The 72,089-nt window shown below is 39.8% G+C and overlaps 1 protein-coding gene and 1 long non-coding RNA gene across 2 annotated transcripts; one reads left to right on the top strand and one right to left on the bottom strand.

Moving 5' to 3' along the window:
• Positions 1–22,800: 22,800 nt before the first annotated feature.
• Positions 22,801–23,675, bottom strand: LOC122026238. The gene is made up of 3 exons (XR_006124074.1): positions 23,254–23,675; positions 23,042–23,154; positions 22,801–22,928 (listed from the first exon to the last, which is right to left on the bottom strand). It is a non-coding gene; the product is annotated as an uncharacterized LOC122026238 (long non-coding RNA).
• A 19,053-nt stretch (positions 23,676–42,728) lies between these two features.
• On the top strand, positions 42,729–45,331 carry LOC122027802 (protein trichome birefringence-like 19). The gene is made up of 2 exons (XM_042586810.1): positions 42,729–43,308; positions 44,419–45,331. Exons 1-2 carry the CDS (start codon positions 42,733–42,735, stop codon positions 45,166–45,168), a joined length of 1,326 nt encoding a protein of 441 aa, XP_042442744.1. The 5' UTR covers positions 42,729–42,732; the 3' UTR covers positions 45,169–45,331.
• Positions 45,332–72,089: the final 26,758 nt, after the last annotated feature.

The raw sequence follows: 72,089 nt of genomic DNA, 5'->3' as shown, positions 1-72,089 counted from the left end.
TATTCATCAAGTCTAATGAATCATGACTATTTTCAGAACTTTCAACTATCAAAATAAGGCAAAGTGAAAAGATATCCTTAAACTAGACTAGAATTAAATCCTTTCAATGAAAAACAATGCTCATGTCCTACTATTGAAGATAGAGAAAAGTAGATCACCAAACATACTAGCACTAATTACCTAACAACATGAATCTAAACGATAAACGTGCGAAAAATTTTGCTATCAAACAAATGATATACTCATCTTGTTCCACTATAGATAGAAAAATATATCACTAAATATACTAGCACTGAAAATTGTAACTCATGACCTCTAGATAATGATCGTGCTAGAAGTTTACTCTCGGACAAGTCAGCAGTAATAATATGGATAGTGTAACTCAAAATGCCTCAAAACTGAAAGAAAACTAATCTAAGAAAACAAAGTACAACTAGACTAAGAAAATAAACTACAACTGAAGCAAACTGCAACTGTACAAGCCCCCCCCCCCCCCAAACAAAAAAAACTGACTTGGACATTACATTGTCCTCAATGGAATCAATGTATGGGGGTGGACGAGAGAAAGGATGTGGAAAACAAGACATATGTCGTATCAAATTTTGATAATATTGATACATAGCATTTATTCGAACTTGGACTATTCGCATAGTGCCCCAAAATTCGTCTTCTTTCTTCCAAAACTTCCTATGTTCATCCATAATGCTATCAATCATATCAATCGAATCAAACTCACTCTCAAAACAATCATGCAACTATTTAAACTTTTCATCAGACATACCACTTTGTTGAACAAGGACTTCAATATGCTTTTCTTTATCATAAATGAGATTGTCCAACATTGGATTAAATTCAAAGAAATCAAACATGATTTGTGTGAGCTTCTTTTCATGGCCCTTTTTTGAGGGTATAACGATAGGAGGAGTTGGTTGATTTTAAGAATTTTTTTAAAAGCCAATTTTCTTTGATTGTAATGGTGGTTAATCAAATGTTTGGCAAACATATTGATAAGTTATTCTTTAAAAGTAGACAAAAGTCATTTCCAGAATGTCTAATAATATGTTTGCTCACACAGCAATCCAAGTCAATTTTTGATATATTTTCCACCATTTCTAAACCTTTTAAATCACACCCCAAAACTATCGCTATACGTGTAAGCAATCCTCCAAAGACAAGTGGGTTAGTAAAAGAAGATCTTCCAATCTTGGTAAGATGTTTTATGAAGTAAAATCTTGAATTAATTGGAAGTTTTTTTATCATAGTCTGTAAGAAAAATAATTCATTATGTCTAACATCACCCCCACTATCACTCCGCCCAAAAATGGTATTTCTCATTGCTAATTGAATGTATCTGAAAATGGGATTAACTATATCAATCTCCTTAGGAGAAAATATACCAAATCTAGATTTATTACCAATCAAATCCCAAAGATCTCTAGCCCAAAAATTCTTTGGTTTTAAGCGTGTCCCTCCATGAGGGAGATCAAAACAAGTATTAAAATATTTCAAGGTCCATTCGTAAGAAACATTAAATAACCGAAATGAGATTTTTCCTTCCCCATAAACATCTTGAAAGCTAATTGAACTTTGAATCTCAAGAACTACTCTAGGGTAAGTAGGGTAATGCATAGTCATGAGTAGACCTGACCACGGTTCGGAACCGACGGTTCGGAACCGCCGGTTCGACGGTTCGGAACCGCCGGTTCGACGGTTCGGAACCGCCGGTTCGACGGTTCGGAACCGCCGGTTCGACGGTTCCAGGCAGGTCGACTCTTAACCTTAACCGCCCAAGACGGTTACGGTTCACGGTTCAGAACCGTCGATTCACGGTTCGGTTCACGGTTCGTCACGGTTCAAGATTAATATGTTAAAAAAAATTAAAAATTAAAAATTAAAAATTAAAAATTAAAAATTAAAAATTAAACATTAAACATTAAAAATTAGAAATTAAAATTTATTAAAAAAAGGGCTTGCACTTATTTAAGTTGCCTACGTATCCCTTTAGGGGAATCAAAGCCCACGTAGTTCTTTTACATTTTTATCCTTTTACATTTTCATTCACTTCCATTTCCTGTTCCTGTCGTATTTGTTCCTTCAGTATCAAAATCTTCAACTTCGTCATCTGAAAGTTGCATTCCTTGGATTCTTTTCTCCGCTCTGGTCCAATCGTCCAGTAATGCTTGGGCTTCCAATGAGTCGGGAGACAAAGTTGATCGTCGTTCATCTAATATGTTGCTATCGGCACTGAACGTCTGCTCCACAGCAACAGTTGACACTGGACAAGCTAATATTTCTTTTGCGATCACGGAGAGAACGGGAAAGCTTTGAGCCTTCTGTGACCACCACTTTAAGATATCGAAGTTTTCGTTATCTGCTTCATTAAAATCAAAATAAGTCGTAAAATAATTCTCAAGTTCCTGTGTGGAACTTGAGGATCCTCGTGGACGTTTTGTCCGTTCTTTTAATAAGAGTTGTGCTTTTGTAAGTTTTAAATTACTACTAGTAGTTTGTTGAATTTCAGAAATATTAATTTGTGTTCCATATTTTACATAATATTGATTATAAATATCATATAAATAAATTCTAACATTATATATAATATTAACTGGATCAGGGGAAGAAGAATATTTAATTGAAATTAAAGCGTCATAATATAAAGTTAACATTTCTTGTAAAACTTCTAATTTAAATCTAGGATCTAAAGCAAATGCAATTAAATAAATTTCAGGAATTAAATAAAAATATTTTTCCCATTTAGTTTTCATAGCTAAGATGCAAGGAGATAAAGATTCATTATTAATATGTTCATTTAAAACTAATACTATATTAGAAAAATTTTCTAAAACTAATTGAGCAATGGGATAATAAACACCGGAAAATTGTTCGGTTGCATCATTAAATACTTTTAAAATTTCACAAATACTACTACAAATATTCCATTGTTGTGAAAATAAATATATATTAGTATTAGTGTTTTGTGCAAAAAATGAACATAATAATTCTTTATATTGAAATGAATCTTGTAATAATTGGTATGTTGAATTCCAACGTGTTGGTACATCACGTGGAAATTTTTTAGGTCTCATTCCATTAATTTTACAAAACCTATCCCATTGTTTCATTATAGATGGATGAGACCATAAATAAGAAATTGCAATTCTAATTGGTTTAATATAACTTTCTAAAATTTTTAAACCATCTTGAACACATAAATTTAAAACATGGCATACACAACGAATATGAAAAAATAAACCTCCAATAATAGGTTGACAAACAAATTTTAGATCATCTATATAAGCGGTATTAGAACTAGCATTATCTAATGATATTGAAAATATTTTATGAGTTAAACCATATTCTTCTAAAATTAAACATAATAATTGTGTGATATTATGAGCATTATGTGATTCATCAAAAACTCTATAAGCTAATAATCTTTTTTGGAGGTTCCAAGAGTTATCGATCCAATGGCAAGTCACACCCATATACGAATGTGTTTGCCAATGATCACTCCAAATATCGGAACATAAAGAAACTTTATTATCTAATTTACTAAATTCATCAATTAAATTCTTTTTTCCATGTTTTATTAATTTTTTAATTGTACGAGTAAGTGTAGTCCTAGGAACACGTTTAGCACATGGATTAAGATATTCTTTACAAAAATCTTCAAATGTGCATTTAGATCCAAAATTAAAAGAAAGATGTTCTACGGAAACAAATTTAGCTAATGATTCTCTTAATTTATTATCCGAATATAAAAATAAACCGGAATCGGTACTACCGCTAGTTAAAGAAAATCTTGATAATTGTGTTTGAGAACGGTCGAGTCCATATTCCGTCGGGTGCTTCGTTTCTACATGTCGTTTCAACGACCCATAGCCGCCGCCGGCTTGGAATTTGTAGGAAGCATTGCAGTGCTTACATTTTGCACGCATTTCTCCCGACGGAAGAGTGACATTCTCAAATTGTTTAGTAAAAATAGAAGACTTTAGAGGAGGAAGTTCCCGAACCTTAGAAGTAATTGCATCGGTACTTCCTTGTGTTTCTGGTGTCGGATTCGGAAGATGCTCAATCTCATCATCGGTGGATTGAATGTTGGGGTCCTCCTCCCGCGGATTCATTATTTGCTTTCCCTTCCGAGCTCGAGATGATGCACCCCCGCGGCCTCCTTCCATTGTAATTGAAAATTGAAAACGAAAGCGTGTAGAGATTAGAGAATACGAAAATGAGATTAAGAGTAGAGAAGATGTGTGTGAAAAATGATGAAATGAGCTCTCTATTTATAGAGTTTTGATAGTAACGGACACTAAATCATAGCCATTGATCAAAAAACGGTCAAATGATCCTAACCGTTGAAAAAAAATACCCAAAAAACCCTCCCAACGGCTACGAACCGCCGGTTAACCGGCGGTTCCAACGGCTATGAACCGCCGGTTAACCGGCGGTTCAAGCCGTTTAAAAAAAAAAAAATTTGTTTGCGGCTGAACCGCCGGTTCAACCCACCGGTTAACCGGCGGTTCGCCGGGTTTACAGCCCATGAACCGGAACCGGCCCGGCAACTTGCCAAGCCGGTTCCGGTTCGACCCGGCGAACCGGGTCAACGGGCAACTGGCCCGTTGACCCGGTTACGGGCCCGGGCCGGGTCCGGGCCAAACCCGGGCCGGGTCCGGGCCAGACCCGGCCCGGGGTCGGGTCTGGTCATGAGTTCACTCCAACTTATATTATTAAAAAGTTCGTTCATGTCTTTCTCGAAACTAAGAGTTTCTAAAGTTTTGCAATCTAGATACCTTGTACTTATAATAGAATGCTTCACTAAGGCATTAAAACACAATCGTTGAAGGGTATTCATGAAGATAATCCCAAAGTTATTTGATATAGCTTTAAAGCACGCATTAGGTTCCTTTGCATAATAATCGGTTCCTTGCCCATGCTTGAAGAGACTTCGAGTTCTTTGTTGCGACGATGATACATCATTTTGAAAAGATATAATCCAAGTTGAGGAAGAAAATAGAAAATGAGAAGAGAAGATAGATGAAAAGAAAAGAACTTAGAGGAAGGATGGCGTACGTCGTCGTGTCCTAGGGCACGGTTGTGGCAGGGATTTATATCCCAGCCGTGTGTTGAGACACGACCCATGTTAAATAGCAAGGGTCGTGCCAAATTGACACGGTCAATATAGATTTTCCATTGCACCTGTGCTTATAGGCACAGGCAAAGCCAATTTGGCTCTGCTTTTGCTATCAAGCCCGTGCCTCAGAGCACGGGCTTACTTATCTCTGGTTTCAACCCGTGTGTGCCTATGCCATTTGGCACGAGAGCTCCTTTATTTCCTTATGCCCTGTGCCAAATGGCAAGGGCAAAGGCTTATTCGCTCTCCAGGTCGTGCCATTTGGCACAGCCAAGTCCATAAACCTGAAAATTTAATAAGATGAAAGAATTAGGCTCCACAAAATGAACAAACAAAATAAGAAAAGAAAATTCTTGGGATGCCTTCTAAGAAGCGCTTGTTTTAAGTCCTAAGCTCAACCTTTGACACGACTCAATCTGGAGGATGTGATTTAGTAAAATTCAAGTTCTCAACTTCCCACTCTGGCATTCCTAAGAAATATCTTTTGAGCCTCTGCCCATTGACTTTAAAGGTTCTGATTTCTTGCTTCTAAATATCTATAGATTCAAATAGATAAACCTTTTTAACTCTAAAAGGTTCAGACCATCTTGGCTTCAATTTTTCTGAAACAACTTCAATCTCAAATTAAATAGTAAGACTAAGTCTCCCTCTCGAAATTCTCTGTCTTTGATGTGTATATCATGCCACCTCTTAGTTCTTTCCTTATAGGACTTAGCATGCTCATAAGCGCCCATCCTAGCTCATCAAGTTCATTAAGTTGAAGCTTTCTCCTTTCTCCTGCCTCTTTCAAATCAAAATTGATCTTTTTAATTTTCCAATATGCTCTATGCTCAAGCTCAATCGGGAGATGACAATATTTCCCATAGACTAGCCTGAAGGGTGTCATTCCAATTGGGGTTTTATAAGCAGTTCGATACGCCCAGAGGACATCATCTAGCTTGAGAGATTAATCCTTCCTTGAAGTGGATACCATCTTTTCTAGTAAAGTTTTGATTTCTCTGTTGGAAATTTCCACTTGCCCACTAGTTTGCGGGTGATAAGGAGTTGCAATTTTATGACTTACCCCGTATTTTTTAGCAATGTTTCGAACTGTCTTACGATAAAATGGGAACCCCCGTCGCTAATAACAATTTTGGGAACTCCAAATCTAGGGAAAATAACTTTCTTGAACATCTTGATTACTGCTCTGGAATCACATTTAGGGGAAGCCATAGCTTCTACACATTTTGACACATAATCAATCGTAACTAAGATATAGTTAATTCCACAAGATGTCGGAAATGGTCCTACAAAATCAATCCCCCATACAACGAATAGCTCAATTTCAAGCATGTAATTCAATGGCATTTCATGTCGTTTTGTGATGTTTCCTGTTCTTTGACACCTATCAATGATTGCACATACTCCTTTACATCCTTGAATAGAGTTGGCCAATAAAACCCTGCTTACAAAATTTTAGCTGCTGTTTTGGAAATACCTAAGTATCCTCCATATAATGATGAATGGAAATGGCCAAGGATATCTTTAATCTCCTCTTTAGGTATGCACCTTCGAAAAATCATATCGCTGCATTGCTTATAAAGTAGTGGTTTTGTTGGAATGTATACTAAAATCCTACATTTTTATATAAACATTTATTTAGAAATAAGAATCACATTGGTCAAATGTTTACATTTATGCTAAGTGTAGTTGTCCATTTAATTTATATTGTAGATAACATGGTGTGAGAAGACACACAGAAGATCATGTTATCAGATCCTTATAAATTATAAATAGTAGCTCATAACTAAGATGGAATTGACAACCCATTGGAGTGGTTGTAGTGTAATTTGATATTAGTTTATCTAGACTATAAAATTACACTAGTACACTATGAGTGTATTGAGTAAGATCATTTGAAGTTGTTCTTTTTATACTGACTGCATAAAAGAACAGAACCTCAGTTATTATGGAAGTGTGTACTCTTAATCCCGATATAGCAATAAGCATGTATACTTAGTATTTATTTCTTTGACTTATCAATGGGTGAGATTTAGCTCGTTAAATCAAAAGACCCGATAGGTTAGGAAATAATATTATTTATATAGTGTGTTGTTGGTTATAGAAAGAAACTGTGTCCTAGTAATCTAGGTTGATGATGTCCCCTTGAGGAGCTCATAAGGATTGTCATATAAACCCTGTAGGTGGACTTAGTCCAACATGACAATATGGTTGAGTGGTACTACTCTTGGAGTTAGATATTAATTAAGTGAGTTGTCAGTAACTCATTTAATTAGTGGACATTCGATATCTTAAACACAGGGAGATTAACACACTCATGATAAAAAGGGGCCCATATAGTAATATAGGATTGGTGCGGTAGTTCAATAATAATTCTTTAGTGGTATGAGTTATTATTGATGAACTCGAGTTGGGTGTTCGGGGCGAACACGGGAAGCTCAAGTTCATCGGGAGACCAAAACCAATTCCTCCTCTCGGTCCCTGTTGTAGCCTCTTATTTATAAAGTCTTATATCCACCCAAACCCAACTTCTTACCCACCTTAAGGTGGCCGGCCAAGCCAAGCTTGGAACCCAAGCTAGGGTCGGCCAAACCAAGGCTATATCGGTTCAAGTGGTGGCCGACCCTAGCTTGGAGCCCAAGTAGGGTGGCCGACCACATTAGATTAAAAGGAGTTTTAATTTTTTAAAATATTTCCTTATGTGGAAGCCATGATTTTAAAAGAAAGTTTAAAATTTAAATATTTTCTTTTATAGCTTTCTACAAAAGATTAAGAGAAAGATTTGATATCTTTCCTTATTTGTAGTTGAAAAGGAAGATTCTAATTTTGGAGAAAATTTTCCTTTTTGTAACCATCCACATGTTTTAAAAGAGAGATTTTAATTTATAAAAGTTTCCTTTTATTACTAACTATGAAAGGAATTTTAAAAGAGAAATTTTTATTTTAAAAATTTTCAGAAACAAATAAGGAAGTTTTAATTTTGTGTTTAAAATTTTTCTTGTTTGGAGCTCAATGAGGTGGTCGGCCATAGCAAGAATAAAAGGAAATTTTAATTAAATTTTCCTTTTATTCATTGGCAAGAAAAAGGAAGTTCTAATTATCTCTAAAACTTTCCTTATTTACCATGATCAAGGATTATAAAAGAGAGGGAGGGGTTGCCCCATGACATAACACATCTATTATTCCTTTCCTCTCTTTTCCTTGATGGTGGCTGACCCTCTTCTCTTGCCCATCCTCTTCTCTTCTTCCTTGGAGGCAGGCGGCATCACATCTCTTGGAGCTTTTAGTAGCCGGATCTTGCTTGAGGAAGGAGAGAAATGAGGCTTTATTTCCTAGCATCCCTTGGAGCTTAGTGGTGGCGGCCAAAACTTGGAAGGAAGAAGAAGGCTTGGGTGGATTCTCATCTCGGTAGATCGTCGCTCACATGACGTCCGAGATAAGAAGAGGAATACGACAGAAGATCTAGAGGTCTATAAGCTACAAAAGGTATAACTAGTTATTAGTTTCCACATCATAACTAGTTCATTCTTTTGTTTAGATCTTGAAATATCAAATACAAGAGGCTTACGGTTTTTACATTATCATTTTGTTATCGTTTTTCCGATTTCAAGTTCGATATTGTGCTTCAATTGAGATCTTTGTAGTTAAACCTAGTTTACTGTAAGAAGTTAAATATCCAACTTCTTTGAAAGGCTTTGTCGAGGCAGTAGTGGATGATCTCATACCCAAGAAGACCTAGTGTCTCGCCATGTTTGACCTGGGAGCCGATCTTTGAAATAGATATTTGATAACTTTTGTAATATGATTTAACTTAGGAAGAACATATCGGTTAAACTTGGATTAATAATGTTAAGTTCTGTTTGCGATTCAAGTTTAACTTCAGTAGAGCACAATGGTAGCTAGGAAAGTTCTGTGCTTGTATAAAATTTTTATACAGGGGAACAGAACAGTATCCAGGTGTAGCAACAAACAATTGGTATCAGAGCTAGCGTTTGTCTCTGTGTGTTTGGTTTTCAGTTTAATTATGCACATGCCATATATATTTTAGACATGATAATAATAGGATGGGCAAATAGATTAACTCTGTGGTTGCAGACATCCTAGATCCAACTATTATGTCCCTAATGTGATTGTGTGTGATTGGATCCTCAGACATGTCGAGGGCATTTTATGTGTGTGCATGATTGTATGTATTAAATACCGTAGGAGCTGTATTAGTTTTAGGATTTTACATTTTTGTTTCGATTTAGATTGCATGTACATTCCCTTGTGGAATATAGGATCGATAAATATAAATTTTTATTTTTGTCGCGGATCGTATCCTTGCGAGGCGTGGTACTATTTGAGGATCAGAGGCGCAGCGAAATAAGAAGCAAGATAGATGCGATGACTAGACCTGATTGCGATGGCTAAAGATGGCAGTAGCTAGGGTTGGCAGCACACGAAGGATAGTTATGGAAGAGGTCATAATAGTTGGAAAATTATTTTTCCATATTTATTGCTTTTTATTTGCTGTGATGTGTGTGTGCATGTGATGTGTGCTTGCATGATAAAATCCTCATCTTAAATAACTAAGTGGGAGAGGGATTTAAAAATAAATTCCACGGTCTCCATTACTGGTTTGAAAGTGATGCAAACAAACTTGCGTATTGGCTCTGAGTGCCTTCCTCCACAACGGATGAGTTTGTTTACGGGTCACTAGATCAAACTTCATTTTATGGATGATTATAGGAAATTATTTAGGATGTATGTGATCTTCTCCAACTGAAGGGGCACAATCATATTTAATGTACTAAGTATCAAGTAATGGTATACACTTAGACGCATTCAATAGTATCCTCCCCAACGGAGTCACTACTATTTTTTTGCGTGACCAAAGGAAAACCAATTATTAATTTGTCATAAAGCTAGGTAAAACCCCCTCTTATAAATATTTGAATTTGTATACGTCCACACTAACGTGGCATACAAAATTCATAGTGTTTGAGGTAATTTTATTTGTCATAAAGTTAGGTTGACAAGATAATAAAATTAATGGGTAAAACCTCCTCTTACAAATGTTCGAATTTGTATACATCCACACTAACGTGGCATACAAAATTCATGGTGTTTAAGGAAATTTAAGGTTGAGACCCTCCTCTTACAAATGTTTGAATTTGTATACGTTCACACTAACGTGGAATACAAAATTCACGGTGTTTGAGATAATTGTATTGTTGGAACCCCAAGGTTGTTTTGGTGTGATCAACAAGTTAAGTTAGGTCCTGCGATGTTTCTAACCTTGTGTCTAAGTGTGCAGGAGCTTAGGAACACAGGTAGTCGAGCGGAAGACGCAGCTAGCGAGAAGGACGGCAGTCCGAGGGATGAGGTGCTGCGGAAGAGTACACCGGCGGACGAGAAGGAAGCGCGCGGTGGTTCCGAGGGACGAAAGCCGGAGCGAAAGATTGCTCGGGGAGCAAGAGACGCAGCTAGCGAGAAGGTCGACGACCGAGGGACGAAGACTGCGGATGAGTACGCTGGCGGACGAGAAGGAAACACGCGGCAATTTCGAGCGACGAGAAGCCGGAGGGAAGCCCACTTGAGAAGACCGGAAGTTGGGTTCGGGTGAGCCCTTTTACGAATGGCAGAGATCACCCAAGTAAGCGGATCCGGAGCGGAAGACCCGGACCGAGGCGGGACTAAAACGGAGCAGAGGTCCCGGACGCAAAAGTCAACCAGAGTTGACTTTTTGCTCCGGGCGCCCGGAGCAGCCCGGGGTGCCCGGAACAGTCCGGGGCGCCCGGAACGTGAAGTTTGACCAGAACGCGTCTTTCGCGTTCTGGACGTTGGGGGATAAAGTTTTATCCCCCCCCAGGGCGCCCGGAACCCTTCCAGGCGCCCCGACCAAGACTATAAATATAGCCTTGGTCCAGAAGCTGTCAATCAACTGAGAACTCAAGCATTCTTTCTACACTTGTACGCTTTTCTGTTTTAAGCTTCTATTGTGCGCTTCATTGCTGTAAAAGGCTTCTCCACCTGAAGGAGATACTAGTGCTACGCTTTCTTGGATTAACAACCTTCCCGGTTGTAACCAAGTAAATCTCGGTGTGCCTTTTACTTTTCTGCTTTTATTTATTTCTCTTATTTTACAAGTGTTAGTTTAAGAGTTCGAGAAGGGTGTTTGCGTTTTAATTTTTGCAGGGCTATTCAACTCCCCCCCCCTTCTAGCCGGCCCAACGGTCCTACATGTATTTGTCATAAAGTTAGGTTGACAAAATAATAAAATTGATGGGTAAAACCTCCTCTTACAAATGTTTGAATTTGTATACGTCCACATTAACGTGGCATACAAAATTCATGGTGTTTGAGATAATTTAAGGTTGACAAGATAATTAATGGGTAAGACTCTCCTCTTACAAATGTTTGAATTTGTATACATCCACACTAACGTGACATATAAAATTCACGGTATTTGAGATGTTGGTGAATTTAAATAATATTATTTGAGAAATCAATATTATTTTAAATTCTAAAGTTTTGACCAAATATTTGATCAAAAACAGCCCAACTATTAATTTTATTTGTCATAAAGATAGATTGACAAGACAATAAAATTAATGGATAAAATCTCCTCTTACAAATATTAGAATTTGTATAGGTCCACACTAACGTAGCATACAAAATTCACGGGGATTTTGAAGTGTTGGTCTTGACCAAATATTTTTGTGATTCTTAGGATTTCAAATATTTTTCAATCCCCTAAATGTTAGAGAATACACTTACTAGTCTCAATTATAATGATTGGAAACAAAACTTGGACACTAAGGTGGACTGCCCTCTCAGAAATGAGAACAAAAAAGGTGTATTCTATTCATTAGTTGTTGAAACATGTTTAGTGGTATTATCTATCGGTACCTGGTGTGTAGATACGGGAGCCACTGATCATGTCTGTAATTCATTGCAGAGGTTCCAGGAAACCCGACAACTATATGAAGGGGAAAACATCGTCTACATGGGCACTGCTGCAAAAGCAGCAGCTGTTACAGTGGGAGATGTTTATCCTTTGATAGGAAAAAAACATTGATTGTCTTTATGTACCAAGTTTAGAAAGAACTTGATTTCAGTTTCTAAAACTATTTAAAGATGGATATTCTGTCTATTTTGATGATAAAGTTGTTATAAAAAAAAATAGGAAAGTTATCTGTTCTGGTATGCAATACTACCACAATGCAACAAATGGAAATTAATAACACGTCTTCTAATTTTAATAAGAGAAAGCAACCTTCGAAAATGAACCAAACATATTTTTGACATCTAAGGCTAGGTCATATTAACTTGAGTAAGATTCAAAGGTTAATAGCCGATGGACTTTTGTGTTCATTGGTGGTGGAAAACTTTCCAACCTGCGATTCTTGCTTGAAAGGAAAAATGACCGAGAAGCTTTTTAAGACTAAGGGGTATAGAGCCAAAGATGTGTTGGAACTGGTTCATTCTGATTTGTGTGGAGCTATGACTATCTAGGCAAGAGGTGGTTTCGAATATTTCGTCTCTTTTATAGACGACTATTCGAGATATGGGTACATTTACATGATGTGCCGCAAGTCTGAGTGCTTTGAAAAGTTCAAAGAGTACAAGGCTGATGTGGAGAAACATCATGGTAAAAGTATTAAGACACTACGGTGAGATCGTGGTGGCAAGTACCTCTTGGGAGAGTTTAGGAGTCACTTATCAGAAGTTGGGATTCAATCACAACTGACTGCACCTGGTACACCCAACAGAATGGTGTGGCAGAACGAAGGTATATAACTCTTATGGAAATGGTTAGATCAATGATGAGTTATTAAAAATTACCAAATTTGTTTTGGGAATATGCTCTGGAAACAACAGTGTAAATTCTGAATATGGTACCTTCTATGTCAGTACCCTCTACTCCCACAGATTTGTGGAATATGCGTAAGCCTAGTCTGAAGCATATTCGGATTTGGGGTAGTCCAGCACGTGTGCTAAAGGAAGACACTGATAAGTTGGAATCACGTACAGAAGTTCGCTTGTTTGTGGGTAATCCTAAAGGAACGAAAGGTGATTTATTTTATAGTCCTAAAGATCATAAGGTCATTGTTGGCACCAATGCCCGATTTTTAGAAGTGGGCTATGTAATGAACTACAAGCCTATAAGTAAAATTGTTCTTAATGAAATAATAAAAAACATGTCTAATCTAGTACCAACAGTACAAGATGAGATAGCATAAGAAATTGCAACACGTGTCACAAATGATGCACAATTACAGACAGTACCTCGTCGTAGTGGGAGGGTTATTAGGCAACCTAAGAGATTCATGTTTTTAGGAGAGTCTTCGGACTTGATCCGAGGTAAACATAAACCTGATCCCCGAACATATGACAAAGCACTCCAAGTTAAAGATGCAGCATCTTGGCAAAGAGCAATAAATTCAGAAATAGAATCTATATATTCTAACAAAGTCTGGGAGCTAGTAGAACCATCAAATAGTGTAAAAGTTATTGGATGTAAATGGATCTACAAAAGGAAAAGAGGGACAGACGAGAAGGTGGAAACCTTCAAAGCAAGACTTATTGCAAAGGGGAATACTCAGAAAGAGGGAATCGATTATGAGAAAACCTTTTCGCCAGTAGCTATGCTTAAGTCTATACGGATACTCTTATCTATTGTTGCTCATATGGATTATAAGGTTTGGCAAATGGATGTCAAGACAGCTTTCCTTAACGGAAGTCTTGAAGAAAACATCCATATGAAACAACCAGAGAGGTTTATTGCAAAAGGCCAAAGAGCATCTAGTGTGCAAGCTCAATCGGTCGATTTATGAACTGAAGCAAGCTTCAAAATCTTGGAACATTGGGATTAATGAAGTAATCCAGTCGTATGGATTTATTCAATATCCAGATGAGTCTTGTGTATACAAGAAGTGTGATGGAAATATGGTGGTATTTCTTGTACTATACGTGGATGACATTTTGTTAGTTGGAAATAATATCAAAGTGTTGTCAGAAGTAAGGGTATAGTTGTCCAAACAATTCGATATGAAGGACTTGAGAGAATGCACACATATTCTAGGGATCAAAGTAATAAGGGATCGCAAGAAAAGAATGTTGTGGTTATCCCAGACTTCATATAATGATACGATCCTAGCTCGTTTTAGCATGCAAGACTCCATGAAAGGTTTTTCTACCTTTTGGGCATGGAGTAGCATTATCTAAAGAGATATCTCCGAACACATCAAAGGAGATATAGGACATGAAAGTTGTTCCTTATGCTTTGACAGTTGGAAGCCTAATGTATGCAATGTTGTGTACGAGACCGGATATCTTTTTTGTCATGGGCATAGTTAGCAGATATCAAAGTAACAATGGACAAGGACATTGGACTGTTGTAAAGCATATATTGAAGTACCTGAGAAGGACTAGAGATTATATGCTAGTATACCAGTCAGATGATTTGCTCCCTGTGGTTTACACGGATTTGGACTTCCAATCTGATAGGGACAATAGTAAGTAAACCTCGGGGTTTTGTGTTTACTTTAGGAGGTGAAGTCATAACTATAGAGGAGTGTTAAGCATTGGTGCTTTTTCGGACTCCACTATAGAAGCTGAGTATATGGCAACCTCTGAGGCAGCCATAGAAGCTATATGGCTCAGAAACTTCATGATGGACTTAGATATGATTCCTGGTTTGTCCAAAAATTATTACAATTTATTGTGATAATAGTGGTGCAATAACAAACTCGAAGAAACCATAAGTTTATAAGGCAAGTAAACACATTGAGCGCAAGTACCACCTAATACGAGACATCGTATAAACGAAGAAAAGTTGTTGTCGCCTAGATTACATCAGATGATAACCTGGAAGATCCTTTCACTAAGGCCCTTAAGGCAAGAGCTTTTGATGGCCATGTTGAGGGGTTGGGAATCAGATGTATGACAGCATTTATTGCAGCATAGTCTTTTAGTATAAGTGGGAGATTGTTGAAATGTATACTAAAAGCCTAGCTTTTTGTATAAATATTTATTTAGAAATAAGAATCACATTGGTCAAATGTCTACATTTATGCTAAGTATAGTTGTCCATTTAATTTATATTGTAGATAACATGGTATGAGGAGACACACAAAAGATCATGTTATCAGATCCATATAAATTATAAATAGTAGCTCACAACCAAGATGGAGTGGACAAACCATTGAAGTGGTTGTAGTGTAATTTGGTATTAGTTTATCTAGATTATAAAATTACACTAGTATACTAAGAGTGTATTGAGCAGGACCATTTGAGATTGTTCTTTTTATACTGATTGCATAAAAGAACAGAACCTCAGTTATTATGGAAGTGTGTACTCTTAATCCTGATATAACCACAAGCACGTATACTTAGTATTTATTTCTTTGACTTATCAATGGGTGAGATTTAGCTCGTTAAATCAAAAGGTCCGATATGTTGGAAAATAATATTATTTATATGGTGTGTTGTTGGTTATAGAAAGAAACTGTGTCCTAGTAATCTAGGTTGATGATGTCCCCTTGAGGAACTTATAAGGATTGTCATGTAAATCCTGCAGGTGGACTTAGTCCGACATGACAACAAGGTTGAGTGGTTCTTGGAGTTAGATATTAATTAAGTGAGTTATCAGTAACTCATTTAATTAGTGGAAATTCGACATCTTAAACACAGGGAGATTAATACACTCATGATAAGGAGTCCATATAATAATATGAGATTGGTGCGGTAGTTCAACAATAACTCTTTGGTGGTATGAGTTATTATTGATGAACTCGAGTTGGGTGTTCGGGGTGAACACGGAAAGCTTAAGTTCATCAGGAGACCAAAACCAATTCCTCTTCTCGGTCTCTGTCATAGCCTCTTATTTATAAAGTTTTATATTCATCCAAACCCAACTTCTTACCCACCTTAAGGTGGTCGGCCAAGCCAAGCTTGGAGCACAAGCTAGGGCCGGCCAAACCAAGGCTAAATGGGTTCAAGAGGTTACCGGCCCTAGCTTGGAGCCCAAGTAGGGTGGTCGACCACATTAGATTAAAAGGAGTTCTAATTTTTAAAATCTTTCCTTATTTGGAAGCCATGGCTTTAAAAGAAAGTTTAAAATTTAAATCTTTCCTTTTATAACTTTCTACAAAAGATTAAGAGAAAGATTTGATATCTTTCCTTATTTGTAGCTGAAAAGGATGATTTTAATTTTGGAGAAACTTTCATTTTTGTAACCATCCATATGTTTTAAAAGAGAGATTTTAATTTATAAAAGTTTCCTTTTATTACTAACCATGAAGGGAATTTTAAAAGAGAAAATTTTATTTTAAAAATTTTCTGAAACAAATAATGAAGTTTTAATTTTTGTGTTTAAAACTTTCCTTTTTTGAAGCTCACTGAGGTGGCCGGCCATAGCAAGAATAAAAGGAAATTTTAATTAAATTTTCCTTTTATTCATTGGCAAGAAAAAGGAAGTTTTAATTATATCTAAAACTTTCCTTATTTGTCATGACCAAGGATTATAAAAAAGAGAGAGAGGTTGTCCCATGACATAACACATCTATTATTCCTCTCCTCTCTTTTCCTTGGTGGTGGCCGACCCTCTTCTCTTGCTCATGCTCTTCTCTTCTTCCTTGGAGGCCGACAGCATCACATCTCTTGGAGCTTTTGGTGGCCGGATCTTGCTTGAGGAAGAAGGAGAGAAAGGAGACTTTGTTTCCTAGCATCCCTTGGAGCTTGGTGGTGGTGGCCGAAACTTAGAAGGAAGAAGAAGGCTTGGGTGGATTCTCATCTCGGTAGATCGTCGCCCACATGACGCCCGAGATAAGAAAAGGAATACGACAGAAGATCAAGAGGTCTATAAGCTACAAAAAGTATAACTAGTTATTAGTTTCCACATCATAACTAGTTCATTCTTTTGTTTAGATCTTGAAATACCAAACACAAGAGGCTTACGGTTTTTACATTATCATTTTGTTATCATTTTTCCGATTTCATGTTCGATATTGTGCTTCAATTGAGATTTTTGTAGTTAAACCTAGTTTACTGTAAGAAGTTAAATATCCGACTTCTTTGAAAGGTTTTGTCCAGACAGTGGTGGATGATCTCATACTCAAGAAGGTCTAGTGTCTCGCCATGTTTGACCTGGGAGTCGATCTTTGAAATAGATATTTGATAACTTTTGTAATATGATTTAACTTAGGAAGAACACATCGGTTAAACTTGGATTAATAATGTTAAGTTCTGTTTGCGATTCATGTTTAACTTCAGTAGAGCACAATGATAGCTAGGAAAGTTCTGTGCTTGTATAAAATTTTTATACAAGGGAACAGAATGGTATCCAAGTGTAGCAACCAACAGGTTTATCCCATTTATAATACTTAGCATATGATGATGAATGGAAATGGGCAAGAATTTCTTTTTTTGTTGTGGTGTAATGTTAGGGGGAAGGATTCCACTAACAAGGAAATTCACTATGACTACATACCAAGGTATCTCAACATTGGAAATGGCCAGGAGTTGTTCATCAGGGAAACAATCATTGATGGGTAAATCATTTCCAGACTTTTCTTCACTATTCTGATGTATTCTGGATAGGTGATCTGCCACCATGTTTTCTACCCCTTTCTTATCACGAATTTCTAAATCGAATTATTGAAGAAGCAAAATCCATCTGATTAAACGTGGTTTAGCATCCTTCTTACTCAACAAGTACCAGACAACCACATGATCAGTATATACTATTACCTTTGCACCCACTAAATATGATCTGAATTTATCAAATGTAAAGACTAGTACCAATAATTTTTTCCTGTAGTTGAATAGTTAATCTGAGCATCATCTAAAGTCTTACTAGCATAGTGGATAGCATGTAATTTCTGATCTTTTCTCGACCCCAAGATTGACCCAACGACAAAAACACTTGCATCACACATTATTTCAAAGGGTAGGTTCCAATTTAGAGCTTGAATTATCAAAGCTGATATTAATGCCTACTTTATCTTTTCAAATGCCTCAAAGCAATTCCGATCAAAGCAGAATTCAGCATCCTTCAATAACAAATTAGTCAAAGGCTTGGAGATTTTTAAAAAATCTTTTTATAAATCATCGATAAAATCCCACATGTCCCGAAAAGCTCATGATCCCTTTTACATTAACTGGGGGAGGTAATTTTTCGATAGCTTCTACCTTTGCCTTATCGACCTCAATTTCCCTTTCTGATACCATATGCCCCAAAACAATTCCTTCTTTTATCATAAAATGACATTTTTCCAGTTCAGAACTAGATTCGTTTCCTCACATCTTTTCAATACATTAGCAAGGGTTCATAAGCAGGAGTCAAAGTCAGTGTCATAAACTGAAAAACCATCCATAAACACTTTCATAATATTTTCTATTAGATCTGAGAAAATTGCTATCATACATCTCTGAAAGGTCGTGGGAGCGTTGCATAATCCAAATGACATTCGTCTATAAGAAAATTTCTCGTATGGGCATGTGAATGTAGTTTTTTCCTGATCATTTGGGTGAATAAGGATTTGAAAGAATCCTGAATATCCATCCAAGTAGCAAAAGTATTTGTGATTGGCAAGTCTTTCTAGCATTTCGTCAATGAAAGGAAGAGGAAAGTGGTCTTTTCTAGGTTCTTTATTCAATTTCCGATAGTCGATACACATACGTCATCCTGTGACTGACCTTGTAGGGATAAGTTCATTATTTTCATTTTTCACCACTGTCATTCCTCCTTTCTTAGGAACTACATATACTGGGCTTACCCATTGATTATCTAAGATGGGATAAATGATTCCTGCATCAAGCATTTTGAGCACTTCCTTTCTAACTACTTCCTTCATATTGGGGTTCCGTCTTCTTTGATATTCAACTGAGCTTTCTGATCATCTTCTAACAAAATTCTGTGCATGCATAGAGAAGGACTAATCCCTTTTATATCATCAATCGTATACCCTAGTACCCTTCTGTGCATCTTCAACACTTTGACTCATTTTTGAGTTTCCATTTCATTCAGGCTAGCATTAATTATAACTGGGAAAGAAGAATCTGATCCAAGAAACTCATATCTAAGATTTGATGGTAGGGACTTAAGCTCAACTTGTGGTAACATGATCTTAGGTATTGATGGGCACTGCTCAAGTATCATAATTTCATCAAAACTGTCCTCCTTCTCATACTCCGAACTTATTTCAATGAAATCTTCTAATAATTGGAAATTAAATTCCTCCATCATCTCTTGGTCTTCATGGTCATTACTCACATCCAATCCGGTTGATGAGGTTGAATCTTCTAGCATTCGTGCAAGAGTTCCACCACACCAAGGTGCAAATTCTTCTAATTCATCATGTAACTATTCAAAGTCTTCAAACTGAAAATCGTTGTCTTCACAAAGATTTTCTATTTCGGAGATCCTGAACGACGAAATTGCCACACTATCCTCTGACCAATCAATTAGGTTCTTGACGACCTGGTTAATCAGAGCATAGGCTTCATGCAAACTCTTACACATTAATGAACCTTCGACAGCTAAATCCAGATGCATTTTACTGGGAAAGGATAGACCCATATAGAAAATCTGGATAATCAACCATTCCTCCATACCATAATGTGGGCATGACTGAGTTAGGGTGGTATATCTCTCCCATGCTTGACATAATGATTCTCCTTCTCCTTGGTTAAAGTTCAGTATTTGATTCCTCCAAAAAATTATCTTCTTTAGAGGGAAATACTTATTCAAGAATTCTCTTTCTAAATTACTCCAGTCATTTATGCTCCGAGGTCTCAAAGTATTTAGCTAAGGTTTGATCGATCCTTTCAAATTGAACATGAATTTCCCCAAGTTTACGTCTCTAGATTACGTAGGTCACTTGCATAGCATATAATTAGGGAAACCCCATCAGGTCAAGTGATAGACATCCATACATAGAGTGTTATCCCTCAAGAGGTTATGATCCATATAGAAGGATAGTTACCTTAGATACTCAACGTTAAACAAGTATCCTAAAGTCATGTCAAGCTATATCGGAGCATACACTCAGAAGAGGTAACAATCCATATATCTATTCAACGAAAATTCATATCCATGTTCAACACTAGACACACAACAATGTATTTATTATAGAAATAAGATTTACGCATACAGAAATACTATCTAGATAAATAAATTCAAGTTCTTACAGAAAACCTTCTTGAAAGCATTTCGTCAAACGGAACAAGTGCGTACAAGCTTCATCAAACACAGAAATTGGTAATTCAATAGAGTTTACAACATCCATACATTACAATTACTCTCTACGTCCTAGAACAACATAAATCTACTCCATAATCAAAAGATATACAATCTAAAGACTCATAATAACAGAAATCCAAGAGAAGGAAGAGGAAATCTTATCCTTTGATGTCAAGTGAAGCCTTTGGATGCAGATCTTAGTGTGTCGACGAGGCTGGAGCAGCAGAATGGACTCAGATCTTCCAGATGATGTCTCCGGATGCAAGGATTTGACCTAGATGATCTTCGCCCATCTCTAAACTTCATCTCCTGTGGAGGAGATGAAGACCCCTCTTATAGAGACGAGGCACGGGGTGGTCGTGCATAAAGACACGGCCAAGCCGCACCATGTGCGTTTGGCCTTGCCATTTGGCACGACCAGAACCAAAGTGGTTCTAGTTCAGGGCACCTGGCCGTGCCATATGGCACGGCCAAAGCTAACTCTGGTGTCTAGTCGTGCCAAATAGCATGGCCAAAACAGAGTCTCCTTTATTAGCTCTTCTGAGTCGTGCCATTTGGCACGGCTGGTTCTTCAAACCTAGGAATGTGGCACGGGTTGGCTCCTGGTCGTGTCGTTTGGCACTGCCAAAGCCATTTCTGCTCTGGTTCTTCTCCTTGGTCGTGTCATTTGGCATGACCCTTGTCCTTGCTGCTTCCTTGGCCATGCCTCAGGGCATGTCCAGACCCAATTTGCATCTGGAATGACTTGGGCACTCCAATCCTTACATTTCTCTCCACGGAGTAAACAAGTGCTAGGTCATGGTCTTCTTCAAATGATGTTCTTTTATGTCTTTAGAATCCTTTTCTGTTCCAAATTGCTCCTAAAAGTGCAAACAAACACCGAGCAGATCTCTGGACGCAAAGTAGTAATTATACTAAAATATGATAGAAAAAGGGTTCAAAACACATAGATCATAAGCAATGAATACAGAAAGTTGTGTGTTAACAATACAAAATAACATATATAATCTACGAACATCAACACCGATGCTCCACATATCTGCTTCAGTGTTGCATGATCTATGTAGGACTTGAGCAACATAGTATGAACTTCCAACGGTGTCATTTAGCCTTTCATCAGTGACCAAAGGTTCCACTCTTTAATAATAGCATAAAAATGAAACAAAAAGGTAGATCACATGGCACAATTGATTTGGTAGACAAGATGTTTGGAAGTCATGTGGGAAATCCTGTTACTTAGTTCCACTAGTGCTGTATAGTTATATGTTCGCAATTATCTCAGTTCACAAGGAATAAAAAAAATAAATTAATACACCAAATGTGACATCTTATCACGTTCTCTGATAAAATAAAAAAGGCCGAAGTCAATTAATTTCATTGAAGAACTTTCATCTTTAGTTGTGAAGAGAAAATTTGGTTACAACATAGAGAAGACATCAACAACCAATATGGAGTTTAATTAAAAGCAAGAATAAGATATAAGAAGCATCAAGGAAAAATAGTGGACCTCTGGCTTTAGATCACGATGCACAACACCTTGAAAGTGGCAAAAGGCTACCAGGCCCAGCAGTTGTGCAAAATCACCACTTCCAAGAAATACATGACCAAACCATACAAAGAAAATATATTCTGCAAAGTTAGATTGATATTGTCAGTCTCAAGGGGAGGGAATTAATTTATGACGGTGGAAGTGAAAATGGGTATTTTTTTGGTTAATTAATTTGAAATATTAGCATAAGTTGAACATTCATAGAAGATGCAGAAATTTTATCAAAGTGCTATAGTCCTAGTGGTAGATCCCACTGATGCAAGAATTTACTAAAGTCATGCTATAAAAAGGATCAATTTGCAATTGAAATATTACAAGGAGCCTACTAATTGATCCTACTAATGCAATTATGATGGTGCGAGTGCAAATGGGTATTTTCGGTTAATTAATTTGAAATATTAGCATAAGTTGAACATTCATAGAAGATGCAGAAATTTTATCAACGTGCTATAGTCCTAGTAGTTGATCCCACTAATGCAAGGATTTACTAAAGACATGCTATAAAAAGGATCAATTTCCAATTGAAATATCACAAGGAGCCTACTAATTGATCCTACTGATGCTGCGAGAATTTACTAAAGACATGCTATAAGGAGCAATTTGCAACTGAAAGTTCACAAGGAGAATGAACACAATTTAGAATATTAATATTTGCTGATTTATCAAGAAATGAACCACATAATTTTAAATAGTCATCCGCGTAGGTGATCTAGCAAGATAGTGTGATTGTTGATTGATCAAAATTTACATGGTTTGATAAAATTATTCATGTAAATTTAATGTATGTTTGGACTCTTATTTTCTTTTAGCGATGCTCTGAAGGCAGTGTGATTTATTTACTCAAAGCACCAGAAATAGTACAGTAAAAAAATGAAGCCAACATACCTTCATCTTATCATGGTCTTGATCCCAGCTGAACGATGACAGGGTAACATAACTCTTCAAAGAGGCAGCAGCTACCAATGCCTTCTCTACAGAAGCCTTACCCCTGTTGTCGTCGCAGTCATCACAGACAACTACACATCAACCATCAATTAAACAGATAGTTCCAACAAAATCACAATCGAATGGCACAATACAACATCACAACCAATCCCAGAGACGAAACGTGTAGAGAAGTGAGATTTACCTTGGCTTCGAGGTTACGAATCTCAGAGACGAGAAGGGAGGCAACTTGAGGCCTCTTGGCGATGCTCTGCAGGTGCCTCAACTCCTCCAGATCCAGTCACAACTATTGCTCATCTGGCATCGAATACAAAACCATAAAGTAATACCATTAATGAAGTCACATAGTGGGTGAGGAGGAGGCATCGAAGAAATACTAGCAGAGAGAGGTGGCACCGGTGAGGAGGAGGCAGCAAAGATGGCTGAAAGTCGAGGCGGCGAGGCCGAAAGTTGAGGCGGGGAGGAGGGAGGCGGTGAAGAGGGCGACGAGTTGGGGCGCGCACGAGAAGGGTTTTGGGAAAGAGGCGGGAAAAAATAAAGAGTGGTCGGGTTGTTTATAAATTTGACACGGCGGAGGATAGAGATCCTATTCTACCTGAGGGACCCTACTTTGCCTTTGATATTTTGTTATTCTTGAAGCGCATGTAAAGTTGTTTCCTATTTGGTGAAGATGGAAGGTACATCCATGTATGGGTTCAAATTCATGCTTCCTTCGGATTGTTGGACACCAAAGGTATTTAGCCTAATTGACTCAAAGATTAGTAGACCTTTGTATACAGACAAGCTCACTCAAACTAGAGAACGTCTCATATATGCTCAGCTCCTTGTTGAACTGGATGGCAATAGGCAACAATGGGTCCATGCTAGATGAAACCAGTGTTGATCAAGAGATGGCAGCTTGTGCAGAGATGCGACAAGAAAAGATTATGGAAGCATATCAACAACATGTAACCTCAAGTCATGCAGTGGTGGGACATCAGCAGGCCAATGATGAACCACCGGCCTTAGTCGAAACGGAAAGGCGACAAGAAGCTGCACTAAACATGAAAGTAGGAGCACAACTTTCAGGACATGGTAAGCAGGCCGGAACGCATCGTGAGCAAGCAAAGGCAGAGCTGGGGAAGATACATTTTACCTCTGATCCAGTACAGGCTGCGCAGGGAGGTAGCTCGGCAGTGCAGCAGCCAAACTCTGTTGCAGAGCTATTCATTAGCGGATGGTTCACGGCAGAAGAGAATGGATGACAGGAGTACTACGAAGGGATCCTCTTCTTCGGACACTTCCAGTTAGAATGAAAGGGTGGGCAATGCACAAACTGGCTCCTTAACCTCCGCAAGTGACATTGGATTGGAAACACTGTGCAGCCCGCTGTGTAGGCAAGTAGAAGACAACGATGGATGCGAGCAACCCATGTATTCCATTCATGAAGATTACTTCTTGAAATATAAGGGGATTTCTTTCTTTAGCCCCTTAAGCACGGGAGAATGCATAACCTCCTCAAGCAGAAAGGAATTCAAGTACTTGAAGGGACTCTTGATACCATTATGCAACATCGATTCCTAGGTATGGGGACCGTCCGACTCAAGGCATAGGGGCCCATTGATTAATTAATTAAAGATATTGAAAAAAAATTAAATTAACATCATTAATATTAATTAATTATAAATGTCTTACTAATTCATTAATGACACATTGTCAATTAATTCATTAACTATTCCACTTCCTATTTATACTTTTATTTATCTTTATTTACTCATTAATTTCCTATCATAATTTTATATGAGATTTTATTCTACCTTAAATATAATTCATTTTTAAATTGATATATTTCTTTCTTTTTTTATTATTACTCCGATTCCCATTTTATTTTACAATTAGTAATACTATTCTTATAAAACCTAATGAATTCTTTTCTCCTCAATATTTCTTAACAATTCTAATAGTTCTCTCATTGTGCCTTTTTCTTTTTTCATCAGCTATTTTACATGTTTCTCCTTCCTCACCCAACGATTTTGCATGTTTCTCCTTTCTCACCGATGATACTCGCAGAGAACGTCCTTCTCTTCCTTTGCCTATAATATTTCTTCCTCGCTCTTTCTTTTTATTTCTGGATAATAATATGAATTAGAAAAATTTTTTATCATAAAATACAAAGTAAAATGCATTAGTAAAAATAAATTTTTTAAAATTAAAATTAATAAAGTCTATTTGACATTCTAACTAAAAAGATTAAATAATTTAATAATTTTATTAATAAAAAATAAAATTATTATCAAAATACCCGTCAGAAACTAAATTTTATATCAAAAATTAATTTTTTTAAAAAATAATATTTAATTCTTTTTAATAACTAATTTTTAAAATATTTTTTAAAATTATTATTTTCGGTCCCAAATCTAAATAAAAATGTTAAAAGAAAATTAAAAATATATTTTAAAAATTTGTTTTTTAATTTTTTTTTTGCCTAGGGCCTCAAGGAATCTTGAGACGACCTTAATAATTGCAATTTTTCTAACATGGTCATATTTTACTTCTTTGGGATATGCAACAGGTTGTCTTGGTTGTTCTTATGATGACAGATCAGTTTATGCATTGTCGTATCCTATGTCGATCATGAGTAGAGTGTCTAGTTCACTTTCATCTATGGCTTGCATTCTATTGTTACCCATCGGTTTTTATGGAATGCTCTCACATAACTAGGGGAAAGCATATTGGAATCTTGGCTACTTATGGGAGATTTCAATTCACTCTTGATAGTCCACGACGAGGAAGGTGGCAACCGATCACGAATTATGAATTACATGACTTAGAGGTCTTTGTCCAAGCTTGTGACATAGTGGATCTTCATTCGATTAGATGATGATTGACATGGATGAATTATATGATTTCTTGTAAATTAGATCATGTCTTAGTTAATTCATATTGGCTATTGGTAGATTATGATAGCTTTGCGGAGTTTATGACCCCGGATTCTTATCCGATCACTCTTACGGTATTGTCTCGACACTCGTCTAGGATCATCACCATAAACGACCTTTCATATTCTACAACATGTGGACCTTGTATGAACAGTTTCAAGTGTTGGTCGCACATTCTTGGGGGGAACCAATCCTTGGTAATGTTCAATTCACTCTCAAGGCCAAGCTCACACGGCTAAAGCCCCAGCTGCAACAACTTGACAAACTACACTTCCACCACATTTTGAAGCAGGATATTCGAGCAAAAGAGGCGTTGGAGGTGGCACAACACACTCTACTATCCGGAGGTGAACCACCTCCTGATTATGGGCTACTAAGGAGGCGTGCAGCGATGCTTGCAGAGGCGGAAAAGATGTTCTATCAACAATTAGCTATGCCCATTTACCTCAAGAATAGTGATCGGTGCACTAAATTCTTTCATAGCCTGGTGAAGCGCAACAACAAACAGAATGTCATGTATCGCTCATCAAACAATCCAGCGAACAACCAACCAGCTTGGAGGATATTGCTGCAGAGTTTGTGGGGTATTTCTAGAATTTATTGGGCCAAAACGTGCATTGCCAACTGTTGGACAGTAGCACCCTTCTGTCTGAATAGCGGCTCACCTAGGGATGTAAATGAGTCAAGCCGCTCGTGAGCTATTCGAAGCTCGATTCGATAAAAGCTCGTTTAATGAGGCTCGTTAAGATAAACAAACCAAGCTCAAGCTTCACAATATTCGGTTCGTTAGCTCGTGAACATGTTCGTTAAACTCATAAATCAACTTTTAAATAAAAAAAATAATAGTTTTGATATTGAATTTATAGATTTTACACTCTACTTAAGAAAAATATAAACAAATATATTAAATTTATTTATTAGAATAAAATTATAAATTTTAACAAGAATATTATAATTTTTTAAAATATATAATTTAGTTTTTAATGAATATTTAAATTTATAATTTATATTTATTAAGCTCGTTTAGGCTCGATAAAAGCTCGAATAAGCTCGTGAGCCATGAATATATTCGTTAAATAAAGCTCGAGCTCAGCTCGATTATAAACGAGTCAAACTCAAACATCGAAGAGTTTGGCTCGGCTCGGCTCGATTACACCCCTAGGCTCACCAGAAGACAAGTAGCAGATCTGATTGCACCAGTTTGCTGAGAGAATACAGGTTGCTTTATATGACATCGAAGGGGATAAAGTCCCAGGTCCGGATGACTACAATGCAAAATTCAATACCTCAACTTGGGAAACCATAGGTCTGGATTTTGTGGCTGCAGTGCAAGAATTTTTTCAGTATAGTCGATTGCTTAAGCAATGGAATCACAAACTGATTGTGTTGGTTCCAAAATTTAATCACGCACTAGAGGTGACTGACTACCGACCAATATTCTACTACACAGTATTCTATAAAGTGATCTCTAATGTGTTGGCCGACCGGTTATCTATAGTCATGGACAACTTGATGGATTCTGATGTAGGTAGATTATATACACTTTTATGCATATGTTGATGCACATTTACTTATATTTCATGAGCATGATCTATGTTTATTGCACCATATTTCATTATAAAGTCATACTCCATTATATTATGTTCGAAGATCTACTCTTTACTTATTTTGATTGATAGGACGCCATTTGGAGTGAAAATGGAGCAAAGGCGCACATTGGAGCGAACATAGAAAAGATCAGCAACCAGGCCGTGTGAAACTACACGGTCGTGTGTTCTTGCCCGTGGAAGAAGGCCATGGTCGTGTGAAACTACACGACCGTGTGTTCTTGCCCGTGGAAGAAGGCCATGGCCGTGTGAATCCACACGGTCGTGTGAGGTCAACCGAGGCGAAGAAGGCCACGACCGTGTGAATCCACAAGGTCGTGTGGCTTTGGCAGAGAAGAAGAAGATTGTGGTCGTGTGAACCCACATGGTCGTGTGACTCAACTCGAGAGGAAGTCGGGTGAGGCCGTGTGGATTCCACACTGACGTGTGGCGGAGAAGCAGAGGCCATGTCACATGGAAAACAGGGTTGTGCTGAATTCTGGGGAGATTGTAGATTAATCGTAAAATGGGCATAACTTTGCGCTCGGTTGGAGTTACAGGCTATTCTTTATATCGAAATGTAGTTAATTTCAAGATCTACAACTTTTCTTCAGGTTCAACCAAGAGAAAGCAGAGTCTATCCATGCTAAAAGACATGGTCGTGCCTCCAAACTGCGACCTCAACGGGACCTCCGCCCAGACTGTAGAACAAACTTCGAACCATCATAACTTTAGGATCGGTTGGAGCCAGGTCTCAATCAAAATATCATATTGTAGATAATTTCAAGGGATAGAACTTTGGTTCAGGGTGAAACACTAGTAAACCAGGTTTAAAGGGTAAGAAACCTGATTTACCGGATCTCTGTAATCCTAACTAATCTGGGCAGTTTGGACGAGGTATAAAAGGGTCAAGAACCCCATTCTTTGACTCATCTTGGGTTTGGGACTTCGTCCCTCTCCTTGGGAAAGAGTTCTCCCCTTAGGTGGAAACCCTAGGGCTTCATCCACCTCCATTCCTTGATGATCTGTCCATCTCCGGAGCAAAGAGGCATCTCCAAGACATCGAAAACCTCGGTAGGCATCTCTTCTTCCTCTTCTTCTCACATCAAGGATTGTAAGTATGCTTTACTTTATGTTTTGGAGTTGTTCTCACCTTGCAATGGAGTAGATTTCCCTTTCTAAGATTAGGGAGTTTTTGTGATATGATGGAGATGTAAAATTATGTATATTTGTCATGTTTCTATTCAATGTCTTGTTCATGTTTAATGAAATATGTGTGTGACATATTTATATATATTTTGCATGTTTGATTAAATGTTTGTGTAGAATTTACTAATCCCATAGGGAGAATGCTTTAGATTATATGGCCGAGGGGTCCTAGTGACAGGGATAACCCGTTTACGGATGTCTAAGGCATTATCTTGAAAGGAGAAGCAATCCCTCACAAAGAAGTAGGAAATTGTACGCGATTGTTATTGAGTAGCTATCTCTATTGTTATTGAGTAGGAGTGTTTTCTTGTGATTTATGACCGAGGTGTCATAGTGACAAGGGTTAATCATTTTCAAACTTCATAAGAATCATGTCTATCCAATAGCAAGGGATATTGATCCAAACATCATTGTCGGCTTGACATTGCGAAGGGAAGCCGGTGATGAATCTAACTTCCTATTAGAGCATGAACATAGAGGATAAGAGTTTGGCCATCTATGTAACATCACCTAGTATTTCAATGAGACCGAAATCCTAGAATCACTTCCCAAACCATTTCTCACATACTCTTAGCCTCAACTCCTCTCAAGATCAATTCTATCACTTCTCTCTCTTTCTCTTCCCTCTTCTCAACCTCTCCCTTAGTGTTCATAAACCACCTCTCGTTTGTCTAGATAATTCACCATGCATAATTAACTAGTGCTTAATCAACAATCTCTGTGGAATTGATAATATTTTGTATTACTGACAACGTAACCGTGCATTTACGGGTCGTAACAAATTTTTTGCGCTATTGCCGGGGACTGCTCGCATTAACATTAGTAGACTAGCAATTTAGTTAATCTAGATTTGTGAATAGTTTTTGTTTTTCCATATTCATAATCCAAAAAATATTACAATTTGTTTTTCCATATACATAATAAAAAAATATTGTAATTTGTTTTCCATATACATAATCCAAAAATATTCTGCATTTTCTTTCTTATTTTTAATTCTACATTTTGTTTTTGTTTACTTCTACATATCTGATGTGGATATGGTTTAGGGGTAGAAGAGTAATTAAAAGGAGAAGGAGGGGCATTTTTGTCAGGACACTGTTTAGGTCATTAAGGGTCAAGATGAGGCACTATTTAAAGGGGTGTTTCTTCCTTCTTCATGTGTTTCTCTGCCTCTGCCACCACGAACCAAGGGAGGAGCTTCTTCCCCCTCTCTCACCGCCACCTTCGAGCCACGGGCGTCGATGTCATCTTCCCCCTCATTGCCAGCGAGCCACCACCCACCTCTCCTTTCCCTCTTCTCTCGACAGCAAACACCGCAGGCAACCTCACACGGGCGGCTAAGTTTTGGCTGCCGCTAAGGGCGGGGCAGGAGGTTTTGCGTCGGCACCGCAAGGAGGAGGGGGCTCTCCTTCGTGGCCTAAGCTCGCCACCACCACAAGGAGGAGAAGGGGAGAACTTTCTTCTTCCTCATGACGTCACCACCAGACGGACTCGACGTCGCCCTCCTCACGCAGCACACCATCCGACGCCACCTCTTCCCCCTTCCTCTTCTCTCTCTCAGATTTGCCCCGTTGCAGGACAATGTCGCTGTCGTAGGGACTTCATGCGCGCCACTTCCCCTACTGTCGGCATCACCTCTGGTCTTCTCGGTGCGGACGTCGCCGACCTACCACACCGCCCGTCGCAAACCAGTCGCGGCTCCCCCCTCCTCTCCCTCTCGAAAGCCCACTGCCCTCCTCTTCCTCTCTCCCCGCTGCTGCCGTAGCTGTCAGAGCCGCTGCCGTAGCTGTTAGAGCCGTTGCCGGCACTACAGTCCATCACCGCAGCTACTTTTTCCCGATGCTAGACAGAAGCCCATGTGCATAAGGTGCTGCATAATCTTTCAAGGGTTTATCAGCCATTTCAGATACTTCTTATTCTTCTTGAAGTCTTTGTAAGTTTCTTCTCCTTCTAAATGTTCTGTCTATCTCAAGATCAAGTGGTAATAAATTTCTTGTAGTATTAGATCTTTGCATGCAAGAACAAGGTAACAATATTTTTAGTGCAGAAAGAATCAGAGTTTTTAATTTTTCAATAAAAATAAAATGCTAGAAATTTAAATTATAGAAATAAAATTGCAGAAATAAAAGTTGCAGAAAATAAAAGTAAGCAAATGCAAGATATAACTTCTAAAAATTGAAAAAATAAATAAATTTAGTCTAACTCAAATGATTATCTATTAATGTTGATATCGAACTCATAGGGATTGATTATAAGTACTAGCGATCTCTCACGTAGAATGAGCTAAACAATCGTAAGTTTCAAGTTGAATGCTGAGAAAGAGGAAATAGACTTAGAAGAAGTAAGAGAGAGTAAGAAGAAGTGTCGAAGGTCTTGGTTTATGAAGTGTTCTAGGAGTTTGGTTTCATTGTAATGTTTACTGATATATCATGGTTTACCAATTACCTATCTTCAATTAGCATGCACTTGTAGGAAGTTAGATCTATTGTCGACTTTCCCTTGCAATGTCAAGCCAGCAATGATAATTGGGTCAATATCCATAGGTATCGAATAACGATGATTCCTATGAAATCTAGAAACGGTTAACCCTTGTCATAAGGGCACCTCGTCCATAAATCATGAGAATACACTCCTAATCAATAACAATAAAGATAGAGATAGAAATTGCACAAGATTTCCTACTTCTTTGTGGGGAAATTGCTTCTCCTTTCAAGGGAATATCATAGACATCCATAAATGGGTTACCCCTGTCATTATAACCCCTCGGTTATACAATCTAAGACACTCCCTCTATGAGATCAACAATCCCTACACAAACGTTCAATCTAACATGACAATAAAGCGCAAACAAATTTCATACACATTAGATCGAATAGATACAAGGCAAGATAATATCATGTAGATAAGAAATAGGCATATCCAAGAGTTATTACAACAATACACAATCACAACTACTCCATTGATCCTAGAATAATGGATCTACTCCATAGCAGAAAGAAAGGAATCCAAAGGCATGAAGAAAGAAAGCATTCAAACCCAACTAGGAGAAGGAGGGAGAAGAAAGCTTATCCAATAATGTCAAGTAATCTTCGAATCCAATACTTTACTTCCAGAGTTGATGGGATGATGGAATCAGCCTCAGATCATTAAACGGAGTCTGAGAGTGGCGTGGAATGGCACCAAGATGATCCTCAAGAGGAGAGGTTTCCTCCCTTGGAGAAGGGGCCAAGAACCCCTTATATAGTGTAGGACACGGGCCTGGCACGGCCCGTGCCACGTCTGTGTAAGATCCACACGGCCAAAGTCGCCTTAGCTTTTGGTCAGGTGACACAGTCGTGTGGGATCACACGACCGTGTTCTTCTTCAGCTCTGGATGAGTTGCACAGCCATGTGGGATCATACGACCGTGTGCTGCTCTGCCTCTGAATGAGTGGCACGGTCGTGTGGGATATACGGTAGTGTGTTGATCTGCTCCTGGATGAGTGGCACAGCTGTGTGGATTCACATGGTCATATGCCCCTCCTCCTCTAGACCGACCACACGGTCATGTGGGGTCACACGACCGGTGTCAATGGCCTTTGCTTGCTCTCCGGTTCGTCAAGGAACATTATTTTTGTTAGAGTAGGTGCCCTGCAAAGTCAACTGTTGGCTAGGGCTTTATGGACTCTTGTAAATAAACAACCTTTATTTTAATATAATTCAATTCAGTTTGACATTACTTTATCTTTATACCCATGGTATATGCATAGATAAATTCCTTGAATATACTATAGTGAGATGTGGTCGTACATATGATGACCATCATGAAATACATCAATATTCACTGTATATTCTAAATTTGTTCTTAGTTAATTGGGTCGCCTAATAAACAAGGATAAAAGCTGCTTGAGCTAGAGACTAGCATCTGTGATATAGTGTACCATGTTTCATTGGTAAGGACATAGAGATGTTCAAACATACAGATGGGTGATCATATGATGGCGTGCGTGGAGCTGACTTGTCGTTTCTCCTTCCTGCATTTTAATATTAAACAGTTTATTTAAGAAAAGGTCTCATTTGGTTACCTTAGCGTCACTCATTGCCTCATGCAGTTCGATGAGCTTATCCCACAGTTCTTTTGCATTTTGGTGTGGGCCCACTCAGTTCAGCTCTTCCTTCGTTAGCCCATATTGCAATGTGTTGAGGGCTTTGAAGTCCGTCTGGGCTTTCTTCTTCATGTCCGGATTCCACCGTTTCGGGTCTAATGGATTTTCAAAGTTGTCAACAGGCGCCTTGTAGCCTCTGGTGACGCTAAACCACTAGTCAAAGTCGGTCTTCAGATAGACCTCCATTCACTTCTTCCAGTAGGGGAAGTCATCACCGTTGAACAGAGGAGGACGAACCGTGCTGAAACTTTCGATTTCAAACATTGATCTTGCACACAAGGAAACAAGAAAAAAAATCCCAAGACTTGGTCTTGGATTAGCAGTGAGAGAAAAAAGGAAATTTATGACTGAATTGGTGTTGCACTAATTTAGTTTAATTTACTACGAAAAAAGATTCCAAAAAGGTAACGATACAGTTTGGATTGTATCGAAAAACTTAAAGTTGAAAAAGAATTTCACCCCTTCTGTCTGATTGGAGGTTGCACCAAATTAGAGTGGTACTTACTCTGATACCACTTGTTGGATCGTGAAAACGCTAGAGGGGGGTGAATAGCGATCGTCGAGAATTCTAAAATTGAGTAAGCAGCGGAAACAAAAAAAATTAAACACAACGCTAACACAAACCAATTTTACTTGGTTCGGTGTCTTCGGTGACTCCTACTCCAAGGCCCGCATGTGAGAGTGCTTTCGTTGGGCAATCACTAATAAATCGTAATAAGTACAAGATTTATGAAAATACCGACAACAATAAAATAAAAACTTAATCACTTAGTTGTTGAAGAGGCTTCGCAGCATAGCAAGAGTGTCTTGGAAGCAGCGCGCATGAGAGCAGTCGTAGCAGAAGTTGTTGTTCTTTGCTCCAGATGGTGGCCTCCTTATATAGGAAGCGGGCGCCTGAATCCCTTCCGAGCGCCTGGAGCGTGATGTAGGCCCAGCTAATCAACGCGCTCCACGTTGCGTCGAGATAGAATTTGCATTCTGGGCACCCGGATCCCTTCCGAGCGCCCGGACCACCATTTTCCAGCAATTCAATTTTCTGCAAGAAAATGTTAGTCCGAAACAAATGCAAATTATACTACCCTACAAAATAAAGTGTTAGTACAATACAAAAGGTAGTAATTAGATTCTGTCTCATCGAGACGGGAATCTAGTCACGATCTCAACTTAGATTCCCGAAATGGTTCTAAGTTGGATCGACGCCTAAGTTCCCTAACTGGGAACGCATCCTCACCAAGTCAATCCCCTCCGGTGACTTACCTTAACTTACCTGTTAGACATCCAGTCAGTCCATCGACCTGTCTGGACTTCGTGCCAGCTAGCTATTCGGTCAGCCCATCAACCTAGCTGGACTTCCTGTTAGACATTCGGTCAGCCCATCGACTTATCTGGACTTCGTGCTAGCTATTCGGTCAGCCCGTCGACCTAGCTGGACTTCGTACCAAATATCAGGTCATCCCATCGACCTATCTGGACTTCTCCTGTACGCTAAGTCAAACTGTTAGATCATAACAAAACTAACTTAACTTACTCTGTCATTCATAAAAACCTGAGTTAAACCATTAGTGTTAACCACACTAACAAAACCTTGGTATAACTGGTTAGGATCCGTAAGGGGTAGCTTCAGTTAGTTCCACTCAGCCAAATGCACCAGGTCGAAGCCATGTCTTCCTTAACCTACTATCATCCAAAACTTCACTAGTACTATAGGTCAAGTTAAACTTTGCCCTTTTTAAGTTAATCCTAATTACCCTGCCGGGTAGGTTATTTTCGGAGGTGCTAGCTATTCTGGAGTTTTTTTCTAAATTATTGATTTTCCTTTTAAGATTTTTAATTTATAATTTAAATTTAAATTTTTAATTTTGAATTAATTAAATTGGTCAAATTTTCCATCTTTAAAGGAGTATATTTAATATTTAATTTTTCTTTCAATTTTAATTTTATTAAGTTAAGATTTTTAGTGTTTAAATTTTTATTAGTTTTTAAATTTGAATTGATTAAATTGTTTAAATTATATTTCTTTAAAGGTTTATCTCTTAATGTTTTATTAATGGTTAATTTTGAATTTTCTTTAATATTTAATTTTGAATTTTCTTTTATGTTTAATTTTGAATTTATTAAATTCAATTTTGCTTTTATTGAAATGTTTAAATTTATCCTTATATTTTCTTTGTCTTTTAATTTTATATTATTAGTTGAAATTTTTAGATTAATCTTATCTTTAAAATTTTCTTGGCTTTGGATATAATTTTCTAGATTGATATTGTCAAGATTATTAAATAATTTATTAAGGTATTTATTGATTTCATCTAAATCTATTTCATTATTTTTTTAATTCAACTTTATTTTAATGTTTGAATTAATTATTTCTGAATTAATTAATGTGTCTGAATTGATTTAGTCAATATTTTGTTTGACCAAGTCACAGTTGATCTCAATTTGATCAAAGTCTTAATTGACTTGATCAAAATCTAGATAGTCATTCAAATTGATTTGATTATCATTTGAATTTTTAAGGTTATTAATTATTTTCATATTTTCTGAATTTTCTAAATTAATTAGATTTATTTTATCAAATAATATTGTAGGGGTATTTTTGCATGTATTGTCATTATTTTCATGTATATTTTCATAAATATCTAAATTAACATGCATATTTTTTAAACTACTACTAGAAGGGGTATTTTGATAAATATTACTAACCTTGAGTGTAACCCCTAATTCAGTAGGATCTTCTGTTGGATTTGACTCAAGTTTGGATTCGATTTTGACTTGATCGTCTAACTCCAGTGGCTCCTCATGAAGGTTGGTCAGGCAGGTCTAAAACTCGTGGGCATCCTTGACCTTTCCTATCCTGCAAGTAACTCTGTTAGGTAATAAATCTAAAACTAACTTTATTACCTTTTGGTTTGCTTCCAAGTTTTGTGTTAATCTTCTCAGTGCCATGCCACCATCGAAGTCGTTCATGGGGATAAAAGTTTCCATCTGCATTCTCCATAGATTGAATTCATGTCTCTTGTACATCTCATATGGAGGTGGTTCGTGAATGCTTTGTCCTTCAACTTGAGCTATTAAGCACTGAAGATAGAAAACTAAAAAGAGGTGCCAAGACTTGGTCTTGGATTAGTAGTGTCAGAGAAAAAATATAGTGTTTCACTAATTTCAAAAAAATAATAAAATATTAATCAAAAATATTAATTCAAATTTTGGTAAATGCGATATTTTGCTAATACTAACCAATGGTGAAAAGATGACAATGAATTTTTGAAAAATAATTTTGGAGGGAAAAAACGATATCTATTTTTCTTTTTAAAAAGAACCCCCCTTGCTCGATTGGTGGTTGCACCAATTCAGAGCGGTACCCACTCTGATACCACTTGTTGGATCGTGAAAATGCTAGAGGGGGTGAATAGCGATCGTTAAAAAAAAATTCATTATCGAATAAGCAACAGAAATAGAAAATTAAACACAATGCTAACACAAACCAATTTTACTTCGTTTGGAGTCTTCGACGACTCCTACTCCAAGGTCCGCACATGAGAGTGCTTTCGTTGGGCAATCACTAATAAATCATAATAAGTACAAGAATTTATAGAATGAAAACACCGACAATAAGAAAATAAAGACTCAATCTCTGTTGTTGGAGAGGCTTCGCAGCATAGCAAAAGAGTCTTGGAAGTAGCGCGCACAAGAGTAATCACAAAAGAGAGTTGTTGTACTTTGCTCCAGGTGATGGCCTCCTTATATAGGAAGCTCTGGGCACCCAAATCCCTTCCAGGCGCCTGGAGTATGACATCGGCCCAGCCAATCAGCACGCTCTACGTTGCGTCGAAATAGAATTTGCATTTCGGGCGCCCGGATCCCTTCCGAGCGCTCGGACCACCATTTTCCAGCAACTCAATTTCCTACAAGAAAATGTTAGTTAGAGGCAAATGCAAATTATACTACCCTGCAAAACAAAGTGTTAGCACAATTATAGAGTAGTAATTAGATTCCATCTCACCGAGATCGGAATCTAGTCACGATCTCAACTTAGATTCCTGAAATGGTTTTAAGTTGAATCGACACTTAAGTTCCCTGACTGGGAATGCGTCCTCACCAAGTCACTCCCCTCGAGTGACTTACCTTAACTTACTTGCCAGACATTAGGTCAGCCCGTTGACCTGTCTGAACTTCGTGCCAGCTGTCAGGTCAGCTCGTTGACCTAGCTGGACTTCGTACCAGACATCCGGTCAGCCCGTCGACCTATCTGGACTTCGTGCCAGCTATCCAATCAACCCGTCGACCTAGCTGGATTTCGTGCCAGCTATCAGGTCAATCCGTCGACCTAGCTAGACTTCATGCCAGATATCTAGTCAGCCCGTCGACCTATCTGGACTTCTCCTATACACTTAGTCAAATTGTTAGATCACTACGAAACTAACTTAACCTACTTTTTCATTCATCAAAATCTGAGTTAGACCGTTAATGTTAACCGCACCAATAAGGACTCCTCGTTGCCTAGCTTCAGATCAAACATGACCTACTGGGACTTCTTTACTAAGTGTCCGGTTAATCCTTTGATCCACTTGGACTTTTCTCCTCGTGTCAAGTGTCCGGTCAACCATGACTCATTTGAACTTACCATCTCATGCTAAGTATCCGGTCAGCCTTGACCCACTTGGACTTCCAATCACCAGGTGTCCGATCAACCTTTAATCCACCTAAATTTTTAACTACCTAATTTCACTCACCAAGACTTTTCATTATTTAGCCTCACTCACTAGGATTTTCATCAACCTAGCTTCACTCACTACGATTTTTCACCTGGCTTCACTCACCAGGATTTTTCTTCTTCCTAGCTTCAATCATTAGGGTTTTTCACCTAGCTTCACTCATCAGGATTTTCCATCTGCTAAGCTTTACTCACTAGGGCTTTTCACCTGGCTTCACTTAGTAGGATTTTTCATCTGCCTAACTTCACTCACTAGGACTTTTCAACTACCTGACTTCACTTACCAGGACTTTCACACCAAGTGTCTGGTCAACATTGACTCATTTGAATTTTTTTCTTCTGTCAACCTTCTCGTTGGTATTGTCATTGCCTAACCTTCAGTTAGGACTTTCCAGTCAAGTATTCGGTCAGCCTTGACCTACTTGACTCTTCTTCACATCAAACTAGTCAAATCTTGACTATAGGGGAATTACACCAATAATCTCCTCAAACGGACAATTGCACTTGAAATCTCTATATATTGTAATACATTAAAACTCAAACATCAAGATTCAAGCTTGAGCCAACTTAAGCTAAGTCAAACTAGTCAACCTTGACCTACAAAAATTACATCAATAGTGTGAACCCGGTCTGGATGATAATCCACATCTCCACTTGCGTCTTTAGGTGATACTTCATTCGGTCCTTCCAATATCCGAAGTCCTCGCCGGAAAAAAGAGACAGACGTGTGGTACTATAACCTTCTTGATGAACCATTAAAAGAAAACCTCACATACAATAAAGGAAATGACGAATGTTCCAAGACTTGGTCTTAAATTAGTAGTGCGTAATAAAAGAGAAAAAAAAACTAAGAGATCGAGTGGTATTCCACCAACTTCAAGAAACAAAAAAACCCGATCGTGAAAAATTAATCGAAAGAGGTGATAGCACCGATTTCGATCGACTCCGAAAAATTCAAAAATACCACGAAATGATGCTTGAATGGTGGTTTCACCGATTCAAAGCGGCCCAGCTCTGATACTAATTATAGGATCATTGCCCTAGGAGGAGGGGGGGTCAATAGCGCTTATGACTTTTCACGTTCGTCTAAAACTCGGAGTAAACCGCAGCGAATAAATAAAGAACGGAAGTAAAAAAACACAACACTAACAAGTTTGTTTTTACTTGGTTTGGAGCCTTTGACGACTCCTACTCCAAGGCCCGCGATCGTCGATCATTTTCGTTGAGCAATCACTAATAGCTCGAACAAGATTACAAAATTGAAGTACAATAGCTATAAAATAAAGTTACCGACAACAAAGAGAATTAGTAGAGATTCGATCGACAGTTGTTGGAGCAGCGTTTCAGTGTCGTAAAATCATTTCCAAAGTAGCGCGCAAGAACGGAAGTTGTTTGAATTGTTGTCTTGAAGGTGTTGGTCGAACTCTCCTTTTATTGTCCCATCCAGGCACCTAGATCCCCTCCCAAGCGCCTGGAGTGTGCTGACGTGGCGAGCTCTCGTCAAAACTTCATTTGAGAAGTTTAGCCATAGGTGGGTGTCTAGACCACCTCTGGGCGCATGGACCATTGACATGGGTCGGCCAGTTGACGCATTCCAACTCAGAATGAAAATGAACTTTGCTGGTCCTAGCGCCTGGAGCAACTCCGGGTGCTTGGACCGTCCGGGTGCCTCAATGATGAAGGCACTCACCCGAGCGCTCCTTTGTCGCCACTGACCTAAGCGCTCGGACAAGTTCCAGGCACTTGGAGGCCCATTTTCTAGCCATCTTTTGCCTTCAATCACCTGCACCATAGAGTTATAAAGACAAACAATAGCATATAAAGTAAAGTGAATTTTGATAGTTTCCGGACTATTCAGTCATGACTTTGAGTTTCACTGAAACTCTAGGTCGGACCAACGCCCGACGTCCTTGACCTGCTAAGACTTTGCTCAGTCTCACAGACTAGGACTTCGTTGTTTAGCTGCAGCTAGGACTTTCCACCTGCCTAGTGTTCACTAAGATTTTTTTACCTAGCCTCAATCAGGACTTTCCTACACACTCAGTCAACCTTGTTAGAACAATAACAATACTTAACTTAGAATCTTTTATCTTTATCAAAATTCAGGTTCGATCATCTGCTCCTTGCACCAACAATATAATCTATTCTTTTATATATATATATATATATATAAACACTAACCGTAAACACCATCCTTTAATTATCCTTTAATTTAATAGGGCCAAATTGGGGCATGATTACACTAAGTTAGATGTTTACGATAGATAATCAAAAGAGCACTCTTTTGTCAAAAGGCATCCCTCTTTTTTAAAAAAATATTAAAATAGCGTTTCACCTTTAAATTTCTATCCAAAATACCCCTCAAGGCCTCAACCCTCTCGCTTAGAATTGCTTTGTACGAACCAGGGAACTACTTTTGTCCAAACTGCTCCTTAAAAAAAAAATATTAGGAAAGCGTGTGTAGTCGATGGTTAAGAACTTCAGTATTCTATGATTCTATTTTTAGTTAGAGAAAAAATTGTTATAATTGACAATCGAACGAATATTTAAATGATAATTTAATGTCTTCCACTATATCACATCCCGGGGCTACAAAGAAGCTTCAATCTTGAACGTGAAAAGGTATTTTAGAAATTAAATTATAAGTGAGACTCAATTTTAATAAATTTTGAAAGATGAAATCCTTTGATAGAAAAAAGGCTCGTTTCATATTCTCCCTTCATTTAATATTTTAGAAAAAAAATTCCTTTTTATTTTTCTCACACTAAATTTATTTTGATAAAAGAATTGATCAAATTGTTTTACTAAATTACTTATCCCTCAAGATTGAGAGTCATGATTATTGGAACACTTCAGAACTAGAGGAGGATGAATAATTTGTCGCGTTAGTTCGCTTACTTCAATGTTGTTGATTTGCAGCGGAATTGACTTGAAGCAAAACACTCAATGCTAACATAAAGGATTTACTTGGTAGTCACCTCAAGAAGAGGTGATTAATCTAAAGATCCACACGCGTCACTAACTCCACTATGAAAATACTCTTTCTCGATGACCACCAGAGATGGAGAAATCTCATATAAGAAATCTCACACTGTACAACTCAACGCAAGAAGAAAATACAAGAACATAAAGGAAAAACCTCTTCTTGTTTGACCTTGCTGGTGTAGATCGTCTCTTGAACCTTGGAAGTGGAACAACACTTGTCCCCAAGAGCTTCCAAGATTTGGCAGAGAGTGGTGGAGAGAATCGAGTGAAGTTCGAGAAAAAGGTTTGCGTCGCTTGAACTCGCTGTCGCCTTTTGTATCTGTGATTTTAGGGCTCCCAATCGATTGAGCTTACTCCCAATCGATTGTCACGTCAGATATGCGCGATCCCAGCCGTCCAACGCTCGCTACCTACGCAACGGTCATATCCCAATCGATCGGCTGATCGATTAGGGAGGCTTGAATTAATCGACCGATCAATTCAGAGCGCCTATGTGCTCTTCGCTGGAAAAGTCCTGAATCGATTGACCGATCGATTCAGGCTTCCTCGCTTCTGCACGAGAATTCCAGCCACAATTAATCGATTGATCGATTGAGAGCCTCTCTGTGCTCGCGATAATGCTTCCCAATCGATTGACTAATCAATTGGGCGGCTATTACTTGCAATACTCTCCCAATTGATCGACTGATTGATTGGGCTCTGGTTCAATCGATTACTTGATTGATTGATCACCCTTAACTTGCCTAACTCAAGTCCAAGGTTCCCAAACTAAATATCCAGTTAACCGTGACTTGTTGGAATTTCTCATTGCCTAGTATCCGATCAACCTTGACCTGCTAAGACTTCTTCACCAAGTATTTAGTCAATCATTTGACCTATTTAGACTTTTTTTCCTCGTGCCAAGTATCCGGTCAAACTTTTGACCTACTTGGACTTTCACTTCACCAAATGTCTGGTCATCCTTGACCCACCTGGATTTCCACTGTCTGCCTTTACTCACCAGGTCTTTTCATCTGCCTAGCTTCACTCACCAGGACTTTCACCTGACTTCACTCACTATGACTTTCACCTGACTTTATTCACCAAGATTTTCTTCTACCTAGCTTCACTCACTAGGACTTCTAACTGCCTGACTTCACTTACTAGGACTTCCAACTGTCTAGCTTCACTCACCAAGATTTTTCATCACCTAGCTTTACTCACTAGGATTTTCCTTTTACCTGACTTCATTCACCAGAACTTTTCACACCAAGTGTCCGGTCAACATTGACTCATTTTGATTTCCTTCTTCTGCAAACCTTCTAGTTGGACTTGCCCTTGCCTAACCTCCAGTTAGGACTTCCTAGTCAAGCATCTGGTCAACCTTGACCTACTTGACTCAAACGGACGATTGCTCCTGCAATCTCCATTATTGTCAAACAATCTTTATGTATTGCCAAATATAGAAACTCAAACATCAGACTCAACCTTGAGCGAACTCAAGCTTAGTTAACCTGGTCAATTTTGACCCAGGGGATATTGCGCCCATAATAACTATTATTAGAATTAGAGTATATTTAGTAAACAAATTAATTATCAATAACTTAATTAAAAAATTGGTATTTCCTTATATCCAACCAAATTTATTTTTATATAAAAAAATAATCATAAGTTGTTTACAAAATAAATTACACGTTAATATTCAAATATATTTTAAAAAATAGATATTTTTATAAAAATGATTTTTCAAATGTCATTTAATTATTTTTTTTATTAATATGGGAAAATAACCTTTTATAGTTCCTTCCAATCATATTTAAGTTAGCATGAATCTAGTAGCCTAAATTGCTAAATCTAAATTTTATCATATGCGCACAAGTAGTTCAAATTGTTAAGTATGAGTATGTCTAGAGATTTAGTCCCTAAAATAGCATTCAAATACTCATTTATCTTCTTATTTTAACTCTTCAATAAGGCCATGATTTTGAATCAGACCTATCAAAGGTTCAGCATCGTTTTATAATTGAATTAAAAAAATTATCATTGAATTAAACTTGAACAATTGTATAGAATATCAGTCAGGTCAAATTCATTTCAAGCCCATGCCTCACCCATGAGTTAGATTGTGCTAGGCACAACTAATATTATATGGGATCAAATCAAATCATGGGGTATCTAATCTAAACTTTTATTAAATAAAGCAACTCTGCCATTCAAATACCAAACTATAATAAAATTAACCTTGTGAGTACCTATGACGTTGATATTAATTTCCACATTTCTTATAAAGCTCCATCTTTTTCCTCTTCTCTTTCTCCCTCCTCTCCTCTCCTCTCTTCACCATGAAGCCTCATGCTACGACGGTGCAGCTTTTCAAGCAATTCCTCAACCTCTTTTCCCTCTTCGCCTTCTTCCTCTCCCTCCTCGCCCTCCTCCATTTCTCTTATCGCCACTTGCCCTTCCAATTCAACTTCTATTCCTCCTCCCTCTCTCCATCTCCCTCTTCTTTTGTTCTTCCCCAATCTCTGTCTCCTTTTCCCTCTCCCTCCTCTGTTTTGACTTCATCAAATTTGTCATCTCCTTCCTCCGCCGTCAGCGTCGGCAGCAGTATTGGTGCAAGCTACAGAGCGGAGGAGGATTGCGATATATCTAAGGGCGAATGGGTGCGCGAGTCAGCAACAGAAGATTACTACTACAGTAACACCAGTTGCCGCATGATCCAAGACCACCAGAATTGCATGAAGTATGGGCGGCCGGACGTGGACTTCCTCCGGTGGCGGTGGCGGCCGGACGACTGCGAGCTCCCCCGCTTTGACCCGCGGTGGTTCCTCGAGCTCGTCAGGGGGACGTCGGTGGCGTTCGTCGGAGATTCCCTGGCCAGGAACCAAATGCAATCGTTGCTCTGCCTCTTGTCAACGGTGAGCGTTCCATCAAACACACCCTCGTACTTTAATTTTTTATTCTTAAAAAAAAGATCAGAAACTGAATTTTCACATTTACCTGCAAATTTAGAGTTCAAACAAGAATCAGAGATTATTAAAATCAAACCTTGAAATTGCTACGTGCGTAGCAATAGCCAACTATACTTGCTCCTCAACTAAAGCCATGTTTGTTGTTGTTGGTGACCAAACCAAAGAAAAACAATCGGTAAATTACCGGAACCTAGAAATTTTTTTGAAATATCTAGATCTCGTCCTTAAATTTTAAAATTATCAAATCATATAGCTTATATCCATTTTGTCCCTCTTATTATTCTCAATCAATGGGTTAAAATTAATATTTGAGAACATAAATAAAATCAAAAGAACCAGATAAACGCATAATCCGATTTCATATAATTCCGAGCTATCAAAGTTCAACAATTAGTTTCAGTTAAAATCGACTTATGAATTTAGATATCTCAAAATTATATAAAATCAGGTCATGTGTATTCGTCTAATTCTCTTGATTATATACATATTATTAAATTTTAATTTGAGAACACTATATTGAGAACATCATTTTTTTACACAAATTAGATTTTTAAATTGATTACTATACTACAGCATAGCAATCAATTTAAAATCTTATTATATATCCCAGATCGATTGTTACACAGTAACAATCGATTAAGATCTTAATTATTATGTTTATGTTGATCAATAATATTCCGAACCAATTATTATACCGTAGTAATTAATTAGGGTAATTACGGACGGGTAAAATGAATATGGAATGATAATTTTAAAATTGAGATACGTGATTTAATTATTCTGGAATTTCAGTTTAGGTAATTTACCAAACAAAAAAAACAATTGAAAAGAAATAATTTATAAACATTAGCCGTGAAGAATCGTGGGTTCATTTTTCCCATCTGATTATATATATTAATCTATCTATCGACTGCGTCCTCTTTTGTGGGACAATCGGCCATGGAATCGACGACCTGAAGCTTGCAGAGCAGTTGCTTGCATTGGCCCCTTCGATTCCCTCTCGTCGATCGTCTCCGTGACTGATTGTCTCTGAGTTTTGTGCTGACTGACTGACAGGTGGCTCATCCGGAGGACATCTCGAGCTCGAAAGACACACAGGACCGGCGCCTCTTCTACGGCGACTACAACTTCACCGTCGCCATCTTCTGGACGCCGTTTCTGGTGAAAAGCTACGACGCGGGCGGCGAATACACCCACGTTTTCTTGGATGAGGTCGACGAATGGGCTGGACCCCACCTGGCCGCCTTTGACTACCTTATCCTCTCCTCCGGTACCTGGTGGACCCGCCCCTGCATATACTTCAAGAACCGCTCGCCCTTCGCCTGCAACTACTGCGGGTCTCCCGCCGCCGCCAACCTGACCCACCTCGGCCTCTACGAGGCCAACGGGGCGGCGTTCCGGGCGGCGCTGGACGCCCTGCGGTGGTACCAGGGCGCGGTGTTCCTGCGCACGTTCTCGCCGTCGCACTTCGAAGGCGGCCCGTGGAATGCGGGAGCGCGCTGCGATCGGAGGCAGCCGGAAGCGGGGTGGCGGTTGCAGGGGATGGAGCTGGAGTTGTACAGGACGCAGGTGGAGGAGTTCCGGAAGGCGAAAAGGAAGATGTGGGTGCTGGACGTGACGAGCGCGATGGTGATGCGGCCTGACGGGCACTCGGACGTGTACGGTCATCCGCCGGAGAAGCGCGTGGAGATGAAGCATGACTGCGTGCACTGGTGCTTGCCGGGGCCGGTGGACGTCTGGAACGAGCTCTGGCTTTATATGTTGAGCCAGAGACAGAGTCAGCTAGCCAAGACAGTAGGAGGGTAGTACAAAGACCACCGCCACTTTTCATTTTTCATTTTCATTAATTGTTTAGAGCAAGAAAAGAAATATCGTCATCAACCAAAAATTCTCAAATTTGTTTAGGGCAAAATACTCAGTAATTTATATCATTCGATAATGTATGAATTATGATACGGTATATTGGGAAAGGATCAAACATAATGTGAAATCGATGTTTAAAATGATGTGATAGTTAAAATTAATATGAGATTAAAGTAAGGGTGTATGTATTAGGATGAATCATCTTTCAAAAACGATGCCCTAGTAGACACTTGGGCAGACTTTAACCAAACCCGGGCTACCGGGCATAGCTTCTTATATCTTATGGGCAAGTCCGGTCAGCCTTAAATCCGATTGGACTTAAAGAACTTAGTTGCTCATTCTTACAATATAACTCTCAGTATATACTCGAGCGGACTAAGAATCGGCCGGATTTATAGGGTTTAGTCCCCCCCCCCCCCCCCCCCCCCCCAGTCGAACTTAAGAGACTTAGTACTCTACTCCTCAGCGCTAAGACACTCTACATACAACCGGTCGACTATGAAGCTAGTCGGGCCTTCGGGGCTTGGTTCCCCACTTCTCATATACAAGTCGTCTAACATATAGTCGGTCGGTTACTATGTCGGTCAGACTACCTCTAGGAGACAACATTATCAGGGAATCACAATAACTTATCAGAGAATAGTAACTACTCGACATAGAATATTCCGCCACCAAAGCATATACAGGAAATGCAACCTTTCTCCGAGAATGGTCGTCTACATCCATTATCTAGTGTTATTTGACATAGTTTGACATTAAACATTCTCAGAAACCTTATTAATACAGGAGTTACAAAAGATAACTCATGTGCATTAAACGGAACCTTCCTCGAAGGGTGGTCATACATATTCCATTACTCAACATATTTTGACACCAGACATTCTCTGACACCTCATAGTTTTGGGGGTTTGAGGGTCAATATAAAAAAGGGTCATCTCTTCTTGCTAGGTACGTTATCACATGCTAAAAATATGCACACGTTTACTGTTCATCTTCTTCTCCACTTTTCGCTTGATATTGACTTGAGCATCGGTGTGCCTGCGTCAGGACCACCTCCTTGGTTCTTGCTCTCACGCTCTCCTTTGCTCTCTTTACAGTGTGCGTAGGAAGGAGTGTCAGGTGTCATCTCTTCTCTATCTCAGAGTCTTCTTTCAGTCAACGACAGAGTCATCTGCTCAACACACCATCTCCACCGCTTTCAGGCAGGATCAAATTTGGCTATGTCTATGGGAAATTCATCTGAATCTAAAACATGGAGATGAATGAGACTAGATGATTCACTAGTCACATTGTCATAGGAAGATTTGGAGTTGCGAATAGCAGCTCGAGCGCAAAAGTTAGTGCAACAATAGCAACAATAAGTAGCAGCCGGTGATCCTTTGCCGCATAACCTGACAGCATTGATAACGGGCCCTCACATTGAACGAGGGACTCGAGTAGAAGGCCCAATTAGGTTCCAGCCAGTCCCTCCACCACCTACGGCTGACTTCATGCAAGCACCTGCACAACCAATCAGTTTGCTGTCATGCTACCATCCTCGGTTGCATATCATCGGCCATTATTCCATGTGCCTTTCTAGGAGATAGGTCGAGCAGAAAGGCCTCAAGCATCATCTTTGGGAGGCACGCCCGTTCGAGTTTCACGAAAGGGAAAGACCACGGTCCCTAATGGCTCTCCTGAACGAATAAGCATGTCGTTCTCCCAAGAAATATTCGGAGGCAAATTGCCAAGTCACTTTCGACCCTTGACGATAAGGGAATATGGAGGGTGATATGGTATGTTGGGAGTGAAATCGATGGTCAAGATGATGTGACAGTCAAAGTTAAGGTGAGATGATAATCAAAGTAAAAGTGCACATATCCGGATGAATCACCTCTCAGAAGTGAGGCCCCTAATACAAACCTAGGTGAACTTTAACCGATCGGGGCTTGATAAACCCTAATTTTATCGTGAAATGGGTATCAAATAATTAAGTTACTAACCCTTCTACACTGCTGTAGCATAGAGTAACTCGGATCGTCTCTCACAAGGAATGTAAATAGTAAATTCTAATCATAGGATTGAATTGTTATTAGTTTTGGTGTTTTGATGTTTGAATAGGGGGTTTGGATTTTGGGTTCTAAAGCTAAGAATTTAAAGACAATGCAAATAATGGAAACTAACCTAACCTAAACTACAACGGCAAGTAACTAAAGAACATAAAGCATTCAATGGAACAACCAAGCATCCAAAGAAATCTAACCAAATAATCCTAATAATGGAAACCAAATCAACTACAAGCATTCAAATATAAATTCATGCAAATGATCAACAAATCAAAGTAATGAACCAATCCGGATCAAATCAACTCAACATAGTGTTTGGGGAAGTTCATTGAACAAGTTGCATGCACAATTCAATCGAAGCTAGGTTCATGAAATTCTAAACATGGAACTTCTATTACAATCAGTCAAACATGAAGATCTACTACATCAAAGACTCATGCAAGCAATGAACAGGCAATACAGTCAAACCCTTGGCAATTGGCGGCTATTGGAATCTTCGGAAGTTGAAACACTACCCAGATCTGGAAGGAAGTAGAAGAACGGAGAAGGGATGGATGAAGTGTTGTAGCCTGATCTGATGGAGATGCTTGCTCTCAGTTGGTGGAGGAGAACATATTTGATCTGGAGAAGAAGGAAAAGGGATGCTGGTTGAGTAAAGATTGGAAGATGTTGTTGTCCCAAACCTGAGATAACCTTCAGATGAAGGCTGGATAGAAGAAGATGATCCTTTGTTCTATGGTCAAAAAATGCTTGGTCGATCGCTGGTGATGGATGCAGAAATGAAGATGGAGGACCTATGTGAGAGGAGGAAGATGATGGAGTCATCAGATCTTCCTCTCCTATTTGGAAGAGGAAGATGGAATGGAAGCGTCGGGGTGATGGGAGATGAAACGCGATCAGGAATGATGAGGACTTCCTCTCTGAACCTAGATGAAGAAGATGGAATGGTAGCGTCGGGCTGGCGGTGGAAAGTTGAAGATTGTCGGAGCTCTTGGTGATCGTGGATGTGGTCGGCAATTGGAGGAAGAAGAAGATCCTTTCACTTGCGCGTGTCTTCCTTAAATCTCATCCTAGATCTGAAAGAACGGTCCAGAATGCTTCGAATCTTAATCAACGGTCAGATCAATTCAGTTCTGGTTCAAAAGCTTCAAATCTTGATATATGGTGATGATCTACTTCCCCTTGTCTTGGATGGATTAGATCTTTGACAGATAGCTTAGATCGCTCATATCTTGAATGAACGATCAAAATTGTTCCAAAGCTTGATCTCCTCATTTAAATCTAAATCTGAGTCCAAATTTGGTCTGCTCTAACTCGAGTCACAATCCTTTGATGCCTATAAAATAACATTCAAATATTAGCATCAAATATAGCAAATATGAAACAATTTGTAGCTAAGTCTAAAAATAAATGTAACTCATGGAATGCGATATAAACATGAAATTAACACATGGAAAGATCAAAAAGTATGCATATATGAGTTAAATTATCATGATAAAATAATGGTTATCAATTTACCCACACTTATTCTTACACGTCTCGGGCAAGCAAATAAAATAATGAAACAAACTAAAAAAAATCATCCCCTAATTTTCCTAGCAGTATTTAAAAGAACATAAAAGATAATTAACTAAGACCATCTAAAGATCAAAACGATCACGAATACAATCCCTAGAGTAATCAATAAGTATGGTGATTTCAATCCATTTGAGCAATTAAGAAAGATGCAACCTCACAAGATAGATGTCTCTACTCTAACTCACAATCATGTACGGAAGTGGAGGTTCACTCAATGTCACTCACAACATTTCACTATCATAAGCTTGCTTGTTTTCTAATTCTTCACCACCATAAAATGTAGCACACATTAATCAAAAGGATTTATTAAGAATAGAAATGAGATTAAAAAAAACTAAGTGAAGAAATTAAAATGATTGAAAGAAAAGGAAACAATGAGAGAGTGAGAGTTTTGGAAGAATAAACCAAATGAGTTGACCAAATGATGTGCTTTAAAGAATATATCTTGTTGACGAAGTAAACAAAAGAATGTAGAATTTTTGTAGCTAATGTTGGACATATTTTTCCACCAATATGTGGAATCCACAAATCATCTTCCATATGCTTGGTAGAATGTACTTCAAAATAAAATTTCAGCTTGCATCCAACTCCTTGCAGCCATCTAGCATTTGGTTGTAAAGTAAACTCCTCAGCAGTAGCAAAGTAAACAATTTAGAGTATCTGTTTCCTGGATTTCTGTCTCAGAAATCAGATTTACAAGTTTTGAATCATAAGGGTCTTAGGGATAAGGGAACACCAAATGACAATCATAGATCAAAAGCTTCACTTGGACTTCTTATTGCTTAGAGACCTGCAAATGAGAACTTGGCACATATATTTCATGACCATTGCTTCTGAATTCATGAAATAAAAAATTCAATTTCCAGAGACTTAGATTTAAGAACACTACATATTACAAGAGGATGTAAATTTCTGAATGCTTCTGGTCTATTTCCACTTGCATAGTTTGATTGTTGGATGCACCATTTACTTCCTGCTTTCTGCTGAATAATTGATAGGTTTCTTCCAACACTTCCAGTCATTAACTTCAAGAATTCAATTTCAGAATCTCTATCAGCTAGGTAGCTCTTCTAAGATGGAATTAGTTTTTTTTAATCTTCAACAATCCAGAAATCAAATTTGAACCATGTGAAATTTTAAGCATCAGCTGTTCAAAGATCAGTTCAAGGAATTGAGATTCAATGAAACTGTAGAAATCAAGTTAAGTCTTTGATAAACATAATTTTCCAGCATTTCAGCATTAAGAACCAGCATAGTTCAGCAGGAACTCAATTAATTTAGCTGCCAAAGATTTTGAGATTTTAGAATTCAAATTCAGATTCAAAATTAGAGAGTTACTGCAATTCAGAAATTAGAAAGCAAGTCAAACATTGCACTCCTAATGTCAAGATTATTTACTCAGTAACCACATTCCAGGAAACTTTTTTTTCATAAATGACATTTATCTTCTATATTTCTGGAGAGTTTCTTTCATACTACATCAGTAAAGAACCAAAACAAAGTTTAAGCAATATCAACAGCGACCCTTGAACTCAATTTCAGCAGTTTCTACATTGATAGATTCTAAGGAACAAATTTCTGTCAAGCTCCAACTATTTAAACTATTCTCAGTTTTTTTTTCTTTTCAGTAGCACTCTATTGTTAAAGTTCTTTTGGCTTGACTGACATCTCAATTTGCTTAGTAGAGTGACATCAGAATAACTAATTCGATGTAGTTCATCTTACAGGGAACATATGTTAATTCTGGCACCAGGAACATCTTCATTTAGAATTTAGAACTCAATTTCAGAAATTACAAAAGTGAGGCTGGTTCCTGGGATCTATAGCTTTTTAGTCTTTAATTTCTGGTATGAAATTTAAGGAGAAATTCAGCTTTGGTCATGGGAAATTCAACTTATCCGAGGACACCATTTATTAGTGGGTTAGTAGGAGCTTAACTCTCATTTTTCGTGGGTAAGGAGCTTCAATAAGAATTGGCACATAAACTCAGACCCTTGTTTTCAATTTTCTGGATTTAGTTTCAGAAATCAACTTCTGGAAAATTTTCAGGTCTTCATCACAAGGAACTTAGGGAGAAAAGAATACCAAATGACAATGAGATGCCAAGTGCTTCACTTATACTTTTTACTAATTTGTAATTCATGAATTCAAGAACAAATTCAGACAGAAATGAAACTGATTTCATGAATTCTGATCGGATGCTTCAGTTTCAAAATTTGGGGTTGGAAGGAATTTCAGTTTGAATCATGAAGAGTTAAGCTTGGAAGAATGTATCAGTTAACACTGAACTAATGGGACTTGAATGCAATTTGTCCCTGGTAAGAAATCATGAGAAAAATTGGCACAAAACAGGTTTAATTGTTTATACAGATTCTAGAATGCATTGGCTGAATTCTTGCATTAATTTCTAGTTAACCTCTTGCTACTTCCCTCAATTCCATTATCCGAGAATTCACACCATCTTTTATATCAGAGTTTCAGGAACCAATTGGGTTATTTGTCCATAATTTCTAGGTCAAGTTTTTGAAAATTACAGTGACTGTAAGATTCCTGAAAATTACAATGATTTTTTTCTTCTTTGCTTCATCTTCTATTCCATTATTGAATTTTTTTACTCTTGCATTCAATTTGTAAGAAGAACTCAGCTACACTAACATTAAATTGTACAACAATTGAAGTTCCAATTCTAATTTCCAACAACTTCAACTCCAGAAGTGCTGAAATAAAAGAAAAACTTGGCACACAATTGATACTCCAAATTCAGAATCCCTCTCTGTTTTTATTTCTACAGTTCAGCAATATGAAAATGGAGTACAGGAGTAGCACTCAAATTGATTCAACTATTCATTAGCTCCCGGAATTTAACAACTCCAACAGTACTCCACCTCACAACCATAAAAAAATCCTTTCAAAATTCATTAGTGCTTAGTGTTGTTGTATGTTGAAGAGCTCACTCCTCCCAGTTGAATGGAAAGACTGCCATGATTTGTACATCCATTCAGCAGCTGGACAGATAAGAGAAATCAACAGCTTTAGCATTTTCACATTCGAAAATCAGCTTCAGAGATATAGTTCCAAGGAAATCAGAATCTGATTTATAAAAGCATTCCAGTACCAACTACTTCCTTGTTGCTCAGATGCATGAGTTACTGAATTAAAGCCAACTGTCATATTTCATCTTCAAAAATCAGCTCCCGGAATGCCCACATGATGATATCTTCAATTGCTGAAATGTTACACAACTTCTTCCATAATCTCAGCTCTTGTATGAATATAACACTATTGTAATTAGATTGTATTCTCCAGGAACAATTCAAAACTTGAATCTTTTAGCAATTGACCACTTATCAAGTCCACCTTCCACAATTTGAATTACACTTCTCATGCATCAACCCCACACTTAAGTAAACCTAGCTCCATAAATTCCAGAAGTACAGCAATAAAATCTGAACAGTTTGTTTTTAAAACTAAGCAGCAGTACAACTAACCCAAAAAGAGCCAAAGAACAGAACCTTCAAATTCCAGCCTTAATTACTGCACATTATATGCATCAAACATCAATAGCAAGGGCATGAAATCATCCAAAATCTTCAAGATCTCCAAACACATGCAAGCCCCTCCCCCAAGTGGGATCAAAGCATGCAGGGGCGTTTTAAAAGCTTAACCTTTTTCAGTTTTGAAAATGAGTACGTAGCGGAAATAAAACAGAAGCAAAAAAAAAACAAGAGCAAAATAACTCAGTCGGTTACTTGGTTCGGAGTCTTCAATGACTCCTACTCTAAGACCCAGGTCCCACAGACCTATTGACGAGTAATCCACTAATGACCTCTTCCAGAACCGCCGGAAGAGAGAATCGAGTACAATAAAAATAAGGATAAGCGTAGCAAGCTACTTTTTCCTATAAGCAGTAATTAAGTACAAAAATGAACTTTCATTACCCAACACTTTTGAAGATAGTCGGATTGAGCTTGGTGTTGGACGGCTCCTTAGCAGTAGTTGGGCACAGCGGCGTAGTAGTAGAGCAGAAGGAGGAAGTCGAATCATCCGGAATCTCAATGATCACATGTAGAAGTTGTATGTCAGTTGTATTGAAACCTTGGTCGAGTAGCCCTTTTAAAGGGGATTAGAGGCGCCTTCAACACCACTGGAGACGCCTTCAACCTCAACTTTTATCCCTTAAAAACCAGCTCTTATCGTCGACGAAGCCTTCTCCCTTATCCGACCGAAGGCGCCTTCCATCGCCCAGTTCAAGGCGCCTTCCTTCGCATGGAAGGCGCCTTCGTGCCCTTCTATGTGGGGCCTTCGACCAACGCTTCCAAGGCGCCTCCAGCAGCACAGGAGGCGCCTCAAGCACTATTCACCTGAGATATTTTTGTTCCTTTTCGCCCTGCAAAATGTGTTATTCCAAAAAATAAAGTATACTTGCAAAACGAAGTTAGCACAATAATAAAATAGTAGTATTAATTAGATCATGTCTAATAGAGATCAGGATCTAGTCAGGATCTCAGTTTATGTTTCCAAAATGGATATAAACTGGACTTACGCCTAAAGTCCCAAATTGAGACTTGTCCTCACTGGAACGCTCTCCTCTAGTGACTTACTTTACTTACCTCGCAAAATCGCTTGACTCCCTTATGGTCTACAAGGTCTTCCGACTAGTTGTCAGGTCCATATACCTAATTGGACTTTGGCCAGCTGTCAAGTCCTGTGAACCCAGCCGGACTTTTCATCAGATATTCGGTCACTCCTTGACCTATCTGGACTTCTACACCAGCTATCAGGGCCCTTTGGTAGAAAGGTTAGATCACACAACACATCTAACTTTAAACTATTTGTCATTTATTAAAACTTGAGTTTGACCATTGGAATTAATTGCACCAACAATCTTCCCTTTGTGATGCAATAACAACCTGAGTTAAAGTTAGAAAAAAAATCACAAATAAAAATAGTAAGGTTAACTTTTCTAGGGTGGTTTGAGTGAGTTTTCCAACTTAACACATTACCCTCCCCCTTCAGAATTCATAAAAAAATTTAATACATGAATGCCAATCTATGCAACTAAGAAGCATCAATCAATATGTGTAAAGAAATTTTCTAAAAATAATACAAGAGGGCATTTTCCCACCTATTACTCAAATGTTTGAGACCATACGAAGCTAACTTTGCTCTGCAAGAAATCCACCAAAGATGTTGTGGCAATCACGTGGGTGGAAGGATGTTGGCTCGCAAAATACTGTTCGCAGGGTATTTTTGTCCACCTTCCAGAAGGATGCCCAGTAGTTGGTAGCCACTTGTCTCTCTTGCCAGAAGCATCAAAACTTATCCCATCGACCGACCGAGATTTTAAATACTTCGATAGTCTCTTGTCCCTTTAATCAATGGAGCATGGACATCATGGGGTCATTTCCCATAGCCCAAGCTCAAAAGCGGTTCTTGCTCATCGCGGTGGATTACTTTTCCAAGTGGTAGAGGCAGAAGCCCTAGCCAGGATCACAAAAAGAGCTGTCATTCAGTTCTTATGGATAAACATTCTATGTCAATTTGGATTTCCGCACAAGCTAATCTCGGACAATGGACGACAATTCCAAGGGTGCAAGATTCAAGAATGATGTCAAGGGGTTGGTATTATCCAAGCCTTCACTTCCGTAGTGTATCCTCAAAGCAACGGCCGGACCGAAGTTACTAATCGGGAAATAGTCAGGGGACTCAAGGTTAAGCTAGATCACGTGGGAGGTGATTGGGTTGAAGAGCTCCTAGCATCCTTTGGGCATTTTGAACAACTCCACAGGAGAGCACGGGGCTCACACCCTTCCACCTTGTCTACGACAGTGAGGCGATCGTGTCGGTCGAGGTCCGGGTCGCTTCGGTCTGACAATTACTATATGATTCAAATAACACAGAGGGACGACTTCTCGAGCTGGACCTTATCTCTGAAACCTGGGAGAAATCCGTCGTCCGGCTAATCGAGTATCAATAGCGAATGCAACAGAATTGTGATAAGAAAGTGATCCCCCGCTTCTTCGGAGAAGGGGACCTAGTATGGAAAAGGATAAAACCGGTAGGGGAGGTAACTAAGTTAGCACCTCAATGGGTTGGTCCATACAAGGTCATTAAAAAGCTCGTGTCAGGTGCATATTGTTAGGACCAAAAGTAGCTAGAGGGGGGGTGAATAGCTCGTCGCGTTCGCTCGGTGCGCTTCGTTGCTTGGCGTTGCTTGTTTCTTCTTGGATGTGCAGCGGAAAATACAGAAACAAATACAACCACGCTAACACTAGGATTTTACTTGGTATCCACCTCCAAAGGAGGTGACTAATCCAAGGATCCACACCACGCACACACCCTCCACTAAATAAACTCTCCTTTATGGTAACTACCAAAGGCGGAGAAGCCCTACAAGACTCAATACAAGAAGAGAGGGAAAGAGTACAAGAAATAGAAGCTTACAAGCTTACAATGAGTGCAAACCCTAACCCTAGTTTCTTCCTCTTGCAATGGATCCGCCTCTTGACTTGGAAAACCTCCAGATTCAAGAACTGGCGATCACGTGCTTGTAGAGAGCATGGAGAAGTCGCGAAGAGTGAAGTGAATCGAGAAGTGATGCAAGGAATCGGCGCTGCGCCTTTATCGGCCGGCGATCCCGATCGATTCAAATGTTCGAATCGATCGGGAGGCTGATCGATCCACGGATCGATCCGGCGCCTTCGTGCTCGAAATAGCGTGCGATCGATCCACGGATCGATCCGGTCGCTAAGATCGTCGATCGATCGGTGATCGATCGGGACCCTGGATCGATCCCGGATCGATCCGAGCTTCTCATGGAAGAATCGGATCGATCCACCGATCGATCGAGCTGATCGATATCGATCCAAAGCTTGATTTTGCCCAAACCAAGTCCCAAACCTCCCAACCAACATCCGGTCAACCTCGACTGTTGGTACATCATGCCTAACATCCGGTCACTCCCTTGACCTGCCAGGACTCACCACGTGTCCGGTCAATCCTTTGACTCACTTGGACTTTTACTCGTCATGCCAAGTATCCGGTCACTCCCTCGACCTACTTGGACTTCCCAACACCGATGTCCGATCATCCTCGATCCATCGGGTTTTTCCTTGCCAAGTATCCGATCAATCCTTTGACCTACTTGACTTCCCAACACCGGATGTCCGATCATCCTCGATCCATCTGGATTTCCTGCTCGGCTTCACTCACGGGACTTTCACCTAGCTTCACTCACTAGGGTTTCCATCCGCCTAGCTTCACTCACTAGGACTTTCACCTGGCTTCACTCACCAGGATTTCCTTCTGCCTAGCTTCACTCACTAGGACTTTCACCTGGCTTCACTCACCAGGATTTCCTTCTGCCTAGCTTCACTCACTAGGACTTTCCTTCTGCCTAACATTCCAGTTAGGACTTCCCAGTCAAGTATCCGGTCAACCTTGACCTACTTGACTCTTCTTCAATCAATATCTTATTGTCAAACATCTAAACCCAAACCAAAACTCAGCTTGGTTAACCAGGTCAACCTTGACCTGAGGGATGTTGCACCAACAATCTCCCCCTTTTTGATGTTTGACAATACCACACTAACACTTACAATACCACATGTAAGTTAGGCTAATCCCATAGCCTCATTCTTCATGCCACTAGGTAATGAAAGCATAAGTTAAGCTCTTCATTCTCCCCCTAAGAGGGCAAACTCCCTCTAGGTAATGAAAGCCTAACTTACTTCCTTTCACAAGCCCTTTCATTCTCCCCCTATTGGCACACATCAATCCCTTATTGATAAACCACATCGACCCATATTTGGACACATCAACCTATGCTCCAATTTTGGGCACACTTCAACACCTCCATTTGTTGAAGACTCTCCCCCTGAAGAGTTACTCATCGTTCTTCACAACATCACTCGTTGTGATCAACACGATACTGAAGGTCCCATACCCTTCATTATCCTTACCCCTACATTCTCCCCCAATGTAGGTAAATGCCCATCCTTGAGCATTATCCTTTGAAACCTCTGAACAAATGAGGATATCCACTCCCCATTTTCAACCCATGCTCAACCTTGAGCATATTCTTAACAGAAGGTTAACCACCTTCCAAGGTTCATGAAAAATAGTTTTTCATGTCTTTAAAGAGTACCTTCCCCTAAAGACATGGTGGTAACTTCCGTCATTGCACCAACAATGACTTGGAATCCCTAAAACTTTAGGAAACCCAAATTTAGAAGTTTTTGAGGTTCAAATATTCAAAATTTGAAACAAACCTCAACCTAAACTTCAATGAAGTCTTCCTTTACCATTCCATCCTTGTTTTCAACACGAAAACACCCTTTTTATGTATACAAATGTATTTTAAGGGTTTGGAATGGTTACCTAGACTAAAATAGGTTCAAAGTGCTGAAATCAGGCTTTCCCAGCCAAAATCAGCCACTTGGATCGATTGAGTTGGGTTCGATCGATTGAACCTTTCGAATCACGCGATCGAGGCTGAATCGATCGGCGATCGATCCAGAACCATTCTGTGCTCCAGATTTCGAATCGATCCATGGATCGATTCAGCACTCAATCGATCCATGGATCGATCAGACTCGATAGTTGCTGAAATTCCATTTCAGTCAACTTGAAACCCTAGAAAATTCTACAAAAATCCAAAAATTATGAAATTTCGTGTAGACATTGTTTAGGGCATATATTATCAAGAAAAAATAGTTTTCTATGAAAATACATCATATTTTCAAAGATTGACACCAACTTGAAAAACTTGCAAAAACTTTAGTGTTTTCTTCAAGTTTGTGTCTCACTATTCAATGGTGATTACTATCAAAAGATAGCCTTCACCAAGGTTTTCCAAAAACATTTTAAAAACATTTTCAAAACCAATATCCCATCATGTTCCTTGGGCATAATGCACATGACTTGTACATTAGCTTTCCCAATGATGGGAAAACACATAACTATGTGTTTTGATGAACCTAAAACTCAAAAGAATGCACTAAATCAACATTTTGAGTTTTGTTCATCTTCCTAACATCTCACTTGTATCTAATGTGCACTAAAACACATACATGTCATCTTATAGTCCTTGTGAGATGTAAGATTTTGGTTTTGCCCTATTCTAGGGATCATGCATATCTATCTAGGCATTTCAAAGATATTAGACATCCACCTAGGATGTCACTTGTTAATAAGTGTTGTTAAATGCCATTTATCCTTAATTATAAGAAATTAAACTAATGCATGATAATGTTATGGCATACATCAAAAGAAAATAATTTTCAAAAGAAAATATCCTATAACTACATGGTGTATGAATGTCATGACATGGTATTTTTGTATTTTTCATAATAAGTCATGAATGCAAAAGTAGACATGATGTCATGGCATATGATGGGCAAACAATCATGGCAAGATTTAGCATAAATAAAATATACCTAGATTAACTATCTAAGTATCCTTAAAACCTTAGCTAAACTTACAACTTAAACCTAGATTGCCCTTAAGTGCGTCAAGAAAACGCCAAAACCTAAATTGGCATTTCTAATTCCCTTGATTAATTTATGCCAATTGAAATTAAGCATATTCCTCAAATGTTGGCATATTTCATTTTTCCACAAGAGTAGCACTTTAAAGTTAAGGCCCGGATTGCCTTAAATTTCCTAAGAACATACCAAAATCCCAACTTGGTAGCTCTTATGAATTTCCCAATATGTGCCTTTTAAGATTAAAATTAAATTTTCACCACTAGGCACATTTTACTCTTTCAAGGAGTAAATAATAGTTCCATTTCATTTTCAAAGGTTAACAAAAACCTTGAAACTGCTCCTTGAGTGTCAATTTCCTCAAAGTTGGGTTAACTACCCTTCTAATTGAGTTGACACTCTCTAACCCATTTATGGGGTAGAGAAGATGCTCCTAGGAACCCAACACCTATTGGTGCTCCTTGGATGCTCTAGGTACTCACTAGGGATAACTTCCCTAGATACCTTCCTAGTGACCTTGTTGGGCTTCTTAGAAGCCTTGGTCACATTTTCTAGGTCAACCCTAGGGATAGCCTCCCTTGTGACCTTGTTAGTGACTTTCTTAGACTTCTTAGAAGTCTTAGTCACTTTGGTTGCAAAAATACTCTTAGGGATGACTTCCCTAGTATTCTTGACTTGACCACTAAACCTAGGGTTTGTTCCATAACTATATGGAACCCTATGATAACTAGGCACATCCTTCTTAGCCTTTGGTTTGTATCCCAAACCTCTATGGCTATTTGATGGCTTTGACTTTCCTAGCCCTAGGTTTTGCTCATTTTGCCCTTTTAGGATATTTTCCATCCTTTTTAGGGTCTTTTCCATTTTATCAAGTCTTGATCTCAAGACTTGATTTTCTATCATTAAATCCTTAGAATTTGGTTTTTCATTAAGTCCATGAGCATTTTGGTTTCTAGGCTTGTATCTAAAATCCTTAGAGTTATTGCCTAGACTTTTATCTACATTCCTAACCCTAGGAGTGATAGTCTTAGCATGTAGGGCCACATGCTTTTCCTTAAAGCCCTCATGCTTTCTATTCTTATGGTAAATTGCATTGAAATGATAAAAGTTAGACCTATCATGCTTTTTACCATAATGTAAAGGAGTAGGCTCAATAAATGTTACCTTCTTCTTTACCTTGGAGGCTCCCCCTTGACTAGTGCCTCCTTGAGCCTTGACCTTCTTCTTCCCCTTGGGGCATTGACTACGATAATGCCCCTTTTGATTGCAAGAGAAGCATATAATATGCTCCTTGCTCTTCTTTGTGTTGGGGATGGTCTCCTTGGGCTTCACCTTGCCCTTTTGTGCCACTTGGCCCTTCTTCTTGGCTAATTTAGGGCACTTGCTCTTGTAGTGCCCATGTTCCCTACATTCAAAGCATATAATATGATTTTTATTATTAATTGAAATATTTATACCTTTGCTTGTAGGGGTGGCATCTTTTTCTTTGGATCCGGAGGTAGAAGCTTCCTCTTGATCGGACCTTGATTCTCCTCCATTTGATTTTTCTTGACTTGTGGAGGTAGAAGCTTCTTCCTCCTCTTCTTCTCTTGACCCGGATGTAGAAGCTTCTCCTTCTTCTTGATCCGGTGTCACCAAGGATTGCTCCCCCTCAATCCTAGAGGTGGAGGCTTCATCATCTTGAATATGAAACAAGGAGTATGCTCCCTCCTTGTTCCCTTCATTGCATTCCCTTGAGGATGAAGCTTCTTGGATTTCCTCTTCTTCGGAGGTTGAGCATCTCTCAACCTCGGAGTCCTCCTCTTGGTCTTGCTCCAAAGAGTCACCCTCTCTGGATTCTTCATGATCTTGTACAGTGGAGGGGATCTCTTCATGAAGCTTAGCCAATTTGCTCCAAAGTTCCTTGGCATCTTCAAACTCTTCAATTTGTTCCAAGATGTGGCTAGGCAATAAGTTGACCAAAAGCTTGGTCACTTTGTCATTTGCCTCGCCTTTGAATTTGCTCAGAGCTCCATCTGCTTTTCTTTAGAAGCTTGCCCTTGGAGTTCGTTGGAGCTTTGAAGCCTTCCATTAGAGCAAACCATTGCTCTATCTCCATCATAAGAAAGTTTTCGATTCTTGATCTCCAAGAATCAAAACTTGTGGAAGTGTATGGTGGAGCCACCCTTGTGTCAAATCCAAGTCCATCTTGGAATTGCATCTTGAAGTTGAGCTTGATGAAGTCTTGAACTTGAAGAATTTGCTCCAACTTCTTCACCCTCTAGCTTTTCTTGATATGCTTGACCCTTCCGGCGATGATTCCGGTGAAGAGCGGCCTCGCTCTGATACCACTTGTTAGGACCAAAAGTAGCTAGAGGGGGGGGTGAATAGCTCGTCGCGTTCGCTCGGTGCGCTTCGTTGCTTGGCGTTGCTTGTTTCTTCTTGGATGTGCAGCGGAAAATACAGAAACAAATACAACCACGCTAACACTAGGATTTTACTTGGTATCCACCTCCAAAGGAGGTGACTAATCCAAGGATCCACACCACGCACACACCCTCCACTAAATAAACTCTCCTTTATGGTAACTACCAAAGGCGGAGAAGCCCTACAAGACTCAATACAAGAAGAGAGGGAAAGAGTACAAGAAATAGAAGCTTACAAGCTTACAATGAGTGCAAACCCTAACCCTAGTTTCTTCCTCTTGCAATGGATCCGCCTCTTGACTTGGAAAACCTCCAAGATCCTTCAAGAACTGGCGATCACGTGCTTGTAGAGAGCTGTGGAGAAGCTGGCGAAGAGCTGAAGTGAATCGGAGAAGTGATGCCGAAGGAATCGAGCGCCTGCGGCCTTTATCGACGCCAACGATCGGATCCCGATCGATTCAAATGTTCCATCGATCGGGAGGCTTGGATCGATCCACGGATCGATCCAGAGCGCCTGCGTGCTCGGAATAGTCGGATCGATCCACGGATCGATCCGGCGCTTGTCATGGCGATCGCCCCGATCGATCACCGGTGATCGATCGGGACCTGAATCGATCCGAGCTCGTCATTGGAAGAATGCGGATCGATCCACCGATCGATCGAGGTCCCCTGATCGATCCAGAGCTTGGTTTTGCCCAAACCAAGTCCCAAACCTCCCTAACCAACATCCGGTCAACCTGACCTGTTGGTACATCATGCCTAGCATCTGGTCACTCCCTTGACCTGGGACTCCCACCAAGTGTCGGTCAATCCTTTGACTCACTTGACTTTTCTTCGTCATGCCAGTATCCGGTCACTCCCTTGACCTACTTGACTTCCAACACCGGATGTCCGATCATCCTCGATCCATCCGGTTTTCCTTCCTCTGCCAAGTATCGATCCTTTCGACCTACTTGGACTTCCCAACACCAGATGTCCGATCATCCTTGATCCATCTGGATTTCCCTTGCCTGGCTTCACTCACCAGGACTTTCACCTAGCTTCACTCACTAGGGTTTCCATCTGCCTAGCTTCACTCACTAGGACTTTCACCTGGCTTCACTCACCAGGATTTCCTTCTGCCTAGCTTCACTCACTAGGACTTTCACCTGGCTTCACTCACCAGGATTTCCTTCTGCCTAGCTTCACTCACTAGGACTTTCCTTCTGCCTAACATTCCAGTTAGGACTTCCCAGTCAAGTATCCGGTCAACCTTGACCTACTTGACTCTTCTTCAATCAATATCTTATTGTCAAACATCTAAACCCAAACCAAAACTCAGCTTGGTTAACCAAGTCAACCTTGACCTGAGGGATGTTGCACCAACACATATTACCTGCAAGATGCTAATGGCAAGAAGTTAGACCAACCATGGTGCGCTAATTACCTTCGGCCTTACAATGCCTAAGAGTAGTATCTTTTGTATTGATTCTCTTATAAGAAAAGATCCTAGGTCAAGGAGTAAGCGGCACGGGCATGAGCACAAAGTCCTTAGTCGAGCAAACCTGGTCAAGATCATGCACGAACCCTGCAAGGAGTCGAGAGTTCCAAACCCAGGTATTCTCTGAACGCGTGGGGCCTAGTCGAACCCTAAAAGCCCTCTCGAGTGGTTCTTAGCATAATAGGCCCCGCTCTACTGGTTTTTACTCAGTGACTAGCATTGGAAAGTGTTTGCAGAACATGGTCCATCTTGGGAAAGAGGAAAAACTCGCAAAGTAGGAACAATAGATAAGGAAGGAAACAAGAACCAAGAACAATCTTTTATAATAAAGAATCAGGTGAACTTAGAGAAAATATCATCAGGCATTCCTCGGAGTACTCGACGGTGATCTAGGAAGTCAATCAGAGGGTCGGATAACAGATAACTTCCTTCCTTAAGTTGTCTAACCACGCTCCCTCTATTCCCTGAGCCACTGACCGGATGAAGTGATCTCCAACCTGAGAACCAAACTCGGGGGACTGCATATATTCCTCCCAACCCTCCCGGATATGGTCCTTCTCCCCAGCCTTATACGATTCCAGGGTGACGACTGAGGTGGATACTTCTGATCAGGCTAGAGCTAACTCTGCCTATAAAGAACGTAGCTCAGTGGATTGGGACTCTAAATTCTTCTAATATTCCATGAGGAGTAGGTTATGGGAGTTAAGTTTTGTGGCCAAATGGGTCATTTCCTCCTTATGAACTAGCTTGAGGTTATCCAAAGCGGTCGTTTGCTGGGCCAACTCTGACATTGCCTTCTCTTTGAGATTGAGCTCTTTGTGACATCAGGCATCGGCCGTTTGGCGAAGGGTTTCAAGTTTCTACTTTTCCGCTCATAGCAGGTCCATTGCTCTCAAGGTCTCGTTGAGGGTTTGTTCTTGGACAGGTTGCTTCTTCTTCATGGATTCAATCTCCGCTTGCAGTTGACGCTCAACTGGGGTAGAGTTGGATGGATGGGATTCTAGTTCCTCGAGGCGGTCCTTTAAAATTTGGTTATGTCGGTGAGTGTCCATGGCCTGCTAGCTCAAACGCAGCCCCGAGGCAAAGAACTAAGAAAAGGAAAGATCAGTCAGAGTTGAAACAAGAAGCAATAGAGGGAGGGGAAGGCTTACCGCAATAGCATCTGCAGAAAATACATTCACCTGGGAGGAAAAAGTGGAGGTGTCCATTTGCTCCATAGCCTCCATCCAGGTGTCTACCAGTAATCCCCGTAGCACGACCGAACCAGGAAGAGGAGGATCGTGGAGAAGTAGCCCTTGCTCAAAAGGCGCGGGAGCATGAAAACGGAATAGATGAGATCGGGAAGAGCCAGGAACAATCTCATTGGGAGTTGGTCGAGTGGAGGTAGAAGGTCAGGGGGTGCTGACCCGGTTGGAGCATTTAAATGAGAACACCTTTTGAGCTTCATCGGAATCCCAGAGGGCTCGCTGATCGCAGGTTGAGTGGAAGCAGATGGCCTGGGAGAGGATTCCATGGCCAGAGCATTTAAAGGAGATCACATCCCATAGCTGCTTTCTCCCTGATCCACAAGGACATTTCCCCAGTCAGGTTCCATTCGAATCCCCGAAGGAAAGGTAAAACTGTCCAAGGGTCTCGACTCTGGGATGGAAGCTGAGGCAGATCTGGGTACTTGGGCTGCAACAGATGCCCCTATAGTTCTGGACCTTTTCTGACGCTCCAACGAAATCTTGTCTGAATCTGACGCCTCCTTAAGTTTCACAGGGCGATAAGTAGAAGGAGGTGGAGTCGCCTGAGCAGGATTAGTAGTAGAATGAGTAGGCTGCATCGCACTAGCAGCAAAGGGATCGGGGAGGTAAGCAACCACAGTTGTCGAAGGAGCAGGTGGACCAGAAGACGAGCTATTTCTCTCATTTAGAATTATCTGCCCCGACGATTTATTTCTATGGCATCCAAGGGAAGGGACCCAGACATAGAGACCCGAGCAGGGGGGTATTAGTTGTAGTTGCAGTGGGGAAGAGGTTAGGGTGGTAAAACAAGAACACGCTAAGGGAGTTGCAGGGCTTACCCAAAGAATGTGGCAGTTCTAAAGGATCATGGCTTAGCCCAAATAGGTACAAAACATCCTTGGATAATAGACTATCCAAGTCAACACGCCATCCTGCTAGTTGAGCAGACGCCTCTATAAACGTCGGATCTAAATAGAAGTCCCCTAGCCAGGGCGTAGAGGGGAGAGCAAACTGGAGCCTGGTAGGCCACGCCACGGGAGAAGGAAATTTAAGAAAAAAAAAATTCTTTCCACCTTGACTCAGAAGTGGACAAGGGAGCAAAAAGGGTGGTTTTAGTATGAGCCTGAAAATTAAAGAGACCCTCACTGTGGCGCCGAAGAGTGAATAGGAAGTGAAACAAGCGGGGAGTCAAGGGGATGTCGCACACGCGAAAAATGAGAACGATCCTACACAAGAGTCAGATAGAATTAGGGACAAGCTGGCAAAGGAAAACACAAAAATATTGACTCAGCGCTGAGAAGAAGGGAGGAACGGGGAATCACAGGCCACCTAGGAGTTTGTCCTTGAATAAGGTAACCAAAGTAGGAGGCGGGTGACAAGGGTGGCCATCGGGCCCAGGAAGGCAAAGGTTATAGGCGTTTGATGGCTTCAGGCTGGATTGCACTAACCGAAGGTCATTCCTATCAAAGTTGGAACAAAAGAAACGTACCAAGGGACTAGAGTTTCGCAAGCCATGATTGAAAGAGGCAATAGCAAGCAAGTAAGAAGAGACAACATTTATGCAGGAATCGAAGGGAGACTGATGCAAGCAGGCGAAGAAGGGGGAGGTTGGAGAAGTAGAATCATTGAGGAGCAGCCGCTCACTATCGTTAGGGTTTTTAAACTAAGAACCCTTAAGATACCTGGGAAGTGGGCTGAGCAATCAAAATGGCGCAGTGAAAGATGAGTCGTCGGATTAGAGGACTACAAGAAATAAGTAAAATAGCGATGAATTATTAGCGATGAAATAATATTTCGTAAGTAAATATTATTATAAATAGTGAAATACAAATTCATCACTAATAAAGCAAACATTAGCGACACGTTTGTTGAATTCGTTGCTAAGAAAACAAACATTAGCGACGAGTTCATCTAATTCATCACAAAGAAAACAAACATTAGCGACGAGTAGTTCATCTAATTCGTCGCTAATATCAAGATTTAGCAACGAATTTATCACATTCGCCACTAACATTTATGTATATTAGGGTTTTAGAACTCGAACCTGATATTGGCATTAGTGACAAAGTTGTCGAATTCGCCGCTAATATTTAGCATTAGCGACAAATTTATAAATTTCGCCGCTAACATGTGTAAAAATTTAAAACCCTTGGGGATTTTCCTCGACGCCGCCGTGCACACAACCTCCTCCGCTTCTTCTCCTCTCCCTCACCTCTCCTCTTCAGGTTAGAAGAGGAGAGCCTCCTCTCCACTTCATCACTACCATTCGACCACCTCCTCTCCTCTTTGGATTAAAAGAGGGAAAACGAGCAGCCACCTTCGGAGAGCTTCATTTCCACCATCGGCTCCACATCCACAGCCCCTTCTTCTCTTCGGGTTAGAAGAGAAGAGGAGCTCCATCATCATCCATCCATCTACCTCTTCGGATTAGAAGAAGGAAGACCCGATCATTCGCTCCATCCATCTCCGACGGTCCACCTCTTTGGGTTAGAAGAGGAGGATTCGTCCTCCGTTCTAATCCACATATGACAGCCCCTCTTCCCTCTCCTCGTCGGGATAGAAGAGGAGTGGACATCCACTTTATCTTCCGACAACCCCTCTTCTCTTCAGGTTAGAAGAGAAGAGGTCCTCCTTCATCCGTGCTTCAATTAGCCCCTTCCGAAGCTCCATCTGCAATTGTGTTCGTTCACTCTCGTAAGCTTGGGTGATGTCTTTATGTGTTGAGTGCTGATTATTGAAGTGTTGATGGTTGATTAATGTTGAGTTGATTGTGTAGGACCGTGATCGTTCGATAGAGGGGGGGTTGAATATCGATTCGAAAACTCGAGTGTAAAAGTACGCAGCAGAAAAGTAAATGAACACAATTGATTTTACTTCGTTCGGAGCCTGTGACGACTCCTACTCGAAGGCCCGTGGTCCTTGACCACTTTCGTTGGGCAATCACTAGCAATTCGAATGTGATTACAAAAAGAGTGCAAGAAATACTAATGAAACAAAACACAAAGCTATACCGACAGAAAAGAAAGCTTAAAGAGCAAGGGCGCGTTGTCGGAGCTTTGTTAGCGTCGCTAGAGCACAGAGCAGCAAAGCAATCTGGGAATTCTAAGATGATATTGAAGCTCCACCCCCGGGGCTTCTTTTATATGCTGCTCCGGGCGCCTGGATCCCTTCCAAGCGCCGTGGTGTGACGTGGCAAGTCCAGTCAGGATGCTCCACGTGGTGAGGCGACGCAGAGGATAAAAGTTGCCTCCGGGCGCCCGGACCACCTTTTTCCAGAGATTCCTTCTCCTGCAAAACAAGGTTAGTCCGAGGCAAAATATATCCTGCAACACAGATTGTTAGCACAATTTATAAAGTATGAATTAACAGAAAAAGTATGACTTAGATTCCGTCTTTCCGAGACTGAAATCTAGTCACGATCTCGACTTAGATATCCGAAATGGATCTAAGCCGGATTGACGCCTAATGTTCCCTTCTTGGGAACGCGTCCTCGCAGTCACTCCCCTCCAGTGACTTACCTTACTTACCTGCCAGACGTCCGGTCAGCCCGTCGACCCGTCTGGACTTCGTGCCAGCTATCCGGTCAGCCCGTTGACCTAGCTGGGCTTCGTGCCTAAGCGTCCGGTCAGCCCGTCGACCCGCTTGGACTTCGTGCCAGCTATCCGGTCAGCCCGTCGACCTAGCTGGGCTTCGTGCCAGACATCCGGTCAGCCCGTCGACCTGTCTGGACTTATCCTGCCCACTCGATCAGAGTGTTAGATCAACAATAAACCTAACTTAACATATTTGTCATTCATCAAAACCTGGGTTAAATCGTTCGTGCTAACTGCACCAACAGATTGTTGAATTGTAATGACATTAACCTCCCATGTTTCAACTTGCATGCTTTAGGCTTGAATTGGTAGATGCATATTAGGTGTTCAATGAAATTTTCCAGCCACTTTTGCTCCTACATTTGTTGCAATTATGCTGGTTTAATTTCATGCAATTCTTGTTTTGTTGATGTTTGTTCTTGTGATTAAGTTAGATGAAGTATGCTAGATTAGATTAGGTTTTTGTTGAATGCTTTAGGATTGTTATTCATTAGGTTTAGTTTAATACTTGCTTTGCCATTCACTACTTGCATTGTCTTTTGTTCATTAGGTTTAGTTTAATACTTGCTTTGCTATTTATTAATTCACATCAACAATAGATTTTTTCTATAATGATTAACCAGATTATATTGAGAAGAAAGCATTGTCACTTGGATTGGAGAGACTTAGATTTAGTTGAAGCAAATCATAGCTTTTGATAACCATTGGGTTTATGAAACAGTTTGTAACTTATTTTTTTGTTTATTTTCTTGACTTTTAACTTTAAGTTCCCAATGACAGAAAATTCATGGAAGAACTTAATCGATAATCCAAAGGATTGGTGGGACTACATATCAATGAAGGTATAACCCATCAATTAATATGATATTTATTTTAGTGCATCCTTTTTTACTCTTTTTCCCTTAATATGTAGCCAAACGAGAAATATTCTGATTTTGAGCACAAGCAGACTGATGAAACTTTGCGGCATAGTACTTGGAGCACTCCTGAATGGGTTTCGTCGAAGTTGCCCCCAGCTGAGACAGCGTCGTACGCAGAAGCTTTTGGTGGACATATTGATTCAAATGTTATGATTCTCTATAGTAGTAAGTTCTTTGGATGTGAATTTGATGGTGTGATTTTTATTTGTTGTGTTACTTGTTGTTAGAATTGTGAATTTGTTACTTGTTGATAGAGTTGTGTTATTTATTTGTTGTGTTGTTATTAGAGTTGTATGCGTTGTTTGTGAACGTTGTTAGAGTTGTGAATGTTTTGTGAACTTGATGATGTTGAAATATGAGTTATTTATGAGTTTGTTTATGAATTTATATATAGGATATGAATGAAAATAAATAATTTTTTTAAAAAAATAAATATTTTTTAAAAAAATGGTTAGCGACGATTTTGGAGAAAATCATCGCTAACAATTGTTGTTAGCGACAATTTTCTCTAAAATCGTTGCTAACCATCGATACCCAACAAATTTTTTTAAAAAAGGTTTGCTACAAATTTACTACTAAATCGTCACTAACTAGTTATATTAGCGATGAATTTAGCAAAATTCGTCATTAACCGATGTGTATTTTAGCGGCGATTATATTAATCTTAACGACATTTTATGGTATGTCGTTAATGTTAGCGACAAAATATTAATAATCGGTGCGAAATATGGTTTATGACAAGCTTATTGCAACGATCATAGCGACAATCATAGCGACGAATTGTTTTTGCCGCAAATGATGGTTAACGACGAAATAATGGGTTTAGCGACGAAAAAATTTCATAGCTAAATGTTGATTTTCTCCGGAGAGGGGGCGCTATCAAGGCTCGTGCGAAAAGTGTGCATCAGTTGCATACACGTGGCAGCTTCTTGTGAAATGGGGTTTATGATGGAAGAGACAGAGAAATCATGAGATTGATACGGGAGTAGTGCCACCTTACCTTGGGCCCTGACAATTCCATGCGATTGCCTGGGGAAAAGGAGTAGGTGGCGGCAGGAAAAATTAGTTAGGAATTGGCACCCTGTCCTACATCGAAATAGAGAGGAGATTCAAACTTAGCCGAAATCTGATTATGCCATAGGAGTCATATTCGCTCGACTCTTTGAGGGCTGCTAGGGACAAAACTATGGGCATGTCTTGTTTGATTAAAATGATCTCCTGATCAGGCTTTCAAGGCTCTGCGCCCTCCACCCAGGTGGCTCGATTTTCGCCTCAGGCCACGGTCAGGTATGATAAAGGCTCTGCTCCCTCGTAATTCTCTGGTCTTTGTTGTCTTGGATAACCATGACTTGTACTATCCTCACCCTAATTCCACGGCCATTTGGGAGTTAAGGGCTCGACACTATTTTCTCTCCCCAACTCCACAGACATTTGGGAGTGGAGGGATCAAATCGTATCCTCAGCCGAGCGACAGAGCTCCTAGGCCAAGTATGCTATGGGTTTTGCTCCCCACATATTTCCCTCGTTCGAGATCGAGCGGTCTGCATGAGTCTCAGACCATCTTATCTAATCCTTTATCTCCCCCGTTCGTGGTCGAGTAGTTTTCACGAGTCTCACACCAGCTTATCGGATCTTGTGCTCTCCCGTTCGGGGTTAAGCTATCACCACTAGTCTTAGACCAGAGCATCACAACCAAAGTATTGTCCCAGACTCTTGCCCCAATATAAGTTATAAGTGAGCATGCTCTCACAATCAATGACCTCCTGGTCGGTGTCCCAGACTCTCGCACCAGTGCGAGTTATAAGTGAGCATGCTCTCACGACCAACGATCTCCTGGTCAGTGTCCTAGACTCTCGCCCCACGGCGAGTTATAAGTGAGCATGCTCTCATGCTTCAGACTCTCACACCAGTGTGAGTTATAAGTGAGCATTCTTTCACGAGTCACGACCAATGACCTCTCGGTCGGTGTCCCAGACTCTCGCCTCACGGCGAGTTACAAGTAAGAATGCTCTCACGCTCCAGACTTTTACCCCACGACGATTTATAAGTGAGCATGCTCTCACGCTTTAGACTCTCACCCCAGTGCGAGTTATAAGTGAGTATTCTCTCACGACCAACGACCTCCCGGTTGGTATCCCAGACTCTCCCCCTAATGCGAGTTATAAGTGAGTATGCTCTCATGACCAACAACCTCCCCGTCGGCGTCCCAAACTCTCATCCCACGGCGAGTTATAAGTGAGCATGCTCTCACGCTCTAGACTCTCGCCCCAGTGCGAGTTATAAGTGAGCATGCTCTCATGACCAACGACCTCCCGGTCGATGTCCCAGACTCTCGCCCCAGTGTGAGTTATAAGTGAGCATGCTCTCACGACCAACGACCTCCTGGTCGGTGTCCCAAACTCTCACCCTAGTGCGGGTTATAAGTGAGCATGCTCTCACGACCAACGACCTCCCAGTCGGTGTACCAGACTCTCGCCTTAGTACGGGTTATAAGTGAGCATGCTCTCACGACCAACGACCTCCCGATAGGTGTCCCAGACTCTCGTCCCATGGCGAGTTATAAGTGAGCATGGTCTCACGCTCCAGACTCTCGCCCCAGTGCGAGTTATAAATGAGCATGCTCTCATGACCAATGCCCAATCAATTGATATTTCACACTCCCACCATGACCCTGATTATAAGCGAGCATGATCTTAGCGACTACTATTCAGCGTTTGATTCAAGAAAGAGTCGAATGAGACTAAAGATGAAGCCCAGTCAGTCGACTATACCTCCTTCGACTAGACTTGGAGGGGAGATTTATGATACAATGTGTAAAGGAGGGGCCTTATAATGCCAAAAAGTCAAGGGTCAAGAGAACGTGGTAGTCAACAATCAAGGGAGGTGACAATTGAGCTTTCTCATTTCACCCCTCAAGTCAAGAGGACTAGGTAGTCAATATGCAAGGTGAGGTGGTAATTAAACTCCATATAATGCCTGGTCATCCACAAACCGGTCAGGGGCTCTCGCCCAATCCTCGGTCGGGACCTTAATCTGAGCCTTATCGAGTCCACAATCAATGCTCGACTAGGTCCTCAATCAATGCATGATCATCCGCTTGTCGCCCGGGGCCCATAACACTAAGCGACAATAATGTGAAGAAATCATAACATTCTGTTAGAGAATAACTGTCACGAGTCAGGGAATATTCCTATTTTCTGCCAGACACCAAGCAGGAGAGGAACCTTCCCCTACTCAGGGGAGGATGCAGGACGTTCGCCTACATGCAACACATTCTGACATCCGACATTTTCTGACGGTGCACAAGCACAAAAGGCAGTGAGAGTTGTATTAAAAGGGAGGTATTCTTCATTGGCCAGGTACGTGCACATCCGTACACATCTTCAACAGCTATTTTTTTCTTCCTTTGTACACTGCTCCGTCGGAGAAAAAGGACATGACTTGAGCATCGGAGGGTCTGCGCCAAGAACCTCTTCCCTGATTTTCGGATCTCTAACGCCCCGTGTGCTTGGCTAAATGTATGCAGGAGCTGGTACCGTCGGGACCATTATTACCGGCCTCCCATGCCACGTGGAGGAGATGGGTTGCCGACGTACCCCCCAGGGTGCATCAAAGTCATCATCTCATCAACACCGAACTACCAAAGTCGACTTTCATCTGACTTAATTTCTGGATGGGAACATATATGTATTTTGATTTTGTACCGTACTTTATTACTGAACAGGCTCCTCTTCAATTAGCTGAATTAGAAACAGCCAACAAATGACTACTCCGGAATTGATAGCCAACATGGCAGAGTACACAATCAAGGTGCACTCCCCAGGTATTAATTGGTGATGGATAGTTGTCATGCCTTGATAAAGGAGATGTTACATGGTCGTATTTGAAGTCACATCGTTATATTATATGCCACAGAAGATGATGTTGCACAAGTTACCATATGATAAGTGCACCCTGCTATCCCACATGCCCCTACAATTCATGTAATACATTATGAGCCATTGGCCGATTGAGCCGGAGCATTGGGCCGATTGAGCCGATTGGAGTTTAGATAGAGCGTCCAATCAGTTGGATTGGCTGGAGTTTGAACAGAGCATTAAATAAGTGTAACTGAGTCAAATGAGCTAGTGGC

Source organism: Zingiber officinale, chromosome 10A (genome assembly GCF_018446385.1).
Source record: "Zingiber officinale cultivar Zhangliang chromosome 10A, Zo_v1.1, whole genome shotgun sequence".
Classification (NCBI taxonomy): domain Eukaryota; kingdom Viridiplantae; phylum Streptophyta; class Magnoliopsida; order Zingiberales; family Zingiberaceae; genus Zingiber; species Zingiber officinale.
The sequence above is the reverse complement of the archived record's forward strand: the minus strand, read 5'-3'. Positions and strand labels throughout refer to the sequence as shown.

Coding starts and splice junctions, on each gene's coding strand:
- LOC122027802 (XM_042586810.1), top strand. CDS start 42,733: ATGAAGCCTCATGCTACGACGGTGCAGCTTTTCAAGCAATTCCTCAAC. Junction 43,309..44,418: donor TGCTCTGCCTCTTGTCAACG/GTGAGCGTTCCA, acceptor ACTGACTGACAG/GTGGCTCATCCGGAGGACAT.